Source organism: Nicotiana tomentosiformis, chromosome 1, assembly GCF_000390325.3.
Source record: "Nicotiana tomentosiformis chromosome 1, ASM39032v3, whole genome shotgun sequence".
In the NCBI taxonomy this organism is placed as follows: Eukaryota; Viridiplantae; Streptophyta; class Magnoliopsida; order Solanales; family Solanaceae; genus Nicotiana; species Nicotiana tomentosiformis.
The window spans coordinates 70,650,503-70,721,435 of NC_090812.1; the positions used below are offsets into that span (position 1 = coordinate 70,650,503).

General features: G+C 39.6%; 2 protein-coding genes across 3 annotated transcripts; one reads left to right on the forward strand and one right to left on the reverse strand.

Moving 5' to 3' along the window:
- Window positions 1-5,932: 5,932 nt before the first annotated feature.
- LOC104096337 (polyadenylate-binding protein 8-like) lies at window positions 5,933-13,813 on the forward strand. Its single transcript, XM_009602700.4, has 9 exons — window positions 5,933-6,672; window positions 8,091-8,209; window positions 8,326-8,982; window positions 9,088-9,165; window positions 9,257-9,346; window positions 9,861-9,998; window positions 11,224-11,403; window positions 11,476-11,679; window positions 13,349-13,813. The coding sequence occupies exons 1-9, from the start codon at window positions 6,432-6,434 to the stop codon at window positions 13,589-13,591; spliced, it is 1,950 nt and encodes a 649-aa protein (XP_009600995.1). The 5' UTR covers window positions 5,933-6,431; the 3' UTR covers window positions 13,592-13,813.
- Window positions 13,814-14,757: 944 nt separating this feature from the next.
- On the reverse strand, window positions 14,758-23,942 carry LOC104096336 (probable E3 ubiquitin ligase SUD1). 2 transcript variants are annotated; one of them, XM_009602699.4, is made up of 9 exons: window positions 23,483-23,942; window positions 20,075-20,764; window positions 19,073-19,840; window positions 18,773-18,984; window positions 18,299-18,652; window positions 17,059-17,216; window positions 16,808-16,971; window positions 16,576-16,722; window positions 14,758-15,565 (listed from the first exon to the last, which is right to left on the reverse strand). In XM_009602699.4, exons 1-9 carry the CDS (start codon window positions 23,816-23,818, stop codon window positions 15,071-15,073), a joined length of 3,324 nt encoding a protein of 1,107 aa, XP_009600994.1. In that variant the 5' UTR covers window positions 23,819-23,942; the 3' UTR covers window positions 14,758-15,070. The 2 variants fall into 2 exon arrangements, with proteins under 2 accessions (XP_009600994.1, XP_009600993.1); XM_009602698.4 differs by having other exon boundaries at window positions 17,059-17,219; window positions 23,483-23,941.
- Window positions 23,943-70,933: the final 46,991 nt, after the last annotated feature.

A 70,933-nucleotide genomic window follows, 5' to 3' on the forward strand; every position in this document is an offset into this window, starting at 1 on the left:
CATTTTTGGCAGTAACTTAGGGGCACCCGATATATTGTCTATTGGTTCCTGGTGTTCCTTCATTTGGTCTCTAAGAGCCTTATTCTCATTCTCCATTTCTTCCATTCTTTTCAAAATAGTAGCGAGGACATTGTCACTTGCACTGTCAGTAACATTGTGAGTTATACCTAGAGTTGGAGGGTCTGGTTGATTGCCATGTTCGTCCTCTCGTTGTACCGTGTGGGCTCTTATGGTTTCTATGGTCATGCATGAAGCTTGTTTGTTGAACACGCTTACTAGGGTATCGGTTAGCCAGGCTTCGAGGAGATTTTTCATGGTAGGCGGCGTCCCTTCTCCTATAGACATGGAAAGTCCTTTCCCATTTGGTTTCATTGTGCTGCAATAAGGGGGAGGCGACCTCTCACGCCCGGGGGAGGCGGTGGGCGTCACATCCTCGCCCTGTGTTTCGTAGCTCTCGTTGATATCGTTCATGAGGTTACGGGGGACGTCATCTGTCGCCCTAGCCTCGTTTCTTTGGTTACCTGCTATGGAAATTACTGGACGTGAAGGGAGGAGAAAAACTCTGTGGCTCATTAGGTTAGCAAGTCACGCGAGTTATAGATCTAATGGAAACTAAAATATTAGCTAAGAAATCCCCACATACGACGCCAAACTTTTTGACCCAAAATTTAGATCTAAGTTTAAAAAATTAGATTTTCTCAACAATATAGGGTTATTCTTAGCCAACAATAATACCCACTAGATTATTTAACTAGTATTGTGACAAGATGTTACCAGATCTGTGGTAACAATGATAAATATATAACAATGGACCACACTTAATGACACAAATATGAAGTGAATGGCATTTAATACTAATAAATGATATATAATGGTATTTATCTAAATATATGTAACAGAGATGACCGAAAAAGAAGAGGCCGTATGATATTACTTCTGACAATGATAAATGATTGATAAGTCTTGAATATTCAGATTCTCCTTGGATCGTGGGAGAAAAGTTAGATACAAATCTCAAGAAAAAGGTATTTTTTGTATGTATGTAATAAAGCAAGAATCTCAAAGAATGTCAAAGTGTTGTTCTTTTATAAATGAGTATCCAATTCCCTCTATAACTATGTCTCTTTCTATTTCTAAGGGGATATGTGTCACAAAACCCTAAAAGTACGGATCCATAGAATATTCATTGGAATATTCTCTTTAAGGTCTTATCTTAAAACTAGCCGTAATTACTCCATTTAAGCAGAGAGTGCTCGTCCTCGACCGTGATCTCCGTTGACTCCTCGACCTAGCCCTTTATCTTTTGTCAGATCACTTCGACCTTGAATCTGTTGTTTGTTGAAGTCATATTGTTGACATGTGGCAACCATCGAAGGCTCTCTTAATGTTGATATGACCTAAATATAACTAAGATAACTTTTGGCCTATACAGTAGTTTTGTGAGTGAGAAATTTCTTTTTGAAAATTTTGATTTAAAAAATTTATTTTCGAATTTTTTTCAAAAACTTGCAAAATTTCAAGGACAAACACATTTTTTTTTTTGAAAAATAGGACAAAAAAAATTATGGACAAAGGAGGCCATAAATTCCAGTAATAGTATTTTCTCCAAAGAAAAAGTAAAAAGTTGTGTGTGACTCTACTTCTAATGAGAGTTTTCCAACTTTTTCGTCAAAATAGAGAAATACTTTTTACATAAACCTGACCAATCACCATAACTCTCCAAAAAAAAAAAACATTTTAATTTAAATAAGTATTATTTTTAATTTTTGAAAAACTTATTCAAACAGTCAATTGGTTTTGTGGATCTTTACAAACTTGTTTTTAGTTTTATGACCCTAACTTTTTTTTTTATACATGGGAGATTTACTTTACACAGAGATTTGTCTTTCACACATGAGAGATCTAAAAAAAATTCATTTTCTTAATTTTAAAATTGAAAAGAGGCACGATGTACAAATAGCACATATGTGATTTGCATCCTCGTACGATTGATAAAATGCAATAATATATATATATATATATATATATATATATATATATATATATATATATATATATATATATATATAAGTTAATGCATCGATTTGTATTGTTAAGCGTAAATGAATAAATTATCAAGCACGTTGAAGTAAGAAGTAGGAAATGTAATTTCTCATTACTGCAATTTGCTCATACTTATAGTGTGATGGATCATCTTAGAAATCCATCAGTAACAAAGGAACTAACCATTTTGTCACTTAACATCATTCAATTAAATTCCGATTAACTCAAAAATTAAATAAGATAAGATTTATATATCCTGCATCGAACATTTGATGTGGCATGCCATAATAATTTTTCAGGCCTATTTCTAAGTTCTAATTAAGAAAAAAACAAAATGAAATACAATCAGAACAAAATAGTGTTGCTTACTCGAATAATGTTTATATATTAAGCCAATAAATATTACTCCGGCAATTATTAAAGTTGGACTAAGATACTATCAAATTGTCAAGTTATTGTTCCAAAACAAAATTTTAGTGAGAATATTTGATAGTCAAATCTAATAATTTAACTTCCTTAATTAAATTAGGACATATATTTATGTCACCTATATCACACGACATGGCATCCTTCATCAATCTAGCTCAAATTACATAAATATAGAGGAATCAGATCATAAACATTAACATTTTAAATACTTGTTAAATTGTCATTATAGTTTAACATGCGATAGCAGGTTAATTATTATCTTTTATCAAGTTACTAACCAATATTTATTATAAAAATTTACCAGAGATTAACTTATAAGTAATCTAATTATATAAATATATTTTAAACCATTAATGCATATAACTTAAACTCCAATATAACCAGTGATTTATATTTATTATTAATTAGTTTATATTTATTTTTTTAGCATTTCTTTACCAAACCAAAGTCAAATTTATGTGCCTGTAATATTCCGATTTTAAAAAAACATAATGTGGCACCTCTTGCAAAATAAGAACAACCATTTATATTTTCTCTTTATTTTTGGGTACCCTTTTCGCCTTATTAATCTATTTAACATGTTTTATCAAGTTTGAGAATAAAAAGAAAATGAAAGATAAAAAAATTGTCTTTCACTTTTCAATATCTTTCCTTTTTCGAGAACTATTTATTTTACACTTTTTACCGTTTTATTTTCGCTTACATGAAATTTATGCAATCTCTTTAATCATGCTTGCTATATATACATTTTTGTTTTCTCACTCGCTAAAAAGGAAAAGAAAATTAATTCCGAGAACAACTGAATAGAGTGAAGTCAATTATTGTGTATCGTTTCTACCACATAGATTTGAGATTGATCATCATTTCTTTTGTTTGTTCCATCATGAAAACAATGTTGCTTGCTCTTCTTGCACTTTGTATCTTGTTGGAAGGACTTCATTTATTAGTGTCTGAAAGCTTCCTGCAGTTTTGATCGTTTTTCTTATTTTGTTTTTCAGGATATTATTAAAGAATTTGGCTGTGTGATTCTTTTTGGTGATCACAGTAAAACCTATGGTAGGGGCTTCTTCTTCTAAGACGAAAAGACGACCAGAAGATGATTTCTTTGATTTTGTCATATCACGGTTTATTAAAGATGTTTTTGATGAGAACCCATTTAAAAACCAGGTATTTTCATTTATCTACTTTATTATTCCTTTTTTATTTTGTGTGTGTGTGTTTTGCTTCCAAAGAGTTTATCTTTCTTAAAGAATTTGATAAGATGTGGTTGCTTTTCAAAAACTTATAAAATAACGTTTCTCCAATGTTGCCAAAACACTAAAGGGCTGCTTGGCTGGTACAATAAGGGATAATAATAATCCCGAGATTAGATGCAAAATTATTTTATCTCGCATTTGGTTAAATTTTTGAGTTTGAGATTAGCAATCTCATAATTAATTTATATAATAATTGTGATATTATTCTATTGGGTGGGATAATAATCTCGGGATAAAGCACTACAATAACAAAAATGCCCTTTTAAGGCTTTTCCCCGACGTCCTTTAAAAAATTTGAAGTTGAAATTAAAATAAAAGTTTACCCCAATTTATCTAGTATATTTATCAAACACATTTTATTTTATACCCGGCCTGTATATCTCATGTTTAGTCTGATGAACCAAACATCTTACTAAAAATATTTCCACTAAATAATTTCACGACTATTTAACTCCCGTATTATAATTCTGTTATTACAATCCCATAATAATATATTTCCCAACCAAACGACCCATAAGGTTGCCCCCAATAGTCTATAATCGATATACATGAAAAACTTTATCATGCTTAATGAAATTATATTTTTATCATTAATCATTGATTTTATGCACTTTATTTACTATTTCACAACACATAATAGGTTAAGAACATATAATATGCTTTTATCGTGCTCGAGGATTAGAAAGAAAAGTCAATTATGATATTTTGAGATTTATTGATTTCTTAACAAAAAATTATATTTTATTTTCTGAAAGAGTTTTTATTGATTAATAGAGCAATTCGATGTAAATTCGAGTGGAATTCACAAGACGATGACGATCTCTCTATTTATGCATATAAACACAAACTAAGAACTCGTTTGGTCATAAATTTTGGTTATTTTTTTTTAAACAAAAAAATTAAAAACATTGTTTGTTCATGAAATATGATTAATTTTTTTTAAAAAAAATTAATCTTTTACAAGTTTCCCAAAACTAGTTTAAGGTAGTTTTTGGGTGAAATTTTTTATTCCACTTACAAAATTTTAACTTTTTTTTCCAAATAAAATGCATATCCAAAAAGAACTTTAACTTCCAAAAATTATTTTTCAACATAACTTTCATTTTTTTCCTCCAAAATTCCACCAAATTTATATACAAACCCTAAATAAATTTGGCTTCTTTCAATTTATTTTTAGCGTCTTTCAGTTCAATAGAGGGGTTCTGTATAAACTATGTTGTGATTCACAAGAACATGATAAAATAAGTATATTATAGTATGTACTTGTTCTGAAAATTTATTTAAATATCTAAGCTAGCGTTTGACCATAAATTTCCAAATTTATTCTGAAAAATTTAATTTGGGTGAAGTTTGGTTTGAACATGAAAATGTGTTTGGACATCTGTTTTGGGTGAAGTTTGGTTTGGAAAAACATGAAACATGACTTATACCCACAAGTTCTAAAAACTATCACAAATACCCAACAATTCCGTTATCAATAACATTCATTATATTATCGCAAATCATAGTGCTGAATATAAATAAATTTGATACAAAATTATCATTTTTATAATGAACTACATGATACACTATCAGATGACCGAGAAGACGAAACACCACCGTTACAAAATAATAAATGGTGAGCTCTTTTATAAAATACAAAAGTTTGGGGCAATTTTTAAAAAATATAATAGTGATATTTTGGCCCAAAGCCAGCTATTGAGCTGGGTTTGAGATTTGGGATTTGGCCAAAATATAGGCAAAATCTATGGCCAAACATGTGTTTGCCAAATAAATCCAAGTTTATTTTGGCAAAATCTATGACCAAACGGATCCTAAATTTAGCGACCTTTTATCTCCCTATCTCTTATGAATCAATTGTATTTACGAAAATTTATTTTGTAAATTCATTGATACAACTGCACATAATACAGACTAATTGACCAGTTCTTAAATATAAAAAGGAATTTCAATGAATTAATATAGTGACCAAGATATTATAGATTTAATTTTAGTATATTAGGAGTTTTAATTTTATTTGAAGCTTTCTAAAAAGGAAAAAACCCGACAGAAAGTTGAATGAGTCGCTCATCCAACCAATAAGAAGTCCTCTTATCGCAACTGCCAGCTAACAGTAGGGATTACATCAGACCACGTCAAGTGGGACCCTCTCCCTCCCTAATCGAACGGCGTATATTTTGCTCCGTAAATCATCTTAGGGCTTTGGCTTTGCTTACACACACAAAATCCCAAAACCCAAATTTTTACTTCTATAAGGCAAAAAAAAACCTTCCCAATTATTCTTCTTCTGCAATTTTGCAGTTTAAAGCTGCCCCTATATTTTTCCCCTATATCTTTTTCTCCTCCCTCTTTCTTCCTTTTCCGGCCTTGCCGGCGGCGATCCCTTCGTTTCCCGTCGGATCTCCGACTTATCCACCTTCCCTCTCCTCTCTTTATCATCTATCCAGAAAAAAAGAAAAAAAGCTAAAAAGAAAATCTATTGGAAAAATTCAAAATTTACTAGGGTTTCAGTATCTTCTATCTCAAAATTCTCAATCTCATCGAGTTTGATTGATATCGGCCTTTTATTTATATGAGATTTTGTATCTGCGAATAAAAAGAGGAGAGGGAAGTCAGAAAAAAAAACAAAAAAACCGGAAAAAGTTTGAAAAAGAAAATTATCTTTATTATTATTTTTTTGTTTTTTTTTTGTGTTGATTTGAGATGGCACAGGTTCAGGTGCAGCAGCAGCAGCCACAGGGTGGTGTGAATAATGCTGGTGGTGTGAACAACCAGTTTGTGACGTCACTGTACGTGGGTGACCTTGATGTCAATGTGACCGATTCACAGCTGTATGATCTGTTCAATCAGCTGGGGCAAGTTGTTTCGGTTCGGGTTTGCAGGGACTTGACTAGCCAACGGTCGCTCGGTTATGGTTACGTCAATTATGGGAACCCTCAAGATGGTTCGTATGTTTGACTTAGCTTTGTTATGTGTTAGCCATATCTTTGTTTAGCCACATGAATTATTAGCATTCATATAGATGACTCCAATTAGCTTGGCATTGATGCGCAATTGTTATTGTTGCTGGTTTTTGGGGTTCCTTGTATGAGAAATTGTTTGAACTAGAAATCGCTATTACGAATTGTTTGATGGCGTGCATTGAACTTCAGGAAATGTTGTGAGTTGTGAGTGGAAAGTGTAAAGCAATGTGTTTTGGTCGTGAATTTCTTTAAAGTTTTCGTTGAGGTGTCTATTGTTCACACGATTTTTATTGTTAAGTGTTTTGTGGTCCAGATGATCTAAGTTCCAAATTGCTTTGCAAGCTGTTAAATTGTGAGGCAGAAAGATGCTCTTTATTTGGGTGGGGGGTGGGAGGTAGGTGAGGGGGTGTGCTGGTCCTTTTTTCATGTTTAAACGTAACTTTCTAGATGTATCAACTTCCAGCCACTTTGATAAGAAAATGTCATATGTTGGCCCGGACACCACCGTCATAAAAAAGAAGAAAGTGTATTCTTTTATGTGCGCATTGCTTTTTAGAAAACTATTTGGAAAAATAAGCTGCTGATTATCCTATTGTATTGCAACTGTAATTGTTCTGCCCACGGTGGCTCCTGCTTTGGCTTAGCAGCCTATAATATGTGAGGCGACAAAGCAACTTAGTCGGACAAAAGCAAAAGTTACAACAGGCTGGATATTTGGTATTTTCAACTATAAGATTAGGTTGTTTCTGTGTGAACTATAAGTCACGGCTTCGAGCCATGGGAGCAACCACTAATGCTTGCATTAGGGTAGGCTGTCTACATCACACCCCGTGGGGTCCGGACCTTCTCGGGACCCTGGTTGAACGCGGGATGCTTTGTGCACCGGGCTGCCCTATCTAGAAGATGAAATTGCAAATCTTGGATATTCAATTTCCCGTAGACTTTGAGCTCTTTTCTTATTTGAGCGCAATGAGATTAATTTTCAGTTTGACTGGACACCTACTTTTGCATGCATTGATGCGTGCCTGAGTCCCCGACTTCATGGTTCTGAATTGCATGTGTTGATATCCGTGGTGTGGGTGGTGTGGGGGCTAGTTTGTGCGCTTATTATGCTATCATGTCAACCATAATTTTCCAAGTGGAATGTAGTGCAACTTTAACTACTAAATCGTTTTCTTATAGTATTTTGCCTGTACATATACTAGTCATCAAAATTTTCATGTCCAAAGCGCTACAAAATGTTAATCACCATCACCAATAGCAATACAGAAAGACAACATGCTGTTAGCAAGTTATCCGTCTCTTTTTCTTTTCGATTTTTTACTTTGTTTCTTCGACTATTTTATTATATTTTTTCTTTGGTGCCTCATCAACAGTTCAATTATCTTATTTGTAACAGCTGCAAGGGCGTTGGAAGTGCTGAACTTTACTCCTCTCCATGGAAAGCCAATCAGGATAATGTACTCAAACCGAGACCCAACTATACGAAGAAGTGGCAATGGGAACATATTTATTAAGGTCACTTTATTGAATTTATAGAGAGTTTTTCTTGTTTGATGGATTGGTTAACTTATTTATAGCTTCAAAATATTCTCAAGTCTCAACCTACTTTTTTTTTGCCTTTTGTTTTGCAGAATTTGGACAAGGCAATTGACCACAAAGCATTACATGATACATTTTCTGCATTTGGAAATATTCTCTCTTGTAAGGTAGCTGTGGATTCATCTGGTCAGTCCAAGGGCTATGGGTTTGTGCAGTATGACAGTGAAGAAGCTGCCCAAAAAGCTATTGAGAAACTGAATGGTATGCTGCTGAATGATAAGCAAGTATATGTAGGACCCTTCGTTCGTAAGCATGAAAGAGATATGGCTGTGGATAAGACAAGATTTACCAATGTATTCGTGAAGAATTTATCTGAATCAACGTTAGAGGAAGAGCTCCGGAAAATCTTTGGTGAATTTGGTGCTATTACTAGCGTCGCAGTTATGAAGGATGAAGATGGAAAATCCAGGTGCTTTGGATTTGTCAACTTTGAGAATGCTGAAGATGCTGCTAGAGCTGTTGAAGCTCTGAATGGTTACAAATTGGATAACAAAGATTGGTTTGTAGGAAGAGCTCAGAAGAAATCAGAGAGGGAAATGGAATTAAAACATCGGTTTGAGCAAAGTGCCAAGGAGGCAGTTGACAAATCACAAGGTTTAAATCTATACATAAAAAATTTAGATGACAGCATTAGTGATGAAAAGCTTAAGGAATTGTTCTCTCCGTATGGCACAATCACTTCATGCAAGGTAAGCTGCATTATTTTTCTTTCAAAAATTTATACAAGCCTCCAATTCTGATATATGCAATTTGATTGGAAGTGTGGTTGTTTTTTGATGTTTGCTGCTATACAGGTTATGAGAGATCCTAGTGGGGTAAGCAAAGGATCAGGATTTGTTGCATTCTCAAACCCTGAAGAGGCTTCAAGAGCGGTGTGTTCCTTAACCATTCTAATACAGTTAGTAAAAGTCAACTGAACATGGACAGGGTAGAGTTTGAACTTTTAACTGTTTTTCTTCACAGCTTTCGGAGATGAATGGAAAGATGGTTGTTAGCAAACCTCTGTATGTTGCCCTTGCGCAACGCAAGGAAGAGAGAAGAGCAAGGTTACAGGTATTTTTATTTGTCTCTCTTTTTTTGGGCTTAAACAATTGAAAAATTATGGTCTTCGTCTCTATTTAATGCGATCTTCTTTTTGAATTTCTTTGTTATCCAATTTTGACTTATTGGCTTTGGCACTTCTGATTTAATTAGTAACCAAATATTTCACCATCTTAAAGATTTGTGTTTGTTTATATTTCATTGAATTTCTTTTGAGTCTTTCGAAACTGACCTAACAATACCATATAAAAAAGAGAAAGCCTTTAGTTGGTTGTTACAACTGCTGATTTTTCTAGAGAAAATGTGTGATGAAGGTGGGATGAAAGAGCAGTTGGCGGAGGAGAGGGTTGGGGAGTTGAATTGAGGTGGCTGGGTGCCAGGACATAGAGGGATCTTTTGGATATAAGCTCTGCTCCATGCTTGCTAGATATATTGATTAGGATGCGTTTACTAACTTACCTATTTACTAAATCCTTTACATGATGATACTAATACAGTTTTATGTTTCATTTGTTTTAAATTGTAGGCTCAGTTTTCTCAGATGCGTCCAATTGCAATGGCATCTTCAGTTGCTCCTCGAATGCCGATGTACCCTCCTGGCGGTCCTGGTCTAGGTCAACAAATATTCTATGGCCAGCCACAACCAGCTATGCTTCCCCCACAAGTAATAAATCGTCGTGTATATTCTGTTTTAACCTTTGAAACTTAGGGATTCTCATTTTTTGTTATTAAGGGTCGTTTGGTAGAAGGTATTAGAAAAAACAATGCAAGCATTAACTTTGTGCATTTTTTCAACCTATGTATTACTAATATTTGTATTAGTTATACATCCTATTTGGTATTATTCTATGTATAACTAATACACAGCAAACCATGGTATTAGCAATGCAAGGGTTTTTAATATTTGCAAAGCATTGTTAACGACATAATTGCCCCTCAAAGTATACAAAGTTAAGAATGTGGTGGGTATTTTTGTAAACAACTAATTTTTTAAGAAATTATGCAATGCTTTAATACACCCAACCAAACAGTGGATAAGCAATAATCTCTGCATAACTAATCTCAGCATTGCTAATACACCCTATCCAACACTATTTTTATATATCCTACCAAACAACCCCTTAGTTTCTTACTTTGACAAGTGGTTTTCAATATTTTGCTAACTGACTGGTAGTCTCAAAAGTTGTATGTCCTGGATTGTCTTTTCTGTGGAGTTGGTATCTTGTGCGATGGATGTGGTTGGAAATTCGTGGAGATTAGAGGATACGAGTTTAAAATTCCTCATTTTGTAATGAGAGCTCTTAAGATCCTCTACAAATTTTTCCGAAACAGGCAAAACATATTTTTGATATGTGGATCATGCTGATACTTTGATCCTTTACTCTGCTGATGTTGTCTGTGCCTCCAGCAAAATAGTCATAGTTGTTAGATACAGAGATCAGTGACCTTGCAGTCTATTCTTCCCGACATTGTTTGGATATTGTCTGTGATCTTCTTCACCGGATGTTTATTTAGCCTTCAAGTCAGATGGCTTTACAGTTGTAATGTGAGTAGGAGGCTTATTAGGCAGAGAATATTGATGAGTTGCTTATGCCTGGTCCCGTAGTAGTTATAACTCTATAGTTTGGAAGGTAATCTGAAAAGAGTGGAGGGAGGGAAATATAAAGAGTGAAAGAACATTTCAAAAAAGGACGAGAGTAAAAAGAAACTCCTACAGTTCTTGTGTCTCACTTCATTTTTCTGTAGTCAAATTGCATTTATATATTGCCTTTCTTTGAGTTATAGTGGATCCATATTGGCTGACTGGAATTCTTTATCCGAACTAATTTTGGATTGAGGCATCGCTGATAGAATTTAATGGTGCCCATCTACTTTTCTTTAATTGTCAGGCTGGTTTTGGATATCAGCAGCAACTTGTACCTGGAATGAGGCCTGGTGGGGGACCCATGCCTAATTTCTTTATGCCCATGGTTCAGCAAGGGCAGCAAGGTCAACGTCCCGGAGGCCGACGCGGAGGTGCTGTTCCATTGCAGCAGGGCCAGCAGCCAGTTCCATTGATGCAGCAACAGGTTTGTGGCAAGTTTTGCTGTCTCTCTGTGTGATGCGTTTATAGAAGTGCTCAAAGTTTGCTTTCATGGCAGATGTTTCCAAGGGGGCGTGGATATCGGTATCCTCCAGGACGTGGCCTCCCCGATGTAGCTTTTCCAGGTGTAGGTGGTGGCATGTTCTCTATCCCATATGATATGGGTGGCATGCCTGTTCGTGATGCAGGAATTGTTCAACCTATTCCAGTAGGGGCTTTGGCTACTGCTCTGGCTAATTCTTCTCCAACAGAGCAAAGGACGGTATGGTTCTTTCTTATAGAAGCTAAAACCGATCCCCAAGAACATGAAAGTAATTGTTTCCCAAGAACATGAAAGTAATTGCCGCTTCAGCTTTCCTCTTCTGGTTTCTGTTTCATCACCAGAAATATTAGCTTGATCTTCCTTCCCAAAGAGATGAAATTTGAAAGAATTTCTTGATCAAAATAAATTCTGAAAGGGGTAGGAAAACAGAGGTTCTATCGTTAGAATACTGAAGACCTTAAATTTCACCTTTCAGCCCCTAGCTTTTGCGGTATCTGAATTAATCTTTCCTATTAAACTGAAATAGTATAAAGAGCTTGATAAATATAAGTTAGCATGTCCATACAGTATTAGCTCTACTTGAAGGTAGGCTTGGTTCCTATAAACTATGGGTCAGAAGGTATTATGCTGGTCTTTCATTTTTTCTTAAACATTCTCCCTTTGGGTGTGTTTGGTACGAAGGAAAATGTTTTCCAATTTTTCAATGTTTGGTTGGCTTAAATGTTTTGAAAAATATTTTCCCCTATCAACTCATTTTCCAAAACCTTTTTTCAACCTTCCCCACCTTATTCCCCATCCCCACCACCCCACCCCAAACCACACCTCCACTTACCCGCCCCCACCCTTTTTTTTTATTTCAACAAATGAGTATTTTCTTTTTCATGATATAAAAAGTATTTTTTTTATTTTAACAAAATAATATGTTTTTTTCATGATGTAGAAAAAGTATTTTCTTTTTTTTTTTTCCAATAAAATGATTACTTTATTTTCATGTTGTAGAAAGATTACTTTCTTTTTCAATATAAAAAAGAATATTTTCTTTTTAGTTATAGAGCATTAATTTCAACGTCGTTTTGCGTAAAAATGTAAAACATCACACTAGTTCCTTTGGGTTTGTGTGAATTTTTAGAAGAATAATTAAATTGTTGAAATCCTGAAAACATTGGGTATTTGGGGGGGGGGGGGGAAGGAACATGGGGACTTGTGGAAAAGGGGTGAGGAGAGTAGCATTAAAAAATATTTTCTATTCTCTAGCCGAACACTAGAAAATATTTACCGGAATTTTTTTTTCCGCTCACCAACCAAACAAGGGAAAATAAGTGATAAAACCACTCATTTTCCATGAAAACATTTTCTAGGTCCCTTTATCTTCCTTTGTTCACCTGAAGAGTATGAATTAGGAATTGGCAAAGCTCAACAATATCAGTAAATTGTCAAATGCATACTAATACCTGATCATTCCAAATTTGACGAGAAATATTTAATTATTTTCAAAGCTCCAGCCTTTATTTTGACGTATATTTACCCAGAAGCACGACTAATTAATTCTACCATTCTCTCGAACTTTGATTTAAAGCTGACCCAATCTACAAAATGTGGCGGAGGGAGTATTATTTGATTGCTTATTGAGGACAATGTACTTTTTTACAGCACTTTACGTTTGGAGGATGAGGTCTGAATTCTCATTGAATTTTTTGAGATGTCCTACTGCTCTCGTGTTTTTTTTTTGTTTTAAAAAATAAAGTCCTATAAAGCAAAAGGTGCCTTCAATTGTATGCAACTTTTCTTGGCACGACTAAGTACCAACAGAACAACAGAGGTTGCAATGCTGACTGTGTGGACTATGCTTTAGTTTCCCCTTTGAACAATTTATATGGTTTGTCTGCAGATGCTAGGTGAAAACTTGTACCCCTTGGTCGAACAGTTGGAGCCAGAAACGGCTGCCAAGGTGACTGGCATGCTCTTGGAGATGGACCAGACTGAGGTATTGCACTTGCTTGAGTCGCCTGAAGCCCTGAAAGCGAAGGTTGCAGAGGCTATGGAGGTTCTGAGGAATGTTTCTCAGCAGCAGTCGAGCAATCCAGCCGATCAGTTGGCTTCATTGTCACTGAATGATGGTCTGGTTTCTTAAGTTCAAAAATATCTAATGCTCTTCACCGTCAAGTACTATTCATCTCTAGGGTGATTTCACTTTTGGATTTTCTTCACCTAGACAATCTCTTAGACTTCATTGCTTGACTAGCATATTGTTGGGATTGCATTTCGTTTCAGTTTTTGGAGTTTCTCAGACAACTGGTTTACCAGAACCTTTGCGCTGGTACTTTTATTTATGGCTTTTGACAACTTTGGATTATTTCTTTGGTTTACTTTTTTGGTACATATGCTTGTGCAAGGTTTTCTCGTTGCTAAGCAGGCATCTTCATCAGATGCTTAGAGGGAGTTTCCTTTTTAATTTATTTATATTATTACATTAGGGGAAAGGGAAAGGAAACGGGAAGGTGCTGGTCAACTGAGCTGGCCTCTACCCCAATGCTTAGTGGGGTGTTAGTAAACTTGAGATCATGTTTTCCATCACCTGAATTTTCTTGTGCTTTTTCAGTTTAATTGCAGATGCAAGCTGAAAATTTAACCCTAACATTCTACTTATGTTATATTGAGGAATGGAAAAATAAAAAGAGAAAGATACCTTAGCCCTTCCATATCAAATTTAACGTTGCAATTCTTATTGACACCTTTAAATAGTTACTGAAAGTGATCTTTGAATCTATATTATCATTTCAACATATTTCTATTTCCATTCTTCGTAAGTTTTGATTAAATCTCGAGCGATGTACATGTTAAACGTACTCCCTTTGAAAGAATGAGGACGTAAAAATAAAAGGGCTCTTGTTAAAAAAAATAGTTTTTCCTATTTCAATCCCACAAAAAAATTGCATTTTCATCTCATCTCAAGCTTGAGAACCTGGCCAAATACAAAATCCTATTTTACGTTTCACAAATACTCCAATCTCCAGCACCGTAGTCCTTCCCTTCTCTAAGACGAGGAAAATAATGTCATTACCATCTTCCATATATTCATCCTTCTCAAATATGGCAGGATTCCATTATTTGCAAATACCTGCTCATATTATGATGCTTTTTTGCTTCACTGCCAAATTCTTTCAGTTCCATTGTATTGAATAACCACTGCCTTCTCTAAGTAAGAACGATTAACCCAGTACAATACTCAAGGACGGAAGAAGGGAGAGGAAGACGAGATCACCTGTTCCCTCTTACATATACATTTTACAAGTGATAGATTAGAAAGGACTAATATTATTTGCCTTTTCCTTCTTGTGCGTACAATGGAAAAGAAAAAACAAAAAGATACTAGACAAACTAGACTTTCCTGAAATATTGATCACTAATTAGATCAGTTCCGAGTAAGAAAGAGTACACCTATTCACAAGAAGTAAATATTACCATAGAGAAACTGATCAAAACTATTACAAGTTGGTTTCTCTATTGTCGAAAGGCAGTGTTATAATCCATTTGCAATCTTGCTCAGCCTCCTCTAACCCCACCTCCACAACTTTATTCAGCAGCTGAAGGATCAAGATTGGTACACACTTTAAGCATCTTGCGTAACACCACGCCTGTGTCTTAGTCCTACATCAACAACCTCTTGGACATCCCCATTCACTATAGGAATCTCTCCCTCTCTGGACAACTCTACTTCATTTTGCCTTCGCTCTACCTCTTCCCCAAAATTATGAAGTCTACGGCCAATCAAATAACGGTCATCACGTATAGAATTGTGGAGATTGGTGAACCATACGTGGAAACGCTTAGCACAGAAACATAACAGACTGAAGCCAAGGCAGCCAAGCCAAGCAAATCGGTAAACGGCAGAGTTGACAAGCAAGGGGTAACCAAATATTGGGAATACACCCTTGGCTAAAACATATGGAACACACAATGCCGTAAGCAGCTTCATGATAATAGGAAGGACAATCTCCCGAAGCACCCAAAAGCCTTGCAACCTAGAGAAACCGTTTTCCCTCACCCTCTCAAATTTCAGCCGCCAGCTCTCATCCACCAGCGGCATCATATGATCTAGCATAACCTGCTTTGCGGAAATCAAGTCAAACAATTAGTAAGGTATATAAAATGCTAATGTCAAATAACTATCATGTACAGTTACACAAAGAAGGGGATACTAGTCGCCAAACGACTTATCCTAATTAGTGAACCGTCTCTGCATGGAATGCTAAACATGGCTACTAGAAATATTAAATATTCTTGTTATCGCTTCAATTCAATCAGGGATATGATTTTTTTCAAATGGCTGCAGCATCAAGATCTAGATTTTTCTGAGCAAGCTCAACCAGTTCACAGTTTAAAGTTCAGCATGGAATAACAGGTCCAAGGGAAGGACTATTTTGTTGTATTTACAATTGCTTTTATTCTTTTATTGAATTGATCCCACCAGAACAAAATTCACTTGATCGATACATGTACATACACCTAGCTGTTCAATATCAGAATCTGACAAATCGAACCAAACCAGTTTTACTAATAGATGCCCTAATATGGTACAAAAGTTTGCTTTAGCTAAATGATCCAATCAAAGGAATAATTGGAACAATGGAATCGAACTGCACCTACACTTGACACCTATCGTAATGATAAACGGCTTGTCTCACGAATTTTCATAAAAAGGACTCAATCGTATGGATTTGTAAAATACAGGATTGGATTAAACAAAGTGGTATCTCAAAAATCCTGCTCTATAGTGAAAATATTGCTCCCAAATGAACAATATGCCGAAATTATAGGGGGAACAAGAGCAAATCAAACCATAAATTAATAGACCCCCCCAACCCCACCCATCCCCCCACCCCCACCCCCCCACCCCCCAAAAAAGAAACCCAAAATATTCTTTTGAGGAGGTTACAAGATACCACAAAAAGGCAAAGGACATGCTCCAGGACGAATGCGTGTAACACCAAAGATTCAGATTCAGTGAGGAATTAAGAACAAAGGTTCAAGCCCTGCCTATCAACTAGTGTAGATAAACATGTCAAACCAAAAGCTCATAATGCAAGTAGAGTAGATAAACTATATGACACTTACCAGCCTGGTCCAGATCTTTAGAAAGATTAGTCCTAAAGCCCAATCCTGATAAAGAAGGAAGACCGGGCTTTCGTCAATGGGAACTCGCATTGGCACAATGACCAGAAGTTCAAAAAGCAGCCCAATTAACACAGGGATGATAAGAATCTGGAAACAGAACCAGCAAAACAATTAACATTATGAAAAAAGAATTCAGGATGCAAGTATTGAACCAAAATGAAAGGTGCCATACCCATATTGACAATAGTGCAGAACTCTTCAGAACAATGACGCACCATTTCCAAATTTGGTTCATCAAAACTGTAACCCTCCTAGTCCTAATTTGATCAATTGAGTACCTCACTCCAGCAATCGCAGTCCAGATGGCATAACTTCCAATTACAAATGCATACAAATCTGAAAAGTCAAAACAACAAACGGATCAGCATTTTTATTGTCGGGGTGAAGGGCAGAAACCAACTTGGACCTGATTGACAGCAATACCATTGCACTTGATTCCATGTGTTATTGGTAGCAGCGGGAGGGAATTGAAGAGCGCACGTCCAAGTGAAATCGGTACAATTATGAGGGCAGAATTAAAAAGGAGGAGAGTCATCCAAGCCACTACCAACAACAGAACAATACGGAGCACAAAGGCGTACCTGCTAAAGAATGTTCCAAACAACATAAGACTCTTGCTAAAAGTTTTTTCACGAATTTAGACAGAGTATCACTATTTATGACTTAATCACTTGATGCTACAGAAACTAGCAACAAGAGCTATGATTGAAGGCAATAAGCAGTGTAACACAATTTCGTCCAACAAAACAAAATTAACAAGCAAAGGGAAGTTGGTCACATATGGGAGTCCAGATGAAAAAATGAAGGCCCTAAAGATCATACTTTTTTGTTTAGAAAAATCACCCTACCCTGACAAATATCATGACCCAAAAAGGAAAACTATTTACCTACTCCAGGGATAAAAAATGTGTGCAACCTTCCCAAATAGAATGAATATGACACTCATGTAGGAAAAAAACCCAAATATAAGAAACAGCGAACCAACAGGAGACTTAATCACACCACCATGATTTATGCTTAAATAATGAGTCTAGATACCACGATAATCCCTTTGTGGAACTGATTGCACAGTCTACACATAAGTGATTAGCTAGCTAAATACCAGTCCACAACAAACACTAGTCTATATACAATTGCCAAATGTACTATGAAGATTGCCGTTAATGAAGCTCATCTCGGAGTGTTTTTTATTTGATTTGCCTCACATTTGGAAAGAGGCTAGTTAATTTTCCGCTTCACTTCCAATCTATATGACATCTTTTCTGATTTGTGAAGCCAAAATGTTTGACACTGTTACCTGATAATACTATTTATTCTATACAACTTTCAGAGTATCTAAGAATTCGAAGTTCACTTTATTATGCACGTATTAAACTTTAAAGTGATGTTTTACCGATCAACCTAACAACCATCCTTTCAACATTTTCTAGTACAATTATTCTAGGAATCTTTGTCCAATCAGACACTAAATGAGACAGAACAAAGAGGACACTCATAGAAAAATAAAAAAGAGCCTGATGTTCATTATCTCCTGAAGCAAACCAGCACTAAATGGCTTTAAACATACTAGTGAATGACTCAATTTGCCAACATAAGAAATGTTTAATTTGTTCATTGTCCAATAAAAACAGGATTAGTCATTGTGGAGCATAGTTTAACTTACTCGGTATCCGCTTGTTCGTCAGTGTCATACTCTTCCACAAAGTTGGTATTAGCTGCTGCATGCCTAGCTCTATTATCAGGAGCAAAGCCTGCCAAGGCCCGATCTGGTACACCATGCGCGGCTTGAAACCACTCCACCCTTCCTTGGTCGCCGTTCCCATTCTCTTGTCCACCATTATCCTCAGGTCGGGGAAGTAAGAAATCAGTAAGACCAAGAGCCCAGCCCACTGCAGTAAACCAATAGCGGAGCAGAGACTTGATTGTTGTACGCAGCTTAAAATGCTCAATTGCAAAGGGAATACAGATTTGGAAGAGTAGCATGTCGGCAGGTATTTCAGTAAATGGATCAGATACACTGCGAAAAGAATAACAGTTCAGTAAGTTCACCAAAGGGATGAAAGCTCAAAGTTCGAATTCACATATCACATAAATATTGAAACCAAAATCAATTGGGATAGACAGGAAACAATCTTACGAGATATCTAGTGGGAAAATGGATGGAGCCATTCGCATGGCAAGTTTGACAGGCAGATACACGAGCATCACTATTAAGCTTCCATAGACTGCAACTGACAAAAGCACTCGACGAGCATGCTTATGTACAGGATCATCGATCAAATCCCGGAATGGGTTGTAATTGGGGTCTGCCGGATCTCGAAGAAAGTAAAGCACTCCATTACGCAGGACCTATAAAAAGAGTGAGGATAATTAATAAAAGAAAACAATTAATGATAGAGATGGGCTGGAGACACAGTAAGTCTAATTGGAAATTTACCCCTCGAAGAAGGCTAACAAAGATACTTATTTGTAGCATGTAAACAATCCCTACAACCCAATGAACTAATGAGCTTGCCAATGGAGATACTGAAAAGAATTCCACTCTTTGCGTGATCGACTTCCCAAACATTCTAATGGTGCAAACATCCAGCCACCATCCGCACATCAAAGGGAAAACCCCAAGTTCAATGACAAGGAGGAAAGCAACCTTAATCATAGTCATCAAATGCCTCATAGCTGCTACAAATTGTCTAAAGAGGGAGGGAATGGTTTCTGCAATGGAAGCAATACCATAGAATCTCCCCAACGTCAAAGGCTCTCCCCTGGTGTACCGGATTAAAGCAACTATCCCGAGGTAAAAGAAGACCAGAGAAAATATAAATATGTAGCCAACGGCAAGAGTTGTAACATCAGAAAGCCGGGATGTTCCAACAGCTGACCCTTTCAAAATATCAGCAGACACTGTTGTGCTGAGGTTGTTTGCCGCCTCACTCAATCCAGTGGCATTTGCTTTTAACATTTCTGTGGCTTGACCAAGCAAACTGCTCTCTTCGTTAGCAGGAGTTAAGTTTGCAACAGCAGTCCACGCACTATTCAAAGTAATATTGGCCAAGGAAAGTGCTGTTTCAGTAAGTGGCATAACAGTGGACAATACTGGATTGCTTGCAGAGGACAAAAGCCAAGACAAATAATAGAGTATAATTCGTCCTAATGAAAAGGGAACAAAGATCACCACTCCAAGAAATATCATATTACTCGCAAGAACCTGCACAGAACAAGGAAAATCACCACATATCAGTTAATTACCCATGTTCTGCTTGCAGACATGAGAATGTGGTCTTTTGCAGAACGAGAGCTTAAGAGAGTTAAATCATTATCATACAGACAAATATTCACCAATCCGGGTAAGAGTATACTTAATGACTGCAGTTTTTCAGTTTTCACAGTTAAAAAGAAAGGCCAAGCATGTGAAAGGTGGCAAGTGAGAACAAGAACATACAGTAAATGCATTTTCAACGAGATGAAACACAGGACCCTGCATGCCAACAAGCTCATCAAAAGGGACATCCTCTGCACCATCAGCATCATCCAAACCATCAAACATCTGTTCGACATGAGCTTCAAGCCTTGCTGCCTGCATCTCCCAACGGGCCGCAACATTTTCTGCATTTCTCCGGATTATCTGGCCAGCTCCAACAATCCCCTGTGCACCATTAGCATCTTCCCCGTTTCCATCAGCTAAATTTCTGTTAGCTGGAACAGCAGGTCTTCTTGGAGCACGGGCAGCATTTCTGTCCCCATCATCTTCCCTGTCAGCTTCCTGTCCCCCAAGTTCGCGCAAATGTCTGAAGTAATCCCTTAATGAAGTTGCCCCAAGAAAGATGAAAACAATGCTAGCAGAGAGCAGAAACCCATGGAGACAGTCAGTAAGAATAATGGTTGTGGATAAGTGACCCAAGAAGAGTCTCTGAGCTTCTCCAAAACTTCTAACAAAAGCCAACCGCCATATCCAGAATGTAATGAAAGGTATTATGATGAGCCATACAGAAAGCACAAAGCTAAGACGCAGGAAGAATTGCAGGACATGGCAGGCTTTCATTGCCATCCCAACCACAAACTCTTGAAAAGGGAGCCTAGCCGGAGCATTCTCAGCATAAACTGGCGAAAAGGAGAATGCATGTTTGCATACCTACGTTAAAATAAAGGAAATTAGTCAGATTCCACCAATAGAGTGATGACCCTAGGTGAGAAATCAAGCAATCTTTCAATAGCTATGTGATGCAGTATCCAACCACAATCTTGTGTAGAATCATTTATGGTCAATGTTAAGTCTAAGTGATTTTCTAATCATACGCACTTCCAGAAGTCAGAAAATTATATATTGCTCATATTCATTTAATAAGTATGACTATAAAATTCAAGTTACAGCTTTTAATGATGAGAACAAACAACAACACAACACTATGCGTCAATCCAAAACTAGGTCGGCTATAAGAATCATCATTATCCATCTCACTCCATATAGACTTGAATCATCCCAATTTCCAATAATGTGGGGTTATCCAATACTGACAAGAGTGGGTTGCTATAGTGGTGAGCACCCTCCACTTCCAACCGAGAGGTTGTGAGTTCGAGTCACCCCAAGAGCAAGGTGGGGAGTTCTTGGAGGGAGGGAGCCGAGGGTCTATCGGAAACAGCCTCTCTACCCCAGGGTAGGGGTAAGGTCTGCGTACACACTACCCTTCCCAGACCCCACTAGTGGGATTATACTGGGTTGTTGTTGTTGTTGTTGGGGTTATCTAATACTAGAAACTCTTTATATTTTCTATTTAACATACAAATCTCTAATAGACTGAAAAAACTCCTGCCAACACTGAATCTAATGTAAACATACCATCAAGACTAAGCCTTACACCCGATTAGTTGATATCGCCAATATGGATCTTTGCGCTTCTATTATGTTGTATTTTCTTGCTAAATCTTACATACATCCTGAAAGATTGTAGGTTTTCTAATACTACTTCATTCCCTGTGATTTTGGTCCATCTTGTCCCCTTTTAAATCCGTAAATCATCCTTGATTCACACCCTACAAACCGAAGGATATGGAAGTCTATGTCTATATAGGACACGACTATATGTTTGTTACTTACACATTCTATCAGAGATGTGACCATTCCTGATCTTGTTTAATCTTGTATGATTATACATCCATGTTAACTTCCACATTTTTACAACACTTGGACCTTAAAATCCCATTATTCACTCCCCTATAACATTATTGGTCTTATAACCATTTTATAGTAAGTAAACTCCAATCATATGACATTCCCGTAACACTCCTACATTTCAATGATTTACGGCAATTCTACTGCTAAAATCTCATCTAGCATACTAGAGCAGCTTAAATATCTAAATTGTCAACATATAGGCACCACAATTCCATCTAATTTGACCTCAATCTCATCCTTCCTATGTTGGCTAAACTTGCAGTTTATCTATTCTATCACTTCTACCCTTATTCTCTAGAGTACTCCGCATTTCAAGTTTTTCATTGACACCCTTGCTAGTTTCATCAATAGACACAATGTCATTTGCAAATAGTATTCACCATGGTATCTCATCTTGCAAACTATCTTTGGCTCATCCATTACTAGGATAAACAAGTATAGGCTCAATGCAGATCCTTGACATAAGCTCACGTTAATAAAAATCTAATATGTATCTTCTAACAATGTTCTCTCACTTATGATAGCTCATCTTGCATATCATGTATGGTATTAATATAGTTGATATGACATAACTTCATCTTCCTCAACAACCACCAAAAGATTTTTTTGACACTCTATCATACAATTTCATCACTCTTGTAGTGCGTCCCTAAATCAACCAACGCTATCACTTTTTAGAAACTTTCATCACATGACTCATAAGTTCAATTCTACGAGATAAGTACAAACTCCTAAATCAAGGTCAATTCTACGAGATAAGTACAAACTCCTAAATCAAGGCTCTATCACTATTTAGAAAGTTTCATCACATGACTCTAAGTTCAATTCTACGAGATAAGTACAAACTAATTGCAAGATTTTTTTTTGAGGTGAAACTAATTGCAAGAATTTTAGTACTCGATTTTGAGACTATATTTGAGAATAACATGTTTGACAGCCTGACACTCATATTAATAGCCTGGCATACAAACAATATTACAAACATTACTTACTGTATCTCAATAAAAGAACAATATTGCACCCTTAATATTATCCGTGACCAACCCTTTTATAAACTGGTCATATTCACGTATAAATGTAATTCTCGTTATGGTACTCCCCACCACCACCCCAGTTTCACCTTAGCATTATACCAGATGATCTCCTAAAAGTATAATACATAAATATTAGAATGTCCTAATAGAATGATCCTACAATCCTATACATGGCAAGAAGATGTGGCTTTGTTTTGCGATAAAGGGGACAAGAAAAGCAAGTAAACTATAAGAAATGCGTCAATAATGTGAAAATCCTACTCATACCTTGAAAAAGAAGAGAGATAAATCTACAAGTACGCAAAGAAGATTCCGAACACACCAAAAAAATTAAATATTGAAAAGGATATTGTGCGGATTAAGTGAAAGATCTAATAGTAGCTATAAGCAAGCCATTTTTTTATAAGGGTAGCCACCAAACCATGAATTACTAGTTATTACCCTATTAAAATTGAGCTTGCAAAGCTGCACTAAGAAGAACTTCCAAAACTGATAAGAAATTTGTACTTTAAAATGAGCAAAACAATCCCTATACCGCACTAAATATTTAACTAAAAGCTTAAACCTTTTTAAGGAAAGACCTAACAATCTTCAAATTGAATAACAAGAGAACTTAATTTAACCAAAAAAAAAAAAAACGAACCTCGCATTGGCGAGCGTTACTGTGATTAAGCCATTGAAGTAAGCAATCCTGGTGAACATACTTTATGCTACCGCTGCAAGCACAAGGATACCGCAGGGGATTATCGGCCTCGCCAGGGTTCCGACAGATCCGACAAACGTCCTCTTCTTCTTCGTCGTCCTCATACCTGCTCGTAGCCACAGCATTCGAATCCTTACAAGTCACCTGCGCCGGAGACAACGCAACTGAACCCGAGGAAGAAGACGAATCGATCGCATCAACGGAGGATGAGCGTTCCGCCGGAGAAATTCCCTCGGCGCCGTTACTAGACGCCGGCACCGCCGTTGCGAACTCCATAAGCGAATAATCTCCTTCGGTTTCCTAGGGTTTCTATGAGATCGTGACGAATTAAAGGAACTGTGTTTGGTTTAGAAGAGGATGAAGGATCGTGGACGAAGGGAGAACGTCGGTTGTGTCTGATTACGATTTTGTCCCTCGATATTTATATTTACGCGTCTGCTTATTTTTCTTTTGATTTTTGGTTGATGATAACGAGGATTTCGCATATGTTTTTAGTCGGCGAGTAGTTTGGTATATTACGCGGGAGAAAGTGATTGATCAGTATTGCGTTGGAACAATGAACAAGTGGGACCTGATAGAATTATATTTAATTTTTTATTACATGAACTTAAATTTATTTTCATGTTTCAAATTTTAAGCAGACGTCCATTTTTTTTAAGGCAGACCAATGAAGCGATCCAAATATATTGAGTCTATGATAATAGGTGTAAATTAAAATGGATAATGCAAATTTAAGTCATTAAATCAACTTATTTTTGTTTTACTATTTTAAGTGCAAATATTGTCTGTCATTTAAACTGAGTGCCAAAGAAACATTATCTGAATTCTTTTTCTTACATTATTCTGTCCCTCTTCTAGTACGCAACAGAGTTTTTTTTCTCTAGTGAAAACTGAGAATTGCAATGAAACCATTTGCAGCAAGGTAACGGCCAATGCAGCTATAAGGTAAAGGTTAAAAGAGAGGGAGAGAACAAAATATGCATGCTAAAAAATATTTCCTTTTCTTGGGACAATCTATATCTATATATATATATATATATATATATATATATATATATATATATATATATAATTGTGGGAAATAGAAGTGTGAGGTGGCAATCTCTTTGGCCAAGAAACTCACTTATCTTTTTTCTCCTTTTTTGAGATTTTCCCTCTCATTTTAACACAATAACCCAGTATTACATTCAAATAATTAGGGTGTTAATTGTATCCGAATAAATGAAGAAAGAGGGAAAACTGTTTCAACTTTTTTGTCAAACGTGCCGTTTCAAAATTGTATCGAAGCCAAAATGTTTGGCTTTTTAATTTCTATAATATTAAAGGTGCAAGGTATCTTATATAAAGAGAATTACAGAATATCTGAATTCAATCCTCTAATTATAGCCACCCACCATATCGATTTCATACTGAAGAAACTCTCAAAAGATTTGGGATTGGGGAACAAGCCAAGAAGATGTCATGACTTACTTTTGTTTCCTGATTACTTCGGATATATTTTAATGGTGACTTGTGATTATTTTGCAATATAATCTTCATTCATAGTGCATGTGTTGTCGGGTATAACTGTAACTCAATTTTCTTGAGAAACTAGGTTGTTTGAATTCAAAAGGTGCACGATGTATAGCTTTGGACTTGGACGCCCCCAAGATAACAAATTTTGTGCATATATTTCAGCCATATGAGTTTACAAGGAAGCTATGCCACGATTTTAGTTAAGTCATGCATTCTATTTTTTTACTGCTAAGCGAAAGTTATTGTATTGCATGAAATATACTAATTGCATTTGCAATCAACTCTGGGAATCGATTGAAAGAGATATACCTTTAAGATCTAGATTATGTTAATGGAAGTGTTTTGTTTTTATTTCGTCTTCACCTTGTATTTCTTAATTTAAAAAATACCCCGTTCTTTGCAAATTTGATACCTAGAGTTTGATTTCACTCTACTTTCTGATTCATCTATGTGTTGTATGAACTTTCTGATTCATGATGTAACAGTTCTATTATCTTGAAGTTTGGGTTTTGTTCCATTTTTTGGTTATGTTATGTTCTTTCTTAAAAGGAAAGGTTATTCTTTCTATTTTTCTAGATGATAAATGAATGTTGAAAATAATACTTGATCTGTTCTTCAAAGTTCTAAGAATAAATACTCTTTTATTTGATGTGTAATTTAGGATTTAATGTTTCTGCATATTATATTATTGAAAAGCTTGGTTTTGAATCTTGTGAAAGTTGTCCCATTTCTTCCTCTCCTTTTTAAAATAGGTTTCCCTCAGCTTTTAACTTGTCACAATCCAAAATCTGACATGTCGTGATGTCGCCTATCTCAATACTAGGCAAGCCGATAACATCGATAACCCCCGATTTTCTTTAAGTTTGAAAACATAATATCTAAATTTACCGGAAGAAAACTCACAAATACATATATAAACACTCCCCAAAACTTGGTGTCACTGAGTACATGAGCATCTATTATGAATACAAGTCTGGAAAATACGGTCTATAATAGTCTGAGACCAAATACAATAAAGAAGGAGATAGGGAAGGTGAGGCAAGGTCTGCGAAACACGACAGCTACCTCAGAATCCCCGGAAAATCAAATGCGCGAAAGAATCAACACCCGCTATGTCCGGGAACACCTGGATCTGCACACGAAGTGCAGGGTGTAGTATGAGTACAACCAACTCAACAAGTAACAATGATAAATAAGGAACTGAAAATAGTGACGATCTATACAATTATAATTCATTTTCAGTAATTCCATCAAAGAATAGACATGCTTTCAAATCCAGCAATTTAAGTCAAATCAATTTATACAGTTCAAGTTCATGTAATCCGGATATAAAATATTTCAGAGAATTTCACAACAATGATGGATAGCAACTAAATGCAACAACAATGAAAGCAAGTACAGCCTCTCAGGCAACAATCACTCAACTCGTCACAACAGCTCAATCACTCGGCTCTCAGCCCTTAGCACTCACACTCAATGGGTACCCGCGCTCACTGGGAGTGTACAGACTCCGGAGGGGCTCCTAGAGTCCAAGCGCTATAATCTGCACGGACAATTCACGTGCTGCACGGACAACTTACATGCCATAATATAAATATCTGGATCTGCACGGCCAACTCACGTGCTGCACGGCCAACTCACGTGCTATAGTATAATATAAGGATCCGCACGGCTAACTCACGTACTGCACGGCCAACTCACGTGCTATAGTATAATATAAGGATCTGCACGGCTAACTCACGTGCTGCACGGCCAACTCACGTGCTATAGTATAATATAAGGATTTGCACGGATAACTCACGTGTTGTGGTATAATATCTCACAATCAGGCCCTCGGCCTTACTCAGCCATAAAGCTCTCCAGTCTCTCGGGCTCTCAACAATCATAAAATCAGCCCAAACAACAATGATGTGATACATCAATAATGAACAATAGAGACTGAGATAAAATAATCAAGTAAGTTGTGACTGAGTACAAAACAACAATTTAAGCAGATAATTCAATATGTACACGACCTCTGTGGGTCCCAACAATACCAATATGTAGCCTAAACATGGTTTCTAGTATGACTTATAGTCAAGTTTCCACAACACATAGAGAGCACATAACTATCAACAAGTTATTCAGCTTTACAGTTCCCACGGGACGGACTAAGTCACAACCCCCTCGGTGCACGCCCATACACCCGTTATCTAGCATGTGCGTCACCTCCAAAATAATCACATGACACAAAATCCAGGGTTCTATACCCTCAGGACCATATTTTAAACTGTTACTTATCTCAAATCGCATAATTCTTTATTCTACAATGGTTTTTCCTCGTGAATTGGCCTCTAAACGCCTCGAATCTAGCCACAAATAATTTGATTCAGTCAATAAGATTTATTGGAATTAATTCCATAAGAAAATGCTTATTTTTCATAAAAATCCGAAATTTAGCTCAAAAATTGCCCGTGGGGACCACGTCTCGGAACTCAACAAAAGTTATAAAATCCGGAAGCGCATTCAACCACGAGACCAACCATATAAATTTTGCTCAAATCTGACATCAACTCGACCCTCAAATCTCCAAATTAAACCAAGAGGGTTTTCACAATTTTCCAACTTAATTCACCGATTAAATGTTAAAAACGACCATGGATTCGGGTAATTTAACCAATATTGAGTCAAGAACACTTATCCTGTTGTTTTCCTTGAAAAACTCTCAAAAATCGCCTCTTTCCGAGCTCCAATCCGTCAAAAACTGAAAATGGGATGAAGTCCCATTTTCAGAACTTAAACTCTCTGCCCAGACATTTGCTCTACGCGATCGCAAACATTCCTACGCGATCGCGAAGAATAATTTTTCATCGCCCAGATTTAACTCTACGTGATCGCGGACTTTTCCATGCGATCGCGATGCACAACATCACTGACCTACGCGATCGCGGACCTAACCACGCGATCGCGAAGCATAAATGCGTGGTTTCCATTTCTGTCCCATTTCCTCTACGCAAACGCGACCTTCTTCACGCGTTCGCGAATAACAAACTCACATTGCTACGCAATCGCGTCCCGCTTCACGCGATCACGAAGCACAAAATGTCACTGCCTCAAAGTAACCCTACGTGATCGCAGATATCCCCACGCTATCGCGTAGAACAAAACCCCCACTGACCAACTAAGCCTACGCGATCGCAGACGCATACACGCGATCGCGTAGAAGGAAAACAACATCAGATATCAGAAAATTCCAGCAGCTGTTCAAGTCCAAATTTTTGATCCGTTAACCATCCAAAACTCACCCGATCCCCTCGGGACCTTAACCAAATATACCAACAAGTCCTAAAACATTATACGAACTTAGTTGAACCCTCAAATCACCTCAAACAATGCTAAAACCATGAATTACACCCCAATTCAAGCCTAATGAACTTTGAAATTTCTAATTTTTACAAATGACTCCGGAACCTATCAAATCACGTTCGATTGACCTAAAATTTTGCACATAAGTCATAAATGACATAACGGAGGTATTCAAATTTTCAGAATCGGATTCTGACCCCAATATCAAAAAGTCAATCCCCCAGTCAAACTTTTCAAAAATTAAAATTTCGGCATTTCAAGCCTAATTCCACCACGGACCTCCAAATAATTTTTCGGACACGCTCCTAAGTCCAAAATCACCATTCGGAACTATTGGAATCATCAAAATTCAAATCCGAGATCGTTTACACATAGGTCCATATCCGGTCAACTTTTCTAACTTATATTTTCAATTATGAGACTAAGTGTTTCATTTCATTCCGAATTCCTTCCTGACCCGAACCAACTAGCCCGGTAAATCATAACATAACTATAAAGCATAAATTGAGCAGTAAATGGGGGAACGAGGTTATAACAATCAAAACGATCGGCCGGGTCGTTACATTCTCCCCCTCTTAAACAAACGTTCGTCCTCAAACGGGTTTAGAATAATACCTGGAGTCTCAAATAAGTGTGGATATTTGCTCCGCATCTCCTACTCAATCTCCCAAGTAGCTTCCCCGACTGGTTGGCCTCTCCACTGCACCTTCACTGATGCTATATTCTTTGACCTCAGCTTTCGAACCTGCCGGTCTAAAATAGCCACCGGCTCCACATCATAAGTCAAATTACCGTCCAGTTGTATTGTGCTGACATCCAGAACATGATACGGATCCCCGACATATTTTCGGAGCATGGATTCATGAAACACTGAATGAACACCTGAGATACTAGGTGGCAAAGCAAGTTCATAAGCCACCTCTCCAATCTTCTTAAGTATCTCAAAAGGCCCAATATACCGAGGGCTCAACTTGCCCTTCTTCCCGAACCTCAACACACCCTTCATTGGTGAAATCTTGAGCAGAACCTTCTCCCCAGCCATGTAAGCAACATCACGGACCTTCCTGTCAACATAACTCTTCTGTTTAGACTACGCCGTGTGAAGCCGTTCGTGAATCACTTTGACCTTCTCTAAAGCATCCTGAACCAAGTCAGTACCCAATATTCTAACCTCACCCGGCTCAAACCAACCCACCAGAGACCGACACAGTCTCTCATATAAAGCTTCATACGGAGCCATCAGAATGCTTGACTGGTAGCTATTATTGTAAGCAAACTCCGCGAGTGGCAGAAATTGATCCCAAGAACCCCCAAAATCAATGACACAAGCGTGTAGCATATCCTCCGATATCTGAATAGTGCGCTCGGACTGTCCGTCCGTTTGAGGGTGAAATGTTGTACTCAACTGAACCTATGTGCCCAATTCTCGCTGCACTGCTCTCCAAAACTATGATGTAAACTGCGTGCCCCGATCTGAAATGATGGACACTAGCACACCGTGTAGGCGAACAATCTCGCGAATATAAATCCCAGCCAACCGCTCCGAAGAATAATTAGTACCAACTGGAATAAAATGCGCAGATTTGTTCAACCAATCTACTATCACCCAAATAACATCAAACTTTCTCAAAGTCCGTGGGAGCCCGACTATGAAGTCCAGGGTAATACGCTCCCACTTCCACTCCGGAATTTCAAGTCTCTGAAGAAATCCTCCCGGCCTTTGATGTTCATACTTTACATGTTGACAATTTAGACACCGAGCTACAAACCCATCTATATCTTTCTTAATCCGCCTCCACTAATAGTGCTGCCTCAAATCCTGATACATCTTTGCAGCACCTGGATGAATGGAGTACCGCGAACTGTGAGCTTCCTGGAGAATTAACTCACGCAAACCATCTACATTAGGCAGACATAGCCTGCCCTCCATCCGTAACACCCCATCATCTCCAATAGTGACTTCCTTGGCATCATCGTGCTAAACTGTGTCCTTAAGGACAAGCAGATGTGGATCATCATACTGGCGCTCTATGATGCGATCATATAAAGAAGACCGAGAAACCACACAAGCCAAAACTCGATTCTGCTCGAAAACATCCAATCTAACAAACTGATTAGCCAAGTCCTGAACATCCAAGGCTAAAGGCCTCTCTGCTACCGGTAAGTATGCTAAGCTGCCCAAACTCTCCGCCTTATAACTCAAGGCATAGGCCACCACATTGTTCTTTCCGGGATGATAGAGAATGGTAATGTCATAATCCTTAAGCAACTCTAACCACCTCCGCTGCCGCAAATTAAGATCCTTTTATTTAAACAAATGTCGTAGACTCTAATGGTAGGTATATACCTCACAATGGACACCGTACAAGTAATGCCGCCAAAATTTTAAGGCATGAACAATAGCTGTTAACTCAAGATCGTGGACTGGATAATTCTTCTCATGTACCTTTAGCTGTTTGGACGCATAGGCAATCACCCTACTGTCTTGCATCAGCACTGCGCCGAGACCAATATGCGATGCGTCATAATACACAGTATAAGACTCTGAACCTATAGGCAATACCAATACTGGAGCTGTAGTTAAAGCTGTTTTGAGCTTCTGAAAGCTCTCTTCACACTCATTCGACCACCTGAACGGAGCACCTTTCTGGGTCAATTTAGTCATAGGCGATGCAATAGGCGAGAATCCCTCCACAAAACGACGATAATAACCGGCCAAGCCGAGAAAACTCTGAATCTCAGTAACTGAAGATGGTCTGGGACAATTCTGAACTGCCTCTATTTTCTTCGGATCCACCTTAATTCCTTCACTGGACACTATATGTCCCAAGAATGCCACCGAACTAAGTCAGAACTCACACTTAGAGAATTTGGCATAAAGTCTCTCTTCTCTCAGCCTCTGTAATACAATACACAAGTGTTGTGCATGCTCCTCCTGGCTACGTGAGTACACCAGAATATCATCAATAAATACCACTACAAATAAATCAAGCTATGGCTGAAATACACTATTCATCAAATGTATAAATGTTTCTGGGACATTGGTTAGCCCAAAAGACATCACTAGAAATTCATAGTGGCCATAACGAGTTCTGAATGTCGTCTTTAAAATATCCGAATCCCGAATTTTCAACTGGTGATACACAGATCTCAAATCAATTTTGGAGAACACCCTCGCTCCCTGAAGCTGGTCAAATAAGTCATCAATATGCGGCAAGGGATATTTATTCTTGATTGTAACTTTGTTCAACTGCCTATAATCAATACACATCCGCATGGTACCATCTTTCTTTTTCACAAACAGGACCGGTGCACCCCAAGGTGACACATTAGGCCTAATAAACCCATTTTCAAGGAGTTCCTGAAGTTGCTCTTTCAATTCTTTTAAATTAGCTGGTGCCATACGATACATAGGAATAGAAATGGGTTGAGTGCCTTGCACTAAGTCAATACCGAAATCAATATCCTTGTCGGGCGGCATACCTGGCAGGTCTGCAGGAAATACATCCGAAAAGTCTCGCACGACCGGTACTGAATCAATAATAGGAGTATCTGTATCAACATCTCTCACAAAGGCCAAATATGACAAGCATCCCTTTCCAACCATACGCTAGGCCTTCAAATATGAAATTACCCTGCTAGGAACAAGATCTAGAGAACCCCTCCATTCAACCTTTGGCAACCCCAGAATCGTCAACGTCACAATTTTTGTGTGACAGCCCAGAATAGCACGACATGGAGACAACCAATCCATACCCAGGATTATATCAAAATCAACCATACCGAGTAATAAAAGATTAACTCTAGTCTCCAATTCCCCAATAGTTACCACACACGACCGATACACACGATCCACAGTAATAATATCACCCACCGGTGTAGATACACAAACAGGTGAAACTAAGGACTCACAGGGCATATCCAGATAATGAGCAAAATACGATGATACATATGAATAAGTGGAACCAGGTCAAATAATATAGAAGCCTCTCTGTGGCATATTGAAACAATACTTGTGATCACTGCATCTGAGGCAACAATATCTGGCCTGACAATAAAAGTATAGAATCGAGCCTGCCTGCCACCTGATCAGCCTCCCCCTCTTGGGTGACCCTTAGCTGCCTGACCCCCACCCCGAGCTGGCCGGGCGGGTGGTGGAACTGCTGATGCTGGTGCCGTCAGTCGAGGACTCTACTGTGGAGCCCCACTAAACAGCCTAGGACACTCTCTCTTGAAATGACAAAATTCTCTGCACTTGAAACAACCCCTCCTCTGATGGAACTGCTGCTCCTGATAACCCGAGGAATTACCTGCAGAAGCCTGAGCGGACAAGGCATAATGAGAACTCTGCGCTAGTAGTGCACTGAATGAAGACTGGCCTGAGTGAGCACTATAAGAATCGTGGCTAGCTGATGCACCATGATGAGTTGGACGACCCGTCTGAGCGTGTCTGTAAGAACGACCCCTACCGCGGTAAAATTGACACCCTGAAAGAACACCGCTGTAATCACCTGGACCACAAGGCCTCTTAGCCTCTCTCTCTTTCTCTCTACGTTCCTGGCTACGAACCATCTCTATCTACCGAGCAATCTCCACTACCTCATCAAAAGTAGCACCAGATACTCTCTCCATAGTCATAAGTAACCACAGCTGATATGTGAGGCCATCAATAAACCTCCTAATCCTCTCCCTATCAGTGGGAACCAACCAGACTACATGACGAGCCAACTCAAAAAATCTTATCTCGTACTGTGTCACATACATATCACCCTGGCGAAGCTGCTCAAACTGTCTGCGCAGCTCCTCTCTGCGGGACTAAGGCATGAACTTCTCCAAAAAGACCACGGAGAACTGCTGCCAAGTAAGGGGTACTACGCCAACAGGCCTACGCCTCTCATAAGTCTCCTACCATATGAGTGCAGCCCCAGAAAACTGAAAAGTAGTGAATGAGACCCCACTGGTCTCCAGAATACTCGTTGTCCGAAGCATCCGTTGACACCTATCCAGAAAACCCTGAGCATCCTCTGACTCCACACCTCTAAAAGATGGATGTCGAAGCCTCTCAAATCTCTCAAGTCTCCTCTGCTCATCATCTGCCATAACAGGAACTACCAGGGCCTGAGCAGCTGCAGCCGGCTGGGCTGGTAGTGCCCCCGGTATCTGAAGTCCCTGTACTACCTGGTCTGAAGTACAAGCAACAGGGGTATGAGTACCTCCTCCGGCCTGAGAAGTGGCAGGAGCGGCCTGAGCCGAAACCACCTGAGCTAGACCAGTGCAAGCTACCAATATCTGGGCCAAAGTCTCTTGAAGGCCTGGAACCTTAATAGGCACAGCCGGTGCCTCAGCTGATCCTGTCAGCTCAACTATATCTGGAATCTGCTCCTGAGCTGGAGCAACTGGTGGTACTACAGGTGTTGGTCCAACTGTGGTACGAGCTACACCTTGACCTCTACCTCAACCCCAGCCTATACCACGGCCCTGGCCTCTCGCAGCCTTAACTGGTGGCAATGGTGGCTGACCGTTCGATCCGATAGTACGTGTCCTCACCATCTATGAGAGAATAGATTAACAGAAATTTAGTTTTCGGAATCAACAACTTCGCACAACAGAATACAAGAAAGTAAATTTTTTTTCCTAAGGGTCCTGCAGCCTCTCGAAGATAAGTACAGATGTCTCCGTACCGATCCGCAAGACTCTACTAAACCTGCTCATGACTCTTGAGACCTATGTAACCTAGGCTCTGATATCAACTTGTTGTCACGACCCAAAATTCTACCTTCGGACCGTGATGGCGCCAAATATTTCACTTGCTAGGCAAGCCAAAGTTAGAATAATATTATTCATTTTAAAACAATTTTTAAATTTATTAATAATCAAAGAAACAAATGCGGAAGTAAAGTCTGAAATGTAGTGAATAATCCATAAAATTAACGGTGTCTAAATACCATCCCAGAATTGGTGTCATAAGTGCACGAGCTTCTAGAATAATACAAATAAGGGTCTGAATAAAATAAAGCTGTCTGGAAATAAACACACAACTAAAGTAAAGTAGACGGGGACTTCAGAACTGCGAACGCAATGCAATTATACCTCAAGTCTCCTCTGGTAGCTGAAATTCGATCAAGTCTATTGTACGCAACTGGGACCAACTCCGAAATCTGCACAAGAAGTGCAGAGTGTAGTATCAGTACAACCGATCCTATGTATTGGTAAGTGCTGAGCCTAACCTCGACGAAGTAGTGACGAGGCTAAGGCGGGTCACTTACATTAACCTGTACAAAATATAAGTAACAACAACAAAATAATAGAAATACATCAGGTAACTCATTTATAATAATTGAAGCCAACTCAGCAGTCATAACCCATTATTATTTCAACCAATTTCCGTTGCAGTGTACAACCCGCTCTCACATTATATTCATATTCAATTCTATTGCGGTGTGCAACCCGATCCCCCAATATATATATATCGACTTTTAAGCAAGTCTGTTGCGGCGTGCAATCCGATCTCCCAATATATATATATATATAGGCTTTTATTTTCGTTGCGGCGTGCAACCCGTTTCACCAATATAATTTTAAACAACTCATAATTGTAATAAAAATTGCTCCAATAAATACCACGTTCAATGAGAAACTATTAAGCATCAAGACACACAATAATTATAATTTATTTATGAACAAACAATGGCAATTAGCAATTACTTGTGAAAATCGTGGAGAAAATAGGCAGTTTAATATTTAATATGCTAAATGTCAAATAGCAATTAAGACATATAAGTCAAATAAGCATGTACAATTATTACAGAAATTCAAGAAATAATATTTGACAAGGAATATGAGTGAAACAATTAATATAATAATTCATTCATGATTTAAATGATTTATAATTTTTAAATAATTATGCAAACAATTAATTTGTCAACGTATAGACACTCGTCACCTCGCCTATACGTCGTTCACATGCATTTCATATAACAAATAATTTAAGAGTTCTATTCCCTTAAGTCAAGATTAACCACGGCACTTACCTTGCTTTGCAAATTCCAATAAATTATTCGACCACAGCTTTTCCTTTCGAATTTGTCTCCAAAAGCATCAAATCTATTCACAAACAATTTGATATACTCAATACGGATCATAGGAACTAATTCCATATGAATTTACTAATTTTTCGGATAAAAATCTAAAATTCATTAAAATATTCGACAGTGGGACCCACCTTTCAAATCTCGAAAAAACTCACGAAATCCGAACACCCGTTCCGCTACGAGTTCAACCATACAAAAATTATCTAATTCCAATGTTAAATGGACCTACAAATCTTAAATTCTCATTTTTGGAAGATTTTATAAAAATCTGATTTTTCTTCCATAAATTCACGAATTCATGATGTAAATGAGTATGGAATCATGAAACATAATCAATATAGGATAAGTAACACTTACCCTAATGTTTTTCCGTGAAAATCGCCCAAGAATCGCCTTATCCGAGCTCAAAAATTGGAAATGGTTAAAAATGGGTCGAAATCCCATTTTTAGAACTTAAGTTCTATTTTTCAGATTTTTATTCATCGCGATCGTAGAAATTCGTTAGCGATCGCGTAGAACAACTTTGCCCAGATTCATTTTACTCTTCGCGATCGCGAAGCACATTTATTTTTGCACAGGCTGCCACTTTGCTCTACGCGAACGCGACATCACATACGCGGACGCGAATCATAACCCGCGAACCGTTTCATGCGAACATGAAGAACAAATTTGAGTACCCCAGCTTCTGCCTCATTTCCTCTTCGCAAACGCGAGGACTCGATCGCGAACGCGAAACTTTGTACTTCGACCCTTCGAGAAAGCGTGCCCTCTATCATGAACGCGAAGCACAATTGTGCCAGTCCAGCTTTCCTCTTCGCGATCACAGGAATGGCTTCGCGATCGCGAAGCACAAAACATCAGATGACATCAGAAGCTAAAAACCAGATTTTCTAAGTTCAAAATCATCCCGTAGCCTATTCGAAACTCACCCGAGCCCTCGGGGCTCAAAAACCAAACATGCACACAAGTCCTAAAATATCATTCGAACTTGCTCGCACGATCAAATCGCCAAAATAACACCTAGAACTATGAATCAGACACCAAATCAAAGGAAATTTTCAAGAAAACTTTAAAACTTATATTTTCACAACCGGACGTCTGAATCATGTTAAATCAACTCCGATTCTCACCAAATTCGGCAGACAAGTCATAATTATTATAGTGGACCTATTCCAGGCTCCGGAACCAACATACGAACCCGGTGTCAATAAATCCAACATCAGTAACTTCTTAAAAATCATTAAGCTTTCATCTTTTAATTTTTCATCAAAATTTTATATCTCAGGCTAGGGACCTCGGAATTCGATTTCGGGCATACGCCCAAGTCTCAAATCACGATACGGACCTACCAGAATTGTCAAAATACTGATCCTAGTCCGTTTGCTCAAAATGTTGACCAAAGTTAACTCAGCTGAGTTTTAAAGCTCTATTTCACCTTTTAGTCCATTTTCACATAAAAACTTTTCGGAAATTTGTACGGACCACGCACGCAAGTCGAGGAGTGATAAAATAGTATTTTTTGAGGTCTTAGAACACAGAATTAATTATCAAATTTAAAGATGACATTTTGGGTCATCACATTCTCCACTTCTAAAACAAACGTTCGTCCTCGAACGGAGTTAGAAAAGTACCCGAGCGGGAGAAAAGGTGTGGATATTTACTCCGCATGTCTGACTCGGACTCCCTGGTAGATGCCTCGACCGACTGACCTCTCCACTGCACCTGAACTGAAGGATAACTCTTAGACCTCAACTGCCGGACCTGCCAAGCTAGAATAGCCACCGGCTCATCCTCGTAAGTCATATCTTTGTCCAATTAGACTGAGCTGAAATTTAACACTTAGGACGGATCACCATGATATTTCCGGAGCATAGACACATGGAACACCGGATGAACCGATGATAAATTAGGTGGTAATGCAAGCCTGTAGTCTGCTTCACCCACCCTTTCAAGAATTTCAAAGGGTCCGATATACCTAGGGCTCAACTTGCCCTTCTTTCCGAACCTCATTACACCTTTCATAGGTGAAACCCGGAGCAATATTCTTTCTCCATCCATGAATACAATATCACAAACTTTAAGGTCGGCATAAGTCTTTTGCCCAGACTGAGCTGTGCGAAGTCGATCCTGAATAACCTTGACCTTATCCAAGGCATCCTGTACCAAATCGGTACCCAACAACCGAGCATCTGAAGTTGTTGGGTACCGATTTGGTACATCGGCCAACTGGCGAACGGAATCGCCTTCCGTATAATGCCTCATATGGAGCCATTTGAATGCTCGACTGGTAGATATTATTATAAGCGAACTCCGCAAGTGGCAAGAACTGATCCCAAGACCCTCTAAAGTCTATAACACAAGCGCGGAGCATATCTTCCAATATCTGAATGGTGCGCTCTGACTGTCCGTTTGTCTGTGGATGAAATGCTATACTCAACTCAACCCGCATGACTAATTCATGTTGTACAACCCTCCAGAAGTGTGAGGTAAATTGCGTACCTCGATCTGAAATAATAGACACGGGCACACCATGTAGGCGGACAATCTCACGACTGTAAATTTCAGCTAACCGATCTGAAGAATAGATGATTGCCACTGGAATGAAATGTACTGACTTGGTCAACCTGTCCACAGTGACCCAAACTGCATCAAATTTTCTCTGAGTTCGTGGGAGCCCAACAACAAAATCCATAGTGATACGCTCCCACTTCCACTTAGGAATTTCTAACTTTTGAAGCAAACCACCAGGTCTCTGATGCTCGTACTTAACTTGCTGACAATTCAGATACGGAGCTACATACGTAACTATATCCTTTTTTATTCTCCTCCACTAATAATGTAGCCGCAAATCTTGATACATTTTAGTGGCACCTGGATGAATAGAATACCTGGAACTGTGGGCCTCTTCCAGAATTAATTCACGAAGCCCATCCACATTAGGCACACAAATACGACCTTGCATTCGCAGAACTCTATCTTCCCCCATAACAACCTATTTGGAATCACCGTGTTGCACCATGTCCTTAAGGATAAGTAAATGAGGATCATCATACTGCATCTCTCTGATGCGCTCATATAAAGCAGACCAAGCGACTGTGCAAGCTAGAACTCGATTGGGTTCTGAAATATCTAACCTCACGAACTGATTAGCCAAAGTCTGAACATCTGCAGCTAACAGCCTCTCACCAACCAGAATATACGCAAGACTGCCCATACTCACAGCCTTTCTACTCAAAGCATCGGCCACCACATTGGCCTTTCCGGGGTGATACAAAATGGTGATATCATAGTCTTTCAACAATTCCAACCATTTTCTTTGCCTCAAATTAAGATCTTTTTGTTTGAACAGATACTGAAGGCTACGATGATCAGTAAATACCTCACATGAGACACCGTAGAGGTAATGCCTCCAAATCTTCAGTGCATGAACAATGGCTGCCAATTCTAAGTCATGGACAGGATAATGCTTCTCGTGAACTTTCAACTGTCGCGATGCATATGCAATCACCTTGCCATCTTGCATTAATACTGCTCCAAGCCCAATGTGAGATGCGTCATAATATACCGTATACGATCCTGAACCTGTGGGTAACACCAACACTGGCGCCGTAGTCAAAGCAGTCTTGAGCTTCTGAAAGCTTAACTCACACTCGTCTGACCATCTGAATGGGACACATTTCTGGGTCAGTCTGGTCAATGAGCTTGCTATAGATAAAAATCCTTCCACGAACCGACGATAATAACCTGCCAAACCCAGAAAACTCCGGATCTCTGTAACTGAAGTAGGTCTAGGCCAATTCTGAACAACCTCTATCTTCTTAGGATCCACCTTTATGCCTTCTGCAGATACAACATGCCCCAAAAAGGCGATTGAGTCTAACTAAAACTCAGATTTTGAAAATTTGGCATATAACTGATTATTCTTCAAAGTATGAAGCACACTCCGAAGATGCTGCTCATGCTCCTCTCGACTACTAGAGTAAATCAAGATATCATCAATGAATACAACCACAAAAGAATCTAAATAGGGCTTGAACACCCAATTCATCAAATCCATAAATGTTGCTGGGGCATTTGTCAACCCACATGACATCACTAGGAATTCGTAATGCCCATACCGAGTCTGAAAAGCTGTCTTAGGGACATCAGATGCCCTAATCTTCAACTGATGGTAACTAGACCTCAAATCATTCTTCGAAAATACCTTTGCACCCTGAAGCTGATCAAATAAATCATTAATTCTTGGCAATAGATATTTGTTTTTGATAGTGGCCTTGTTCAACTGTCGATAATCTATACACATCCGCATAGAGTCATCTTTCTTCTTTACAAATAATATTGGTGCACCCCAGGGCGAGATACTGGGTCTAATGAATCCCTGATCAAGCAAGTCTTGTAACTGCTCCTTCAATTCTTTCAACTCCGGCGGGCCATACGGTATGGTGGAATAGAAATGAGCTGAGTGCCCAGAGTCAAATCAATACAGAAGTCAATATCCCTGTCGGGTGGCATCCCCAGCAAATCTGCAGGAAATACTTCTGAAAATTCTTGAACAACTGGTACTGAGTCCATAGAAGGAACATCCGCACTGAGATCGTGAATATACACCAAATAGGCTAGACACCCTTTCTCTACCATACGCCAAGCTTTCATATAAGAAATAACCCTACTGGCAGAATGACTAGGAGTTCCTTTCCACTCTAACCGAGGTAAACCCGGCATGGCTAGGGTCACTGTCTTGGCATGACATTCCAATATAGCATGATAAGGGGACAACCAATCCATACCCAAGATGATATCAAAATCTACCATATCAAGAAGTAGAATATCCACACTAGTCTCAAGATTACCAATAGTGATCACATATGAACAATAGACATGATCTACTATAACAGAGTCTCCAACAGTTATAAATACACATACAAATGCACTCAGAGAATCACAAGGTACAACCAAATATGAAGCAAAATAGGAGTACACATAGGAATAAGTAGATCCTGGATCAAATAGAACTGAAGTATCTCTATGGCAAACTGGAATAATACCTGTGATCATAACATCAGATGACTCGGCCTCAGGCCTAGCTGGAAAAGCATAAAATTAGGGTTGGGCCCCACCACTCTGAATTGTGTCTAACTGGCTAGCCTCCACCTCTAACGGTCTGACCTCCAGTTCTAATAGCATGACCTCCAGCTCTAATGGCATGACCTCCACCTTTAGCTGCCTGACCCCTACATCTAGCTGGCTGAGCAGGCGATGAAGCAACCAGTGCCGACATGATGGCACGTGAATCCTACCGAGATTTGTTACTAACCAACTAGGAAAATACCTCCTGATGTGACCAATGTTACCACAGTCATAACACCCATCCTGATGCCATGGCTGCTGAAGATGAAGCTGATACAAATGGGCCGGATAATTGTTGTAGTAACTCTAGAGTGGTGGTGCACTGATAGGAGCTGAATGTGTAATGAATATTGGCTGCCCATAGTAAGGCATAATAGGACCATGACTCCCTAAAGCACTGTGAGATGCATGAAGTGCTGAATGAAATGGTCTGGGAGGATGACCCCTACCAAAATTAGCCCTGCCTCCAGACGAGGCACCACTGAAACCGCCGAACTGACGAGGCCTCTTATCAGACCTCTTCCCCCTCTCCTATGTAAGAACCATCTCGATCCTCCTTGCGATATTAGCAGCCGCTAGAAAAGAAATCTCACTTCCGGTCTCCTTGGCCATCTGAAGCCTGATAGGGTGAGTGAGTCCCTCAATAAACCTCCTCATTCTCTCTCCCTCAGTAGGTAGAAAAAGGAGAGCATGACGGGCCAAATCCACAAAACGGGACTCATACTGAGTAACAATCATACTGCCCTGCTGTAGATGCTCAAATTGCTTGCGGAATTCCTCTCTGTGTTATAGGAAGGAACTTCTCCAGGAATAGCTGAGAGAACTGCTCCCAGGTAAGTGCAGATGATCCAACTGGTCTAGTCAATGTATAATCCCTCCACCACCTCCTGGCGGAACCCGTCATCCGAAACACATCAACGTCAACCCCATTGGTCTCAACTATACCCATGTTCCGCAGCATCTCATGGCAGCGTTCAAGATAATCCTGTGGGTCCTCGGAAGGTGTACCACTGAAGTGAACTGAGAAGAGCTTGGTAAACTTATCCAATCTCAATAAGGCCTCAAAAGACATGGCGGGCCTATCACCGGTCTGTGCCGCAATAATTGGCTGAACTACCCCAATTGGCGGGACTGCTAGAGCATGATTATGGGGAGCCATCTGCTCCAGAGCGGGAGTATTAGGAATTTGTGCTCCTCCCCCAGCCTGTGAAATGGCTGGTTCCATTAGAAATGTACCATTCTGGGCCACGCCCTCCATAAGACTCACCAAACGGACTAGAGCGTCCTAAAGCACTAGAGTAGCTATGAATCCTTCCGGGACCTGAACTGGTCCAGCTGGTACATTCTGCTCGAGCTCTGGACTGAGCTCCACCTGAAGTTCTACAATAGGTGCAGTTGCTCGAGCTCTGGACTGAGCTCTATCTCGGCCTCTGCCTCGGCCTTTAGCATGACCTCGGCCTCGACCTCTACCCCTGGCCATAGTTGCCACCGGGGGCTCTGGTCCCTGTCCATTGGTAGATGTATTACGTGTTCTCACTATCTGCGAGAGAATAAGAGTAGAATGGTTCAATCATTGATGATAGAATAAATTCGCACGACAGAATAGGAAAGAAGTGATGTTGTTCCTAAACTTCATAGCCTCTGAGAGATAAGTACAGACCTCTCCGTACCGATCCTTCAGAATCTACTAAGCTTGCGCGTGACTCGTGAGACCTATGTAACCTAGTGCTCTGATACCAACTGTCACGACCCGAAATTTCCACCTTCGGACTGTGATGGCTCCAAACATTTCACTTTCTAGGCAAGCCAACATTAGAACAATATTATCCATTTTAAAAGAATTTTTAAATTTATTAATAATCAGAGAAACAAATATGGAAGTAAAGTCTGAAATGTAGTGAATAATCCATAAAAATAACGGTGTCTAAATACCATCCCAGAATTGGTGCCACAAGTGCACGGGCTTCCAGAATAATACAAATAAGGATCTGAATAAAATAAATTATCTGGAAATAAACACACAACTAAAGTAAAGTAGACGGGGACTTCAAAACTGCGGACGTCATGCAGTTATACCTCAAGTCTCCTCTGGTAGCTGAAATCCGAGCAAGTCTATGGTTCGCCGCTGGGACCAACTCCGAAATCTGCACAAAAAGTGGAGAGTGTAGTATTAGTACAACCGACCCCATGTACTGGTAAGTGCTGAGCCTAACCTTGACGAAGTAATGACGAAGCTAAGGCGGGTCACTTACATTAACCTGTACGCAATATTAGTAACAAAAATAATATAATAGAAATAAATGAGGTAACTCATTTATAATAATTTAAGCCAACTCAGCAGTCATAACCCATTATTATTTCAACCAATTTCCGTTGCAGCGTACAACCCGCTCTCACATTATATTCATATTCAATTCTATTGCGGCGTGCAACCCGATCCCCCAATATATATATATCGACTTTTAAGCAAGTCTGTTGTGGCGTGCAACCCGATCCCCCAATATGGACTTTTAAATAAGTCTATTACAGCGTGCAATCCGATCCCCCAATATTGACTTTTAAATAAGTCTATTGTGGCGTGCAATCCGATCTCCCAATATATATATATATATATATATATATATATATTCTTTCATTTACGTTGCGGCGTGCAACCCGTTCCACTAATATAATTTTAAACAACTCATAATTGTAATACAAATTACTCCAATAAATACCACGTTCAATGAGAAACTATTAAGCATCAAGACACACAATAATTATAATTTATTTATGAACAAACAATGGCAATTAGCAATTACTTGTGAAAATCGTGGAGAAAATAGGCAGTTTAATATTTAATATGCTAAATGTCAAATAGCAATTAAGACACATAAGTCAAATAAGCATGTACAATTATTACAGGAATTCAAGAAATAATATTTGACAAGGAATATGAGTGAAACAATTAATATAATAATTCATTCACGATTTAAAACGATTTATGATTTTCATTAATATGCAAACAATTAATTTGTCGACGTATAGATACTCGTCACCTCGCCTATACGTCGTTCACATGCATTTCACAGAACAAATAACTTAAGGATTCTATTTTCTCAAGTCAAGGTTAACCACGACACTTACCTCGCTTTGCAAATTCCAATAAATTATTCGACCACAACTTTTTCTTTCGAATTTGTCTCCAAAAGCGTCAAATCTATTCACAAACAATTCGATATACTCAATGCGGATCATAGGAATTAATTCCATATGAATTTACTAATTTTTCGGATAAAAATCCGAAATTCATTAAAATATTCGACAGCGGGACTCACGTCTCAAATCTCAAAAAAACTCGCAAAATACGAACACCCGTTCCGCTACGAGTTCAACCATACAAAAATTATCCAATTCTGATGTTAAATGGACCTTCAAATCTTAAATTTTTGTTTTTGGAAGATTTTATAAAAATTTGATTTTTCTTCCATAAATTCACGGATTCATGAAGTAAATGAGAATGGAATCATGAAATACGATCAATATAGGATAAGTAACACTTACTCCAATGTTTTTCCGTGAAAATCGCCCAAGAATTACCTTACCCGAGCTCAAAAATTGGAAATGGTTGAAAATGGGTCAAAACCTCATTTCCAGAACTTAAGTTTTGTTTTTCAGATTTTTATTCATCGCGATCGCGTACAACAACTTTGCCCAGGCTCACAATACAGTAATGGCATTAAGGAAGGAAACAAAAAGTATCAGCGGAATATCATGAAAATGACACAGACAAAGTGAATGGAACACAACCTAAATCCGGAATCACAAATACAACAAGGACAAGTAATAACTCAGCAACTACAACCGCTTTTACATCAGGTTTTAGCCAACAACTCCACGAGGTACCGAACCTCGGACAAATCACAACTCACGGGTTTCAATACCTGAATCCTAACACTTGGCATCCTGTGCCCTCATAACACCTCATAACCGCACTGACGACTCACGTGCCAATAGAGCCATTCTCACATAGAAGGCAAGTAAACAAGGGTGAGCATATATGCTCAACAATATCAAGAACACCTCTTATCCGATAAGAGTACTTAACTACGTGTATGCTTGTGCAAGTGTCCTACCATAGTTCAGATCAGCAAATAAGCATAAGGAAAAAGAACGGACATCACGTAGAATATTGTCTCATAGCTATCATAAGATAAAGCTCACATAGGTACGTATACCACTACCCAAATATCAACAACAAGAATGCCCCCAAGCCACAAGTCATCATAATTCAATCCCTGACACAGCCCACCTTGTCTTGCCACGTGTGCAATAGTAAAGTAAATGCCCGCCTTGTCTCGCCACATGTGCATAATAATATTCCCACCTTGTCTCGCCACATGCGCAAGCTCTCTCTCTCACACACACACACACACACACACACACACACACACACACACACACACACATATATATATATATATATATATATATATATATATATCCCGCCTTGTCACGCCACATGTGCAAATATCAATAGTAACAACAACACGGCAGAAACCTCGTGCAACCCCATAACAACAACAACACGGCAAAAACCTTGTGTATCACAATGTCAACAATCGCATGGCAGAAACCTCGTGCATCACCACAACAAGCACAATAGCAACAATGACAATAATACAAGTACGACAAGTAAATCAACTCAAGAACTTAAAATCACAAAGAAACAGTAGAACCAGTTCACAAGGAATAACCACACTAAAGGATACTAGACGTAATAAGATCAGCTCAACAAGGGAAAACTAATATGTAACAATGGTGCCACAATGTACGGTTCAACAACAAGAAATTAACACGAGCCAAATAATTCCAAATAAGGATAAGTCAACTAAGATATAGGACATCTAAATTTCTTTTAAGGTTGGGCAATTACGAAAGAGACACAACAACTTCAATTTAAGGAATAACAGCGGAAGGATAATCATGGTTTCAATTAAGGATGAACAATTACAAAATAGATAATTATAACATCAAATAAAGATAAGCCGTTAGGGAAAAGATAACATGGCTATAAAAGAGATAACAGTTTCAATTAAGGCACATATGAATCAAGTAACAATAATAGTGGATCATGAAGCAATTGATTTTAATTAAACAGGTAGATGTGAATCTAGTAATTAAGATATATAATCATAACAAGAACAACTGCATATTCAATGAATACAAAGACCTAAGAACCCTAAAAGGACAACTTTCCACAAATAAGTCTGTGCACGCACTCGTCACCTCGTGTACACGGACTACAATCAACATAGAAGACTCAAATCCTAAGGGGAAATCCCCCACACAGGGTTAGGCAAGATACTTACCTCGAACCAAGCTCTATCAGCACATAAGAATGCCCTTTCCTTGGTTATGAGACTTCGAATGGCCCAAATCTAGCACAAACGCAAATTGCATATCATGAATACAACCATAATAGACTCATCTAATTAGTGAAATCAATATTTTAACAAAAATTCCGAAATCCACCCTAAAAAAAGTCGACTCGATCCCACGTATCGGAATCGGGTAAAAGTCACAAAATACGAAGACCCGTTCACTCACGAGTCTAACCATACTAAAATCATCAACTTCCGATACCATTTCGTTCCTCAAATCATGATTTTTCATTTTGAATACTTTCTTCAAAAACCACCCTTTTCCTCAACTCAAAACGCAAATTAAATGATAAAAATAAAGATAGAATCATGGAAATAAATAAATTCTAGTTGAAAAACAGTTACCCAATCGATTTGCTTGAAAAAAACATAAGGAAGCTCCCAAAACCGAAATCTAAAACTCAAAATATGAAGAAAATGGCCAAACCCTCGACTTAATGTTTATGCCAGGATTTCCGCATCTGCGGACTAGGAGACGCACCTGCGCACTCGCATTTGCGAGAAAGGGTCCGCATCTGCGAACTCAGCTGGCCAGGCCTGGAACCGCATCTGCGGATTTACAGCCGCACCAGCGGCACCACAAAAGCGAAAGGGGGGAATGTAGAAGCAAGCTTCTTCGCAGATGCGATCGAGGAACCGCAGAAGCGGCCTTCGCACCTGCGTGCAAGCTTCCGCAGAAGCGAGCAAGCTCCCAGGCCTCAAGGATCGCAGAAGCGATCAGGCTCACACAGAAGCGGAGCCGCACCTACGCTCCAAGCATCGCAGGTGCAAAAACACCAGAACCAGACCTGTTCAAAACCATGAAAAACATCTGAAACTTGTCCGAAACACAACCGAGGCCCCCGGGACCTCGTCCAAGCATACTAACAAGTTCCATACCCTAATACAGACTCGCTCGAGGTCTCAAATCACATCAAACAACGTCGAAACTTCGCACCATGAATCGAACTTATAAATTTTCAAATCTTCAACCTCTAAAACCCGTGCCGAAACCTATCAAATCAATCCGGAATGACGTTAAATTTTGCAGGCAAGTCCCAAATAACATAACGGAGCTATTTCAACTCTCAGAATCGTATTCCGACCCCGATATCAAAAAGTCCACTTCATGTCCAAATCTCTAAGAATTCGATTTTCGCCATTTCAAGCCTAAATCAGCTATAGACCTTAGATTCACTGTCCAGACACACTCCTAAGTCCAAAATCACCCAACGGAGCTAACGGAACCGACGGAACTCCATTCTGGAGTCGTCTTCACATAGTTCCGACTACAATCAAAATCCTAAGACTTAAGCTTCCGTTTTAGGGACTAAGTGTCCCAAATCACTCCGAATCATCCAGTAACTGAATTCAACCACGCATGCAAGTCAATACACATAATACGAAGCTGCTCAGGGTCTTATGCCGCCGAACGGGACTTAAATTCTCAAAACGATCGGCCGGGTCGTTACATCCTTCCCTTCTTAAACAAACGTTCGTCCTCGAATGTGTTAAGAATCGCCTCGAAGTCTTCGAATCACTGAAAGTACATATCCAACATACACCCGCGGGGGACCCCACATCACCCCAATCCACATAAGCCTAACGAAACCATCCCAACTGTAATTTATCATTTCTATCAATATCGATAATCCTTAGAGCCAAAATTCTCACCTTCCATTTATCTTCAAAAGACCCGATTCTAAATCCATAACCGGTATCAGTCTCAAACAGCTGTAACAACTCATGCCTACACACACAAGGTACGACCACACAAAAAGACACACCGCACATAGGCCCATAATAACATTTCTGATCACAATAGCTGCCCGTAATCAAAACCAGCACCAGCAATTAGCTTCATATCCGTTAGAACCCTGTTCAAACCTCCACAACACTGATAACTATGCAAGAAACATGAAAACCTCTTAACTATACACCTGAATCAACAAGTCATAACTAACACCACTGGGCACACACCCCGCAAGCTAAAACTCGAGAAGCACAGAATGAAAACGACTGAATATGTAAAGAGAAACACATAAGGGAAATATCAAACAAGCCCGGCAGGCACAACTCTCTAACAGTATCATACTACGAATCAATTTAAAAGGAAAAATCAAAGTATATGAACAAATCATAAGGATCTCATCCTGGTATAACCTTCCACCGCGGCACGCAGCCCGGCTCAAACATATCAAATCACATAGAATCGTGAGGGTCTCACCCTCAAATCTGAATCACAAGTTGAATACACATCATACCAATGAAAATCTTCCACTAACTCAATTCTGCCAATAAAATTAAAACACTTACTAAACTCTCACCCTGGTAGAGTATCAAATCACAAATCGTAACCAATTTACTCAGGAATCACATCGAACCTGTCATAATATACAACATGACTTCACTTATAGTCTCGTAACTTTCAATAATGAATTAAAATAACGATAGACACGACTATCAATCATAAAATCTCCCAACAAGGGCAAACACATAGACATAATACTAAGTCATGAACTCACCCATAGGTGGAGCAACAATTAGGGGAACTCGCCCCGATAAGCAGAACCGAATCAAAATACGAATGGTGCCCCTCTGTAACAAATGAAAAGCATACCTGTATGACATCATCTGGCGCAGTGGCCTCAAGCCTACTATATGAAATACAATAACAGGTCGGGCCTTCCCCTCTTGGGCGCCCTCTACTCGCCTGAATACTCCACTGTGACACACCCGTCCGGAGTCTAGGACAATCTCTTATCCTATGGATGGTATCTTCACACTCGAAGCAACCTCTCTACTGACGTGGCTGTGGGAACTGTGCGGTACGGGTACTCTGAGACACATGAGAACCTGAAACACTCTGTGAAGCCTGAAGTGCAATCTAAACTGGCTGACCCACAAAACCTCTACCATGTCGTACCCTACCTCCAAAATAAGGACCAGTAGATCTCTCTTGTCTACGAGGCCTCCTCACCTCACTGTCCTCCTGATCTCGCTTGTACTCTCTCTCATGGCCCCGCCTCTCTTCTCTCTCCTGATCCCATATGCCCTCTACACGGCGAGCGATCCCTACCACCTGCTGAAACGAAACATCTGACTCTAACTCCCGAACCATGCTGAACTGAATATCATGCCTGAGTCCCTCAATGAATCTACGGACACGCTCTCTAACTGTGGCGACCAAAGCAAGTGCATGTCTGGCCAAATCATTGAATCTCACGGCATACTCTGACACTGACATAGTGCCCTGGCGCAGCTGCTCAAACTCCACGCGCCATGCATCTCGAAGGGACTGAGGTACAAACTCTCTCAGGACCATCTCTGAAAACTTAACCCATGTAAGTGAAGCTAACTCGGCTGGGCTACCCAATTCATATGCCCGCCACCATTGATAAGCCGCTCCCCTGAGTTGGAACGTAGTAAAAGCAACCTCGCTTGTCTCAATAATACCCATAGCACGGAGAATGCGATGGCACTCATCCAGAAAACCCAGTACACTCTCTGAAGCCAAACCACTGAATGTATGAGGGTCATAATTCTTGAACCTTACAAGTCTAAACTGCTCTTCCTCAGATGTTGTTGCCCTGACCATGAGCTGAACTGGAACCACAGGCTTTGTCGCCATGACACCTGGAACCTGACCAACATGAACTCGCTGCTCTGGGGTGTGGGCGGCAGGAGTCTGAGTTCCTCCCCCGGTCTGTGAAATAGCTGGTGCAACCGGAATCAACCCCGCCTGAGCCAATGTACCAAACATGTTTAGGAATTGCGCTAAGGTCTCCTGAAGTCCGGGGGGTAACAACAGGCGCCTCCGGTACCTGCTCCCCAACTGGAACTACTGGCGGCTCCTCAACTGCTGCTCTGGTAGGTGCTCTGGCTGCGACACTTACTCCTCGCCGGCCTCTGCCTCTGCCTCTAGCGATACTTGCTCCAGGAGCAGCGTCGTCTATAACTATAGCTCGTGTCCTCACCATCTGTGAGAGAATGGAATGATAAAAGTTCAAACTCCTAGATCAATAAGCTCGCACGATAGGAATGAAAGAAGTGAGATTGTCATAATAGTTCTGTAGCCTCTCGAAGATAAGTACAGATGTCTTCATACCGATCCGCAAGACTCTACTAAACTCGCTTATGACTCGTAGCACCTATGAACCTAGAGCTCTGATACCAATTTATCACGACCCAATTTTTTCCTCCGTTTGGTATCGTGATGGCACCTAGTCTTAGGGACTAGGTACGCCTCACATTAATTGAAACAACATTATTTAAATAACATCTAACAAGTTAAATATAAATCTCTTACAATTCCCAAAACCGGTAGTACAAGTCATAAGCTCTACAGAGTGTTTGCTAGAAAACTTCTAAATACAACTGTCTAGAAATAAGAATAAACAGTGCAAAACGAAAATTGGAAGGTGACTCCGAAGCCTGCGAACGCAGCGGCAGAGTTACCTTGAGTCTCCGTAGCAACAGTCCACACAGCTAGCTAACGAACAAATACCTGGATCTGCACAAAAAATATGCAGAAGAGTAGCATGAACACACCACAGCGGTGCCCAGTAAGTATCAAGACTAACCTCGGTGGAGTAGTGACGAGGAACAATCAAGACACCCACTGGTCTAATAAACTAAACGGGTACAAGTATATGAACAACAGGAGTATGATGTCTACATAAGGACTACGCAATATGGCTCACAGTACAGTAATGGCATTAAGGAAGGAAACAACAAGTATCAGCGGAATATCATGAAAATGAAATAAACAAAGTGAATGGAACAAAACCTAAATCCGGAATCACAAATACAGCAAGGACAAGTAATAACTCAGGAACTACAACCGCTTTTACATCAGGTTTTAGCCAACAACTCCACGAGGTACCGAACCTCGGACAAATCACAACTCACGGGTCTCAATACCTGAACCCTAACACTTGGCATCATGTGCCCTCATAACACCTCATAACCGCAATGACGACTCACGTGCCAATAGAGCCATTCTCACATAGAAGGCAAGTAAACAAGGGTGAGCATCTATGCTCAACAATATCAAGAACACCTCTTATCCGATAAGAGTGCTTAACTACGTGTATGCTCGTGCAAGTGTCCTACCATAGTCCATATCAGCAAATAAGCATAAGGAAAAAGAAAGGACAGCATGTAGAATATTGTCTCACAGCTTTCACAAGATAAAGCTCACACAGGTACGTATACCACTACACAAATATCAACAACAAGAATTCCCCCAGGCCACAAGTCATCCCAATTCAATCCCTGACACATCCCACCTTGTCTCGCCACGTGTGCAATAGTAAAGTAAATGCCCGCCTTGTCTCGTCACACGTGCATAATAATATTCCCACCTTGTCTCTCCACATGCGCAACCCATATATATATATATATTCCGCCTTATCACGCCACATGTGAAAATATCAATAGTAACAACAGCACGGGAAAAACCTCGTGCAACCCATAACAACAACCACACGGCAGAAACCTCGTGTATCACAATGTCAACAACCTCACGGCAGAAACCTCGTGCATCACCACAACAAGCACAATAACAACAATGAAAATAATACAAGTACGACAAGTAAATCAATTCAAGAACTTTAAATCACAAAGAAACAGTAGAACCAGTTCACAAGGAATAACCACACTAACGGATACTAGGCGTAATAAGATCAGCTCAACAAGGGAAAACTAATATTTAACAATGGTCCCACAATGTACGGTTCAACAACAAGAAATTAACACGAGCCAAATAATTCCAAATAAGGATAAGTCAACTAAGATATAGGACATCTAAATTTCTTTTAAGGTTGGGCAATTACGAAAGAGACACACAACTTCAATTTAAGGAATAACAACGGAAGGATTATCATGGTTTTAATTAAGGATGAACAATTACAGAAGAGATAATTATAACTTCAAATAAAGATAAGCAGTTAGGGAAAAGATAACATAGCTCTAAAAGAGATAACATTTTCAATTAAGGCACATATGAATCAAGTAACAATAATAGTGGATCATGAAGCAATTGATTCTAATTAAACGGGTAGATGTGAATCTAGTAATTAAGATATATAACCATAACAAGAACAACTGCATATTCAATGAATACAAGGACCTAAGAACCCTAAAAGGCCAACTTTCAACAAATAAGTCTGTGCACGCACTCGTCCCCTCGTGTACACGGACTACGATCAACATAGAAGACTCAAATCCTAAGGGGAAGTCCCCCACACAAAGTTAGGCAAGATACTTACCTCGAACCAAGCTCAATCAGTCCGTAAGAATGCCCTTTCCTTGATTATCAGACTCCGAATTACCCAAATCTAGCCAAACGCAAATTGCATATCATGAATATAACCATAATAGACTCATCTAATTAGTGAAATCAATATTTTAATAAAAATTCTGAAATCCGCCCTAAAAAAGTCGACCCGGGCCCACGTCTCGGAATCGGGTAAAAGTCATAAAATATGAACACCCATTCACTCACGAGTCTAACCATACTAAAATCATCAAATTCCGATACCATTTCGTCCCTCAAATCGTGATTTTTCATTTTGAAAATTTTCTTCAAAAACCACTATTTTCCTCAACTCAAAACGCAAATTAAATGATAAAAATAAAGATAGAATCATGAAAATAAATAAATTCTAGTTGAAGAACACTTACCCAATCGATTTTCTTGAAAAACCCATAAGGAAGCTCCCAAAACCGAAGTCTAAAACTCAAAATATGAAGAAAATGGCCAAACCCTCGACTTAATGTTTCTGCCAGGATTTCCGCATCTGCGGACTAGGAGACGCACCTGCGCACTCGCACTCGTAGCTGGACAGGCCTGGAACCGCATCTGCGGATTTATAGCCTCACCAGCGGCACTGCAAAAGCAAAAGGGGGGAACGCAGCAACGAGCTTCTTCGCATATGCGATCAAGGAACCACATAAGCAGCCTTCGCACCTGCATGCAAGCTTCCGCAGAAGCGAGCAAGCTCCCAGGCCTCAAGGATTGCAGAAACGACCAGGCTCACGCAGAAGCGGAGCCGCACCTGCGCTCCAAGCGTCGCAGGTGCGAAAACACCAGAACCAGACCTATTCAAAACCATGAAAAACATCCGAAACTTGTCTGAAACACACCCGAAGTCCCCGGGACCTCGTCCAAGCATACCAACAAGTTCCATACCCTAATACGGACTCGCTCGAGGTCTCAAATCACATCAAACAATGTCGAAACTACGAATCGCACCATGAATCGAACTTATAAATTTTCAAATCTTCCAACTTCTAAAACCCGTGCCGAAACCTATCAAATCAACCCGGAATGACGTCAAATTTTGCAGGCAAGTCCCAAATAACATAACGAAGTTGTTGCAACTCTCGGAATCGTATTCCAACCCCGATATCAAAAAGTTCACTTCCTGTCCAAATCTGCAAGAATTTAACTTTCGCCATTTCAAACCTAAATCAGCTATAGACCTCAGATTCACAGTCCGGACATACTCCTAAGTCCAAAATCACCCAACGAAGCTAACGGAACCGACGGAACTCCATTCCGGAGTCGTCTTCACATAGTTCCGACTACGGTCAAAATCCTAAGAATTAAGCTTCCATTTTAGGGACTAAGTGTCCCAAATCACTTCGAATCATCCGGTAACTGAATTCAACCACGCACGTAAGTCAATACACATAATACGAAGCTGCTCAAGGCCTTATGCCGCCGAACGAGACTTAAATTCTCAAAATGACCGGCCGGGTCGTTACACTAAATTTAGCGGAAGAAAACTCATAAATACATATATAAACACTCCCCAAAACCTGGTGTCACTGAGTACATGAGTATCTATTATGAATACAAGTCTGGAAAATACGGTCTATAATAGTTTGAGACCAAATACATTAAACAAGGAGATAGGGAAGGAGAGGCAAGGTCTGCGAAATACGACAGCTACCTAAGAATCTGTCACGACCCGAAATTTCCCACCGACGGGATCGTGATGGCGCTTAATATTTCACTTGCTAGGCAAGCCAATATTAGAGAATGATTAAACCAATTCCTTATTTCTATTCAGTAAATAACAATAATTAACTAAGATGAAATATAATAAGTGCGAAATATTATAAAACTGTATTAATTACTACCACCCGGATCTGGAGTCCCAATTCACGAGCATTCTAGAATTTACTACAAGTAATAGTCTGAAAGAAATACAACTGTTTGAATGAAAGAAAATAGTAGGGCATATAAGATAGACTGGGACTTCACGGTCTGTAAACGCCGACAGATCTACCTTGAGTCTCCGGACAACGGACCAATAGCAAAATCTCGATCAACCTGAGCCGGTACCAAAATCTTCACAGAAAGTGCAGAGTACAACATTCGTACAACCGACCCCATGTACTGGTAAGTGTCGAGCCTAACCTCAGCGAAGTAGTGACGAGGTTAGGACAACACACCCTCATATAACCTGAACAGTATAATCATGCTAATGGCAACAACAGTAAATGAAGAAATAATGCAGAAATAATGGGAAGGGGACATACAATATAAAGAGTGAGAATAATGAAAAGACAGAATTAAACCGAAAATACTTAAACAAATTGAGCGAATAAAACAACAAAGAAAAACTGCACGGCATCACCCTTCGTGCTTTTACTCTCAACCTCACCAAATAAATAAATAGAACGGCACAACATCACCCTTCGTGCTTTTACTCTCAACCTCACCAAATAAATAAATAGAACGGCACGACATCACCCTTAGTGCATTAAACCTCTCATAATATACACGGCATCACCCTTCGTGCTTTACACTCTTCCTCACAATATAAATAATGCATGCACGGCATCACCCTTCGTGCTTTACACTTCTCCTCACAAATCACAGAATCAATAACAACGGATAGATAGGAGTATCATAAAGAAATCAGTATTTTACCCATAATCAATAGCACAATGTAACCTCAACCTTGAATCAATATTCGAAAGTTACCAAATCTCAGTGAAACCAAATATAAGTCACCCAACATTTCAAATAACCCGCTAAGCATGGATAGTAGAATTTAAGGCTATAAAATAGACAAGAATAGAATTTCACTCGCATGCTATGACTCGACAACGATGCATAAATGCTTGTCACCTCACCTATACATCGCATTTAACAACCAAACACGTAGCAAATAAACACATAATACCTATTCCCTCAAGCCAAAGTTAGACACGACACTTACCTCGCTCCGAAGGCCACTTAATTCTCAATCACAGCTTTTCCTTTGGAATTCACCTCCAAACCACTCGTATCTATTCAAAAATGACTTAATAATATCAAATATTACTAAAGAAATCAATTATATTGTATAAATTAAATTTTCCAAACTTTTCTCTAAAAAGTCAAAAAATCGACCACGAGCCCGCTTGTTCAAAACCCGAGGTTCGGACCAAAATCTATTTACCCATTCACCCCCGAGTCCGAATATATAATTGATTTTGGAATCTGACCTCAAATTGAGGTCTAAATCCCCAAATTTTCGAAATTTCTAGTTTCTACCCTAACCCCTAATTCTACCATGAAAACTCTAGATTTTAGGTTGATAATTCAAGAAATGTAATGGGTAATTGAAAGAAAATGGTTTAGAATCACTTACTAACACTTTGGGGAAGAAAATGACTCTTGAAAATCGCTTCTACCCGTTTGGTTCTTGAAAAATGTTGAAGAAATGGCTTAAACCAGTGTTTGATTCTGTTTTATGCACTGGGCGACAGTGTGCATCGCGTTCGCGAGGCCACTGTCGCATTCGCGAAGGGTATTGGCTGCCAAGCCTTCGCGTTCGCGAGACCCTGCTCGCGTTCGCGATGGTTACCTCCCCAGCCTTCGCGTTCGCGAGACATTGCTCGCGTTCGCGATGAAGGAACGATCGACTCTTCCCCAGGTGCGCCTAACACTACGCGTTCGCGAGGAGCTGGTCGCGTTCGCGAAGGGTAACGCCCCCATCGCTTCGCGTTCGTGACCAAGTCTTTGTGTTCGCGAAGAAGAAAATTCCAGCTGCCTAGTTTATTCATCGCGTTCGCGAGAGTACCTTCGAGGACATGCCAGAACACCAGCTGCAGCAAAATACCAGATTTTCTAAGTCCAAAACATCCCGTGGTCTATTCGAAACTCACCCGAGCCCTTCGGGCTCCAAACCAAATATGCACACAAGTCTAAAAACATCATAAGAACTTGCTCGTGCGATCAAATTGCCAAAATAACACCTAGAACTACGAATTTAGCACCAAATCAAATAAAATTCTCAAGAACACTTTAAAATTTATATCTTCTCAACTGGACGCCCGAATCACGTCAAATAAACTCCGTTTCTCATCAAATTTCACAGACAAGTCTTAAATATCATAATGAATTTGTATCGAGCTCCGTAACCAAAATACGGACCCGGCACTAACAATGTCAAACATCAATCAACTCTTAAAAACAATTAATTTTCAGACTTTTAATTTTTATCAAAAATTCATAACTTGAGCTAGGGACCTTCGAATTCGATTCCGGGCATATGCTCAGGTCCCATAATTCGATACGGACCCACCGGGACCGTCAAAATACGGATCCGATCCCATTTACCAAAAATGTTGACCGAAGTCAACTAAAATCAACTTTTAAGGCACAAATTCTTACTTTCATCAATTTTCAACATAAAAGCTTTCCGGAAACATACCCGGACTGCACACGCAAATCGAGGAGGGTAAAATGAGATTTTTAAGGCTTAAGAGCATAGATTCAAGTTCTAAAACATAAGATGACCATTTGGGTCATCACATTCTCCACCTCTTAAACAACCGTTCGTCTTCGAATGGACATAGAAAAGTACCCGGGCTGGTGAAAAGGTGGGGATATGTACTCTGCATATCGGACTCGGACTCCCAAGTAGCTGTCTCAATAGGCTGACCTCTCCACTGCACTCGAACTGAAGGGTAACTCTTTGATCTCAACTGGCGAACTTGCCGGGCTAGAATTGCCACCGGCTCCTCCTCGTAAGTCAAATCCTTGTCCAACTAGATAGAGCTGAAATCTAACACATGGGACAGATCACCGTGATATTTTCGAAGTATGGATACATGGACTACCGGATGAACAGCTGCTAAACTAGGTGGAAATGCAAGCATGTAAGCCACCTCTCCCACTCTCTCCAGAATCTCAAAAGGTCCGATATACCTAGGGCTCAACTTGCCCTTTTTTTCGAACCTCATTACACCCTTCATGGGTGATACCCGAAGTAACACTCTCTCTCTCTCTCCGACCATGAATGCAACATCACGAACTCTACGGTCGGTATAACTCTTCTGCCTGGACTGAGCTGTGCGAAGTCGATCCTGAATAATCTTGACCTTATCCAAGGCATCCTGTACTAAGTCTGTGCCCAACAACCGAGCCTCTCCCGGCTCAAACCACCCAACTGGCGAACGACATCACCTTCCGTATAATGCCTCATATGGAGCCATCTGAATGCTCGACTGGTAGCTATTATTATAAGCAAACTCCGCAAGCGGCAAGAAATGATCCCAAGAACCTCCAAAGTCTATAACACAAGCACGAAGCATATCCTCGAATATCTGAATAGTACGCTCTGAATGCCCGTCCGTCTAAGGATGGAAGGCGGTGCTCAGCTCAACCCGCATACCCAACTCACGATGTACAGCCCTCTAGAAATGCAAGGTGAACTGTGTACCTCGGTCAGATATAATATACACGGGCACACCGTGAAGACGGACGATCTCCCGGATGTAAATCTCTGCCAACCGCTCAGAGGAATAGGTAACTGCCACATGAATGAAATGCGCTGACTTAGTCAGCCTGTCCACAATGACCCAAACTGCATTGAACTTCCTCTGAGTCCGTGGGATTCCAACAACAAAATCCATAGTGATACGCTCCCACTTCCACTCAGGAATCTCTAACCTCTGAAGTAAACCACCAGGTCTCTGATGCTCACACTTTACCTACTGACAATTTAGGCACTGAGCTACATAGGCAACTATGTCTTTTTTCATCCTCCACCACCAATAATGCTACCGCATGTCCTGGTACATCTTGGTAGCGCCCGGTGAATAGAATACCGAGAACTGTGAGCCTCCTCAAGGATCAACTCACGAAGCCCATCCACATTAGGCACACAAATACGACCTATATCCTCAAAACTCCGTCATCTCCAACAGTAACCTGCTTGGCACCATGGTGCCGCACTGTGTCTCTAAGGATAAGTAAATGAGGATCGTCATCCTGTCGATCTCTGATGCGCTCAAACAAAGAAGACTGAGCAACTGTACAAGCTAGGACACGGCTGGGCTCAGAAACATCCAACCTCAAGAACTGGTTGGCCAAGGCCTGAACATCCAATGTAAGCGGTCTCTTAAAGACTGGAATATATGCAAGGCTACCTATACTGACTGACTTTCTACTCAAAGCATCGGCTACCACATCGGCCTTTCCAGGATGATACAATATGGTGATATCATAGTCTTTTAATAACTCCAACCACCTTCTCTGCCTCAAGTTGAGTTCCTTCTGCTTGAACAAATACTGCAAGCTCTAATGATCAGTGAATACCTCACATGCCACGCCGTAAAGATAGTGCCTCCAAATCTTCAGCGCGTGAACAATGGCTGCCAGCTCTAGATTATAAACAGGGCAATTCTTCTCGTGAACCTTCAACTGTCGCGAAGCATATGCAATAACCTTGTCACCCTGCATCAATACCGCACCTAGACCAATACATGATGCGTCATAATATACTGTATAAGATCCTGAACCTGTGGGTAACACCAATATCGGTGCCGTAGTTAAAGCAGTCTTGAGCTTCTGAAAGCTCGCTTCATACTCGTCTGACCACCTGAATGGGGCACCCTTCTAGGTCAATCTGGTCAACGGGGCTGCTATGGATGAAAACCCCTCCACAAATTGACGGTAATAGCCCGCCAAACCCAGGAAACTACGGATCTCTGTAGCTGATGTGGGTTTAGGCCAGTTCTGCACTGCCTTAATCTTCTTAGGATCCACCTGAATACCCTCTGCTGATACAACGTGACCCAAGAAAGAACCTGAACCCAACCAAAACTCGTATTTTGAGAACTTAGCATATAACTGGCTGTCTTTCAGAGTCTGAAGAACGATCCGAAGGTACTGCTCATGCTCCTCTCGACTGTGGGAGTAGATCAAGATATCATCAATAAACACAACCACAAAGGAATCTAATTAGGGTTTAAACACCCGGTTCATCAAATCCATGAATGCTGTTGGGGCATTTGTCAGCCCAAATGACATCACTAGAAATTCATACTGCACATACCGAGTCCGAAAAGCTGTCTTAGGAACATCGGATGCCCTAATCCTCAACTGATGGTAGCCATATCTCAAATCAATCTTTGAAAACACCTTGGCACCCTGAATCTGATCAAATAAATCATCAATCCTCGGAAATGGATACTTGTTCTTGATGGTGACTTTGTTCAACTGCCAATAATCTATACACATCCTCATCGATCCATTTTTCTTCTTCACAAACAACACAGGTGCACCCCAGGGCGAGACACTAGGTCTAATGAATCCCTTATCAAGCAAATCTTGCAACAACTCCTTCAATTCTTTCAACTCTGGTGGGGCCATGTGGTATGGCGGAATGGAAATGGACTGAGTGCCCCGAGCCAAATCAATGCATAAATCAATATCCCTATCGGGTGGCATCCCTGGTAGGTCTGCAGGAAATACCTCTGGAAACTCATGAACAACTGGCACTGAATCCATGGAAGGAACCTCCACATTAGAATCGCGGACATAAGCCAAATAAGCTAGACACCCCTTCCCAACCATATGCTAAGCCTTCACATAAGAGATAACTCTACTGGCAGAATGACCAAGATTCCCTCTCCACTCTAATTGAGGCAACCCCTTCAAGGCTAAGGTCACCGTCTTGGCATGACAATCTAATATAGCATGATAAGGTGACAGCCAATCCATACCCAATATGACATCAAAATCAACCATGTCGAGAAGTAGAAGATCTACACGAGTCTCAAGACTCCCAATGGTGACCACACTCGAATGATAAACACGATCTACAACAATAGCATCTCCCACTGGCGTGGACACATACACAGGAGCACTCAAAGAATCACGGGGCACAACCAAATAGAAAGTAAAATAGGATGACACATAGGAGTAAGTAGATCCCGAATCAAATAGATCCGAAGCATCTCTACTGTAAACTGAGACAGTACCTGTGATAACATCGTCAGATGACTCAGTCTCAGGCCTGGCTGGGAAAGCATAACACCGGGGCTGGGCCCCCACCACCCTGAACTACGTCCTTGGGATGGCCTCTAACTAGCTGGTCTCCACCTCTAACGGCCTGACCTCCACCTCTAACAGTCTGGCCTCTATCTCTGGCTGCCTGACCCCTACCTATGGCTGGCTGAGCAGGTGGTGCAACAACTGGTGCCGGAACCATGGCACAAGAACTCTGATGCTGTGAGCTGCCCGTTGGCCGAGGGCAAAATCTAGCAATGTGCCTCGGATCACCACAAGTATAACGTAACCTCGGATGTTGTGACTGCTGACCCTGAAACTGACCCTGTCGACCTGAATAACCACCTTGATAACTCTGGAGTGGAGGTGCACTAATACGACTTGGTGGTGTACTGTAGGCTAGCTGGTCGGAATAATGCATCTGAGGGCCACGACCACCTGAGGCACCGTAGGATGCCTGGAGCGCTGAATGAAACGACCTGGAAGGATGACCTCTACCAAAAGTACTCCTGCCTCTAGACGAGGCACCACTGAACTCACCGGAATGACGAGGTCTCTTATCAGACCCCTGACCTCCCTGAGTAAGAACCATTTAGACCTGTCTGGCAACATTAGCAGCCGCCTGAAAAGAAATCTCACTCCCAGTCTCCTTAGCCATCTGCAATCTGATAGGCTGAGCAAGTCCACCAATAAACCTCATCACCCTCTCTCTCTCTCTCTTGGTGGGAAGCAGAAGAATAGCATGACGGGCCAAATCCACAAAACGGGTCTGATATTGAGTAACAGTCATACTGCCCTGCTGGAGACGCTCAAACTGACGGCGATGCTCCTCTCTCAATGTGATAGGCAGAAACTTCTCTATGAAGAGCTGAGAGAACGGGTCCCAAGTAAGAGCAGGCGACCCAGCTGGTCTGGTCAACAAGTAATCTCTCCACCATTTCTTGGCAGAACCAGTCATCTGAAATGCAGCAAAATCGACCCCATTGGTCTCCATTATACCCATGTTTCGTAGGACCTCGTGATAGCTATCAAGATACTCCTGGGGATCCTCTGAAGGAGCACCACTGAAGTGAACATGGAAGAGCTTGATAAACCTGTCCAATCTCCATAAAGCCTCAGAAGACATAGCTGGCCCATCTCCGACCTGTACCGCAATAACCGGCTGAACTAATCCGACTGGCTGAGCTGCTAGAGTCTGATACTGGGGAGCTATCTGCTCCGGAGCGGGAGTGGTGGGAGTCTGGGCTCCTCCTCTAGCCTGAGAGACTACTGGTGCCATGGAAAATGCTCCAGTCTGGGCCACACTCTCCATAAGGCCCACCAAACGGACCAAAGCGTCTTGAAGTACTGGGGTAGCAATGAACCCCTCCAGAACCTGAGGTGGTCCGGTAGGAACAGTCTGGGCTGGAACCTCCTCGTCAAGCTCTATTTGAGGCTCCACTACTGGGGCTGCTGTTCGGGCTCTAGGCTGAGCCCTGCCCCTGCCTTGGCCTCGACCTCTGCCCCACGTAGGAGCTGCCACTGGAGGCTCTAGCTGCTGCTCATCTGAGGAAGCGGTACGTGTTCTCGCCATCTGCAAGAGAATAAGAGTAGAAGAGTTCAATCAGTATGGAGAATGCAAAATCGCACGATAGAGAAGAATAGAAGTGAAACTTGTTCCTAAACTTCATAGCCTCTGGAAGATAAGCACATACGTCTCCGTACCGATCCTCCAGACTCTACTAAGTTTGCTCGTGAATCGTGAGACCTAGGCAACCTAGTGCTCTGATACCAACTGTCACGGCCCGAAATTTCCCACCGATGGGACCGTGATGGCGCCTAACATTTCACTTGCTAGGCAAGCTAATGTTAGAGAATCATTAAACCAATTCCTTATTTCTATTCAGTAAATAACAATAATTAACTAAGATAAAATATAATAAGTGCGGAATATTATAAAATTATATTAATTACTACCACCCAGATCTGGAGTCACAATTCACGAGCATTCTAAAATTTACTACAAGTAATAGTCTGAAAGAAATACAACTGTTTGAATGAAAGAAAACAATAGGACATAAAAGATAGATGGGGACTTCACGGTCTGTAAATGCCGACAGATCTACCTTGAGTCTCCGGACAGCGGACCAATAGCAAAATCTCGATCAACCTGAGCCGGTACCAAAATATGCACAGAAAGTGCAGAGTACAACATTAGTACAACCGACCCCATGTACTGGTAAGTGTCGAGCCTAACCTCGGCAAAGTAGTGACGAGGTTAGGACAAGACACCCACATATAACCTTAACAGTATAATCATGCTAATGGCAACAACAGTAAATGAAGAAATAACGCAGAAATAATGGGAAGGGGACATACAATAGGGGAATACAATATAAAGAGTGAGAATAATGAAAAGACAGAATTAAACCGAAAATACTTAAACAAATTGAGTGAATAAAACAACAAAGGAAAACTGCACGGCATCACCCTTCGTGCTTTTACTCTCAACCTTACCAAATAAATAAATAGAACGGCACAACATCACCCTTCGTGCTTTTACTCTCAACCTCACCAAATAAATAAATAGAACGGCACGACATCACCCTTAGTGCATTAAACCTCTCATAATATACACGGCATCACCCTTCGTGCTTTACACTCTTCCTCACAATATAAATAATGCATGCACGGCATCACCCTTCGTGCTTTACACTTCTCCTCACAAATCACAGAATCAATAACAACGGATAGATAGGAGTATCATAAAGAAATCAGTATTTTACCCATAATCAATAGCACAATGTAACCTCAACCTTGAATCAATATTCGAAAGTTACCAAATCTCAGTGAAACCAAATATAAGTCACCCAACATTTCAAATAACCCGCTAAGCATGGATAGTAGAATTTAAGGCTATAAAATAGACAAGAATAGAATTTCACTCGCATGCTATGACTCGACAACGATGCATAAATGCTTGTCACCTCACCTATACATCGCATTTAACAACCAAACACGTAGCAAATAAACACATAATACCTATTCCCTCAAGCCAAAGTTAGACACGACACTTACCTCGCTCCGAAGGCCACTTAATTCTCAATCACAGCTTTTCCTTTGGAATTCACCTCCAAACCACTCGTATCTATTCAAAAATGACTTAATAATATCAAATATTACTAAAGAAATCAATTATATTGTATAAATTAAATTTTCCAAACTTTTCTCTAAAAAGTCGAAAAATCGACCACGAGCCCGCTTGTTCAAAACCCGAGGTTCGGACCAAAATCCATTTACCCATTCACCCCCGAGTCCGAATATATAATTGATTTTGGAATCTGACCTCAAATTGAGGTCTAAATCCCCAAATTTTCGAAATTTCTAGTTTCTACCCTAACCCCTAATTCTACCATGAAAACTCTAGATTTTAGGTTGATAATTCAAGAAATGTAATGGGTAATTGAAAGAAAATGGTTTAGAATCACTTACTAACACTTTGGGAAAGAAAATGACTCTTGAAAATCGCTTCTACCCGTTTGGTTCTTGAAAAATGTTGAAGAAATGGCTTAAACCAGTGTTTGATTCTGTTTTATGCACTGGGCGACAGTGTGCATCGCGTTCGCGAGGCCACTGTCGCGTTCGCGAAGGGTACTGGCTGCCAAGCCTTCGTGTTCGCGAGACCCTGCTCGCGTTCGCGATGGTTACCCCCCCGGCCTTCGCGTTCGCGAGACATTGCTCGCGTTCGCGATGAAGGAACGATCGACTCTTCCCCAGGTGCGCCTAACACTACGCGTTCGCGAGGAGCTGGTCGCGTTCGCAAAGAAAAAAATTCCAGCTGCCTAGTTTACTCATCGTGTTCGCGAGAGTACCTTCGCGAACGCGAAGAAGGACATACCAGAACACTTGCTGCAGCAAAATACCAGATTTTCTAAGTCCAAAACATCCCGTGGCCTATTCGAAATTCACTCGAGCCCTCGGGGCTCCAAACCAAACATGCACACAAGTCTAAAAGCATCATACGAACTTGCTCGCACGATCAAATTGCCAAAATAACACCTAGAACTACGAATTTAGTACCAAATCGAATAAAATTCTCAAGAACACTTTAAAATTCATATCTTCTCAATTGGACGTCCAAATCACGTCAAATCAAGTCCGTTTCTCACCAAATTTCACATTCAAGTCTTAAATATCATAATGAACCTGTACCAGGCTCCGGAACCAGAATATGGACCCGACACTAACAATGTCAAACATCAATCAACTCTTAAAAATAATTAATTTTCAGAATTTTAATTTTCATTAAAAATTCATAACTTGAGTTAGGGACCTTCGAATTCGATTCCGGGCATACGCCCAGGTCCCATAATTCGATACAGACCCACCGAGACCGTCAAAACATGGATCAGGGCCTGTTTACCAAAAATGTTGACCGAAGTCAACTAAAATTATTTTTAAAGGTATAAATTCTTATTTTCATCAATTTTCAACATAAAAACTTTCCGGAAATATGCCCGGACTGCGCATGCAATTCGAGGAGGGTTCAATGAGATTTTTAAGGCTTAAGAGTGCAGATTCGAGTTCTAAAATATAATATGACTTTTTAGGTCATCACATAATCTCCGAAAAATCAACTGCGCGAAAGAATCAACACCTGCTATGTCCGAGAATACCTGGATCTGCGCACGAAGTGCTGGGTGTAGTATGAGTACAACCAACTCAGCAAGTAACAATAATAAATAAGGAACTGAAAATAGTGACGAGCTATACAATTATAATTCATTTTCAGTAATTCCATCAAAAAATAGACATGCTTTCAGATCCAGCAGTTTAAGTCAAATCAATTTATATATTTCAAGTTCATGTAATTCAGATATAAAATCTTTTAGAGAATTTCACAACAATGACATATAGAGACTAAGTGCAACGATAATGAAAGCAAGTACAACCTCTCAGGCAACAATCACTCAACTCGTCACAACAGCTCAATCACTCAGCTCTCAGCCCTCAGCACTCACATTCAATGGGTACCCACGCTCACTGGGGGTGTACAGACTCTGGAGGGGCTCCTAAAGCCCAAGCGCTATAATTTGTACGGACAACTCATGTGCTGCACGAACAACTCACGTGCCATAATATAAATATCTGGATTTGCACGGCCAACTCACGTGCTGCACGGCCAACTCACGTGCTATAGTATAATATAAGGATCCGCACGGCCAACTCACGTGCTATAGTATAATATAAGGATCTGCACGGACAACTCACGTGCTGCACGACCAACTCACATGCTATAGTATAATATAGGGATCTGCACGGCCAACTCACGTGCTATAATATAATATAGGGATCTGCACGGCCAACTCACGTGCTGCACGGCCAACTCACGTGCTATAGTATAATATAAGGATATGTACAGACAACATACGTGTTGTGGTATAATATCTCACAATCAGGCCCTCAGCCTCACTCATTCATAAAGCTTTCTAGTCTCTCGGGCTCTCAACAATCTTAAAATTAGCCCAAACAACAATAATATGATACATAAATAATGAACAATACAGTCTGAGATAAAATAATCAAGTAAGCTGCGACTGAGTACAAAACAATAATTTAAGCAGATAATTCAACATGTACACGACCTCTATGGGTCCCAACAATACCAACATGTAGCCTAAACATGGTTTCTAGTATGACTTATAGTCAAGTTTCCACACACATAAAGAGCACATAACTATTAACAAGTTATTCAGCTTCACAGTTCCCACGGGACGGACCAAGTCACAACCCCCTCGGTGCATGCCTACACGCCCGTCACCTCCAAAATAATCACATGACGCAAAATTCGGGGTTTCATACCCTCAGGACCAGATTTAAAACTGTTACTTACCTCAAACCGCGTAATTCTTTATTCTGCAATGGCTTTTACTCGTGAATTGGCCTCTAAACGCCTTGAATCTATCCACAAATAATTCGATCCAGTCAATAAAATTTATTGGAATTAATTCCATAAGAAAATGCTAATTTTTCATAAAAATCTGAAATTTAGCTCAAAATGCCCGCGGGACCCACGTCTCGGAACTCGACAAAAGTTATAAAATTCAGAAGCCCATTCAATCACGAGTCCAACCATACAAATTTTACTCAAATCCGACATCAACTCGACCCTCAAATCTCCAAATTAAACCAAGAGGGTTTTCACAATTTTCCAAGTTAATTCACCGATTAAATGTTAAAAACGACTATGTATTCGGGTAATTTAATAAATATTGAGTTAAGAACACTTACCCCATTATTTTTCTTGAAAAACTCCCAAAAATCGCCTCTTTCCGAGCTCCAATCCGTCAAAAACTGAAAATGAGACGAAGTCCCATTTTCAGAACTTAAACTCTCTACCCAGACATTTGCTCTACGCGATCGCGAAGAACAATTTTTCATCGCCCAGATTTAACTCTACGCGATCGCGAACTTTCCCACGCGATTGCAATGCACAACATCACTGACCTACGCGATCGCGAAGCATAAATGCGTGGTTTCCATTTCTGCCCCATTTCCTCTATGCAAACACGACCTTTTTCACGCGTTCGCGAATAACAAACTCACATTGCTACGCGACCGCTTCCCACTTCACGCGATCGCGAAGCACAAAATGTCAATGCCTCAAATTAATCCTACACGATCGCAAATATCTCCACGTGATCAATAGAACAAAACCCCCCACTGACCAACTAAGCCTACGCGATCGCAAACGCATTCACGCGATCGTGTAGAAGAAAAACAACATGAGATATCAGAAACATCCAGCAGCTGTTCAAGTCCAAATTTTTGATCCGTTAACCATCCAAAACTCACCCGAGCCCCTCGAGACCTCAACCAAATATACCAACAAGTCCTAAAACATCATACGAACTTAGTCGAACCCTCAAATCACCTCAAACAACGCTAAAACCATGAATTACACCCCAATTCAAGCCTAATGAACTTTGAAATTTCTAATTTCTACAAATGACTCCGGAACCTATCAAATCACGTCCGATTGACCTAAAATTTTGCACACAAGTCATAAATGACATAACGGAGGTATTTAAATTTTCAGAATCGGATTCCGACCCCGATATCAAAAAGTCAACCCCCCGGTTAAACTTCCCAAAAATCAAACTTTCGGCATTTCAAGCCTAATTCCACCATGGACCTCCAAATAATTTTCCGGACATGCTCCTAAGTCCAAAATCACCATACAGAGCTATTGGAATCATTAAAATTTAAATCCGTGATCTTTTACACATTGGTCCATATCCGGTCAACTTTTCTAACTTAAATTTTCAATTATGAGACTAAGTGTCTCATTTCATTCCGAATTCCTTCCTGATCCGAACCAACTAGCCCGGTAAGTCATAACACAACTACAAAGCATAAATTGAGCAGTAAATAAAAGAACGGGGTTATAACACTCAAAACGACCGGTCGGGTCGTTACATAACTGCCAGCTAAAGGCAAGCTAAAGATTTCAGTTCTTATCTAGATGCTACAACATATTCCAAATTGTTAAAGGCAATTGATAATCAATCTGGCAGATAGTGTAAATGTATCCTCTTGCAAGTGTTTTAAACGACAAAATAGACTTTCATCAATATCCTTTAGTATCATTTTGATATGGCCGAGGACAGATATCACACACTTCACAACCGGAAAAAAAATATCACATGCATATGCTTCACAAACTTAGAATATATATAGTCTCCCTATAAACTATGTTTCTTAAGCTTATTGTGTATTTCAATTTGACATGGATTACCTGTTTCCACTTTATGAAAGTCTCTAAATTTACTATCTGGCACTGCGTTATATTAAGTACTACAACTTGAAACTTAAATTTCTTTGAACTCTTCTTTCAATTAGGATTAAGTTGGAACAAAGTTGATTCTAATGTAAGCCTTTAACCATATACTCCATAGTTATGTATATGTCTAAGTGTTGGTATATAGTTTCCGCATATAGGATAGTCAATTTGAAACTAAATCTTCACTGAATCATCTTCTAGAGCAAATTACACGCACAAGTGCTTTTGAGAAATCAAACCTAGGATAAGCAAATATGAAAATAAAATTTGGCATCGCTCTATGTGAAATATCTCAAAATTGACTGATTTTATTCACGCTGTACACTATATATATTTATGCAAAATTAATGATATTAATAGGGTACTGACCTAATTGAGCAAAAGATTTATCTTTTTTTGTTTAATCAATTAATTTATAAAAATAATTTTCTATACATATACATGAAAACTTTATTTTTATATTAACTATATTTACAAAAAAAAAAAATTATATAATAATTTTACTGATTTCTTTGTTACCGCGCGAAGCGCAAAAAATACCACTAGTTGCTTTTAAGTTTACCTCATTGCTTGTTCCATTTTCAGAGATAAGAAAATTACCACACTTGTTAGATGTATGAGATTAATAAATAAGAAATACATGTTATTCTTTTTTATCTAAATATTTATCACTTAACTATGAGTGTTGTTGGTAAAAATGATCGTGTATACCAAGAAAAGAAACACAACTTAAAAAGATGCATTACTGCTACCTATCCACTTCTGTAGTTCTAGACATTTTAAGACAAGTCTGATAATTATTCTCATGTATGTTCTACTAACAGTTTAAGTAACTCAAATGAAAGGATTTTTACTTATCTATACTACACATAAAACTTATTTATCCACCCTAATCAAGTTTTAACTTAATTATATAATTATATATAATTTATCAATTATATACAAATTAGTTTTAAATAAGTATCTTTAATCATAGGCAATTAAATGGGTAATAACTGATACCACATCAATTTTTCCATTCTCTCTTCGTTGCTTTCTCTCTCTCTCTGCGTCTCTCTTTATGTGTGTTCTTTCATCCGCCCTAATTTTGTTCTTTCAATCTTCTTTGATTCTCTTCTCTTTTCTCATCTTTATCTTCTGCCTTATTTAAGGAATTGAATAATGCCTTTCATTCGTTTTGTTATGGAGTTTAAAATTAACAATTTTCTTTCTTGTTGCACAATTATTCGAATTGAAATTACTAATTTATAAAATTTGAGGGTGTTTATCTCTCCACCATTGACAGTCATTAAAAAGCTTAGAAGCCTTGATTCAAATTTGAGTTTTTTAAAATATTATTTGTTTAGATTGAGTGTTATTGCAAAAGATTGGGAATATCCTTTGGAGTTTATATTTCAATTTTGAGGATGTTTGGTGAGGATTAGAATTGATTTTGACTGAATTTTCAGATTAGAACTTGAAGGAAAAAAAGAGAATACAAGACATACAAAATATATATAAAATTATATTATAGTTGTTATGTTTGTATGAGTATTGTATTTAAATTGTATTCTATTGAAGTTATATATTTTTTGTATGAATATTGTATGAAAGTTGTAAATACATTGTAAATAAGTTGTATATTGTATGAATAATTGTATGAAATTTAACATGATATGATTGATAGAGGGGCTACACCTTATTGTTGGAGTTACAATACAATCTTAACTTTTCATGTGATCATAATGAAGTTAACTGTAACGACCCAATCGGTCGTTTCGAGAATTATAGCCCCGTTTCCCCCATTTCTGCTTCCTTTTGTGCTTTTCAGCTATATTATGATATACTGGGTTAGTTGGTTCGGGTCCTGTCACGACCCGAAATTCCTATCTTCGGGACCGTGATGGCGCCTAACATTTCACTTGCTAGGCAAGCCAACGTTAGAATAATATTATCCATTTTAAAATAATTTTTAAATTTATTAATAACAAAGAATTAAATACGGAAGTAAAGTCTGAAATGTAGTAAAAAATCCATAAAATAACAGTGTCTAAATACCATCCCAGAATTTGTGTCACAAGTGCACGAGCTTCTAGAATAATACAAATAAAGGTCTGAATAAAATAAAGCTGTCTGAAAACAAACACACACCTAAAGTAAAGTAGACGGGGACTTCAGAACTGTGGACGCCGTGCAGTTATACCTCAAGTCTCCTCTAGTAGCTGAAATCCGAGCAAGTCTATAGTACGCCGCTGAGACCAAATCCGAAATTTGTACAAGAAGTGCAGAGTGTAGTATCAGTACAACCGACCCCATGTACTGGTAAGTGCTGAGCCTAACCTCGACGAAGTAGTGACGAGGCTAAGGCAGGTCACTTACGATAACCTGTACGCATTAATAGTAATAACAACAATAATAGAAATAAATCAGGTAACTCATTTTTAGCAATTAAAGCCAATTCAGCAGTCATAACCAATTATTATTTCCATCAATTTCCGTTGCAGTGTGCAAACCGCTCCCACAATATATTCATATTCAATCCTCCAATATATTTATTTTAATCAAGTATATATAGACTTTTACATAAGTCTGTTGCGGCGTGCAACCCGATCCCCCAATATTGACTTTTAAACAAGTCTGTTGTGGCGGGCAATCCGATCCCCCAATATATATATATTTGCTTCCATTTCCGTTGCAGTGTGCAACCCGTTCCCCCAATATATTTCATAACTCATAAATGTAATAAAAGTTACTCCAATAAATACCACGTCCAATGAGAAACTATTAAGCATCAAGGCACACAATAAT

What these genes read in the sequence shown, in the direction of transcription:
- LOC104096337 (XM_009602700.4), top strand. Translation starts at nt 6,432, where the DNA reads ATGGCACAGGTTCAGGTGCAGCAGCAGCAGCCACAGGGTGGTGTGAAT. An exon ending in AGAGAAGAGCAAGGTTACAG is followed by an intron (nt 9,347 to 9,860) that starts GTATTTTTATTT and finishes TTTAAATTGTAG; the next exon opens with GCTCAGTTTTCTCAGATGCG. An exon ending in CTCCAACAGAGCAAAGGACG is followed by an intron (nt 11,680 to 13,348) that starts GTATGGTTCTTT and finishes GTTTGTCTGCAG; the next exon opens with ATGCTAGGTGAAAACTTGTA.
- LOC104096336 (XM_009602698.4), bottom strand. Translation starts at nt 23,818, where the DNA reads ATGGAGTTCGCAACGGCGGTGCCGGCGTCTAGTAACGGCGCCGAGGGA. An exon ending in ACATGGAATCAAGTGCAATG is followed by an intron (nt 16,972 to 17,058) that starts GTATTGCTGTCA and finishes TTGACTTTTCAG; the next exon opens with ATTTGTATGCATTTGTAATT. An exon ending in TAAAGATCTGGACCAGGCTG is followed by an intron (nt 15,566 to 16,575) that starts GTAAGTGTCATA and finishes TCCGCAAAGCAG; the next exon opens with GTTATGCTAGATCATATGAT.